General features: G+C 35.4%; 2 protein-coding genes across 3 annotated transcripts; both read left to right on the top strand.

Moving 5' to 3' along the window:
- The first annotated feature begins 6,535 nt into the window (after window positions 1-6,535).
- On the top strand, window positions 6,536-60,184 carry LOC149785290 (uncharacterized). 2 transcript variants are annotated; one of them, XM_089979165.1, is made up of 6 exons: window positions 6,536-6,699; window positions 27,063-27,189; window positions 32,997-34,589; window positions 40,328-40,466; window positions 41,284-41,361; window positions 49,889-60,184. In XM_089979165.1, the coding sequence occupies exons 1-6, from the start codon at window positions 6,643-6,645 to the stop codon at window positions 49,983-49,985; spliced, it is 2,091 nt and encodes a 696-aa protein (XP_089835291.1). In that variant the 5' UTR covers window positions 6,536-6,642; the 3' UTR covers window positions 49,986-60,184. The 2 variants fall into 2 exon arrangements, with proteins under 2 accessions (XP_089835291.1, XP_089835292.1); XM_089979166.1 differs by having other exon boundaries at window positions 6,658-6,790.
- LOC149785291 (uncharacterized) lies at window positions 12,635-14,118 on the top strand. The gene has a single exon (XM_089979168.1). The coding sequence runs from the start codon at window positions 12,856-12,858 to the stop codon at window positions 13,906-13,908; it is 1,053 nt and encodes a 350-aa protein (XP_089835294.1). The 5' UTR covers window positions 12,635-12,855; the 3' UTR covers window positions 13,909-14,118.
- Window positions 60,185-60,948: the final 764 nt, after the last annotated feature.

The following is a 60,948-nucleotide window of genomic DNA, read 5'->3' on the forward strand; positions in this document are numbered from 1 at the left end:
TCTTCCGTTACTACGAGGGCAGGTAACAACAAAGTTATCCGAGTGGATATATATCAAGCAATTGTCGCATTTATCCTCAGGATGATCATTAATCTCATTCCAACCATGACGACGTTTACATATATTGCAATAATGTCCTGGTCGTCGTTGTACCGTTAATCTGTTTCTCGATGACGCAGTGACGGTAAGTAATTGATCTGGTTCTCCAGTTAACTCGATCGATATTTTCTCGAGATCCTGTTGGGAGATCTCATTGGCATAATGACCAAGATCACTTTGAGGCGGTTTGATATATTCTATTTCGCGTGGTTGGATTGATGTTGGACAGCAAAGTAGATCTCGCGCGGTTGTGATTTGTCCTGATATTAATCTTTTACAGACAGAATTAATTTTATTCGATTTTGTCCCGGACAATTTGATACTGTGTAGTCCAGCCTGTTTATCTAGCTTCCATGCTGGATTATCCTTACCAGCGTTGTTAATTAATTCTATCTGATCATCGAACGATACGGGTTCACATTTATATAGCACATGATACCCGTGTGTTGTTGTGAATAAAAATATTTTATCGCGGTCACAATTACACAGCCGAGAAAAATAATCAATAATTTCTTCGTGAGTTAATTTTTCATAGAATCTTTTGTTGTCCCCGCGACATCTCCGTAATTGATATGTTCTCGGTATTGTTTGAAGAACGAGTCGATGTCGAATACAGGATACCTGACGCGAAATTTCGGTATAATCTCAGTAACCGACGATAACCCTAAAAACTTATCCGCGACTGATTCAAAGTCTTCGTCGGACGGGAATATATAAAAGTTTTTAAAGTGCTGAATAATCCCACCAGGAAGATAATATGTTGATTTACATTCAGATTGAAGCGCCTGAATTGCTTCTTCTTTAGTTTGTACTGAGACAGATTCATCTAACGTCGAGACGGAGAAAATATAATAATCGCGTAACATGAAATAACTTCTCCTGGATAACATACGAGCATCTTCGTTGGTAATGTTATCGAATAGCGTGTCTAGCGTAAACGTCGGATCGTTCTCGAGACACAAATATTTTTCTTTTAAAGTTTTGCCAAATATATAGGTTGTCTTAGTCTCGGTCACGTCATGAATAACATCACAATTTTTTTCTGTCATTTATAATTAATATCCATATATCTAATTGATTGTTTTTTTAATCACTAATTAAATAAATAAAGATATTAAATATAAGATGGTCAACAAATGCGCTTGGCTTCCTCAGGAGTCAACCGAAATATGTGGAAAAAATTGTAGAAGTAATTTTTGTGGTGAGCACATGAAAATCTACCGAAATAACGGCTCATGTGGACCTCGGAGTTGTATTAGCTGCTCTCGTGGAGTTCGTGGTAAAATTCCGTTGTGTATAGATTGCGGAAGAACAAGATACAGATTGCTTGTCGAATATCGAACAAGAACAAATAAACCAATACCATCGTTGGAGGAGTTCTTATCGTCGTGATTCAGGACATGATGACTGTTGAAACTTCCAGAAACAGTATTATTATAGGGATTAAGGAAGTTTCCACAGTCGCAATGATGACTGTGGAAAGTAGTACAATCAGTATTATTATAAGGATTTTGCTAGTTTCCACAACAACCGATGATGATCTCGAGGGAAAAAAATAATTATTTTTTTGTTATTGAATTTAACACACATGATTATGGTGATGGGGGTCATGAATGAAGTCCCATATTTCCTAATAATATAATATATTATGGGACTTCATTCATGTCATGTTATGAGATTATTTTGTTTCCTCGCCGGTTGTTTCTCATAGTGATGTTAGATTATTTTGTTTCCGCGTGATTTGTTTCCCAGCGCCAATTAAACGTTATTTTGTTTCCTTGTAATTTGTTTCCCCAGAGCCAATTTAAGCGTTATTTTGTTTTCTTGTAATTTGTTTCCCCAGCGCCAATTAAACGTTATTTTTGTTCGCGTCGGTCTTCTCGTGAATTGTTTTTTATGATGATGTTTCCACGTGTACCTGAATCACTTAAACAGCAACGCAGCGAGGGCTCGTCTACAATTCTGTTTGGGACAAACAATAATCGTAGACGTGGTATTGACCTCTATGAAGGGTCACTATTTTTTTTTTGTCTCAAAAACGTACGTGACACGTTAAGTGGTTTGATCGCCCTCTCTGCTGCTCGGGGAGAAATTTCTTAATTGCTTCCAGTCGCTCTCCAGCTAACCAGGCAGTATAAGATTCCGGATGAACCATTATTTGATATAACAATTTTTAATTAATAGCAGCAGAGAGGGTGAAGTCTCCTACTCGGCACTCAGTCGCCGCAATCCCTTATTTTACGATTTTTTTTACGATTTCCAGGAAGGCATATTTTTGCGAATAGAGAGTGAGTCAATTTGAGGCTGTTCGCCCTCTCTGCTGCTAGTTCTCTGTTACAGAAGTGCACATTAAATTAGTGACCCCACTACTGAGAACTAGTCTTTTATGGTATCACGGTACTGTTTTTCCATATACCTCAATGCTAATGTATTGTGAAATAAATATACTTTCTATCTTACCTCAGTATTCATGTCACACAATGTCATAGAGAACAGTGCTAAATTGTCAGTTTGACAAGGACAAACCCAGGTACTCCATTTCATTTAAGAGAGATAACTCTGCTGGAACTAGACCGGGGTAAGAGTTATCTAGTCACTGCAGAGGGTTTCAGCCATGTGTACCACATTTTTAAAAAAAATCATAAAAAATACAAAATATGATCTAGATAGGAATCAACATAATCTCACATGTTGCCAAGAGGCTTAACTTTTTTTAAGCCTAACAGAAAGTACAACTCTTACATAATGCACCAATCACAGCTAGTGTTTGTTCTTTAATTCTGAATGCAATGTTCCCTACACCTTATGCTCTGTCCACCTAGACTTGTGTAATTGGTATTGTTATACCTTATCCAAAATATCATTTTACAGTCAATAAATAACAACCAAAATAAAATGAGAAAAGAGGAACAAATATTTATGATTTAGCTCAGGTACAAAAATTGTGACAACCAACTATGATTAAATAAATTTATACTCAGTGCAAACCAAAACGATGGAGTCATATTTTTTTTTACAGCAATTTAATATAGCAATCCAAAAATGATTAAATTTTCTTTAATAACATAAGTCATTCTGGTGTCAGTTCCTGTCAGAAATATCAGAAAAAATGAAGAGCTACTTGTTCAAATAACATTGTGATTTGGGATAAGTATAAATTTTATTATATATTGTTTATTTAACAAGATTATTGTTTTATGAAATATGACACTTGTGAATATTCAGTTGATTTTATATGTGACTAATGCTACAAAAATTCAATCGTTTTAAATTATGTGGGTTTTTTTTAAATATATACAGGGAGGGTGTAGAATTTTTTTTTGCCAATCTTATTAAATTTGTCATAATTTTGACAGTAATTTCTTAATAATAATAATGAGGACAGCGCCTAATCTTTAAAAGCTCTAAGCGCTTTACAACATCTGACAACACCTATAACATAAAAACATATATAATGATATGATTACAAAAACAAACACCATGAAATTAGAAAACATGAAAAACTTGCTGAAAATATTTAAGGTAGGAAACATTATTAGATCTTTAAGTTTGTTCTTGCAGTCGAAATAAGTGAGTTTTAAGAGCACTCTTGAATGGGATCACTGTGTCTTTGTGTCTAAGTTCAGTGGGCAATTCATTCCACATTGCTGGGCCCTTGTATACAAAAGAACGCTGTCCATATGACTTTGTTTTCATAGTGGGAATAATGAGTATACGATTGTCAGAAGATGAGCGTAAGTACCTTGCTGGTGCGTACACATGGGTGAGGTCGGATAGGTATGTTGGACTGGAGTCCGTCAGTGAAACATAGCACAGAGAACAAATTTTGTGTTTGATTCTGGATCAAATGGATAGCCAGTGTAGGGTACAGAGCAATGGGGAGGTGTGCTCTGATCATGGTACTTTAAGTATTTTCCAAGCAGCTGCATTTTGAACTTTTTGAAGTTTGTGGAGTAGATGAACCAGATGGAACTGAGTTACAATAGTCCAGTCTTGAAAGTACTAATGAACACGCACGTGTTTTATTGGCATCAACTGAAAGATATTTGCGAATGGAGCTGATGTGTCTCAGCTCAAGATATGCAGCCTTGCATATGTTCATAACATATTGGTGCATTGTGAGAGTACTGTCCAGAGTAACACCTAGGTTTCGTACTGATTGTGAATTTAATGTTGGTGTTGCTGATATTTATTGTTTGAGGTAAAAGATATGAATGAGAAAGTCTTTGTATTGTGATCAGAATAGTCTCAGTTTTATCATCATTCATCTGCAGCTTGTTACGTCATCCATGATTTCACATCAGAAATGCACCTCTCTACACCTTGGATGGTAGCATCAACTTCAGTTGGGTGGCTAGATTTGTATATTTGGGTGTCATCAGCGTACAATTGGTGAGACACTGGATGATGATCTATGACACTTGAGAGTGGCTGAGTGTATAGAATGAAGAGAACAGATCCAAGAACAGACCCCTGTGGAACACCACAACATAGATTAACTGGGCTGGGGTGTATTCCATTTGCAGATACAATTTGTGTCCTGTTGACCAAGTAGGACTTTAACCACAGTAAGGCTGTATCATGAATGTCAAAAAAATGCTGGAGACGGAGAAGTTATATATGGTCTATTGTGTCAAATGCTGCAGACAAATCAAGGAGGGTGAGGACTGTAATTTTTCCACTATCCAAAGCAGAGAGAATGTCATTAACTACTTTTAGAAGAGTAGTTTCAGTACTGTGGCAAGGGCGATATGCAGATTGTACATTGCTAAAAAGGCTGTTTGAATTCAGATGAGATACAAGCTGGGATAGAACAACCGTTTCTAAGATTTCTGATATGAATGGGAGATTAGAAACTGAGCAGTAGTTCTTTAAATCGTTATGGTCTAGTGTTGGTTTCTTCAGCAGAGGCTTTACAATAGCTGTGTTGAAAAATGACGGGAATTCCCCGGATGAGAGAGAGGTATTAATAACATCAGTTAGTGAAGGCAATACTGGATCTAAGCACTCAAGCAGCAGTGATGTTGGAATTGGATCAAGTTCACATGACTTTGGTGCACTCTTCATCACGATTGTACGTATGAAATCCATAGAGACAGATTGCCACTAATGGTTGCCGCTCAAATTCTGTATTCCAACTGTATGGTGACGACGAGTCAATTGAAATTGTGGTGTCAAGCTTATCTCTAATGGTTTGTACTTTGTCACGAAAGAAATTTGCAAACATGTCCGGAAGGTCGACTGGAGAAAAGATAGTTGGAAGTGGTGTAGATTTGTTCCTTGACATTTGCTTGTTAGAAATCTCGAAGAGCTCTTTGCAGCTGGAACTTTCCATGATCTTAGTAGTGTAGTGGGCTGATTTCACTGCATGGACTATATTTGTGACATTCTTCTTAGCGGCTTCATAGATTTGCTTATGAATAGTGAGTCTGGTGGAAAGCCAAAGCCTCTCAGCTTTCTGGTGGTCTCTTTTAGCAGTACGAAGCTGGTCTCTAACACTGCTATACTAGGGAGAACACTTTTGAATTTATACTCTGCACTTGGTAGCTGGGGCATGTTTGTCGAACAATGAACGCATGCAGTTATCGAGTTGTTCTGCTGTAGGAGGTAAGCAAGTTGTTAGGGTTGCTTGGATGTCATGTATTAGTTTGGTTCTATTTATCAGACAGCGGTTTCTTTTAGTAGCAGATAAAGGTGGAGGGTTAGGGACTGATACGTCAAGATGGCATATAATGCAGAGGTGATCTGATGAAAGTTCATGGGATACCAGGGAGGACAGTAGAATGTTATCATCAGGTCTATGAAGAATCCAGTCTAAAATGTGATATGTTTATGTGTGGGTTTTTAACTCACTATTTGAGGTTGAAAACATTAATGGAATCAAGGAGTCTTGATGTGTTTGGGTTTCCGGGGCAGGCAAAGTGAAAGTTGAAATCTCCAAGAATAATCAGGTTGCCATTTCCATACTCCAGGAGATTCGGGAACGCATTAATAAACTGGGTATTTAATTTTCCTAAAAACTAATGTCTTCATTTTTTTATTAAAAAATCTCTCTTTTATTAGCAAAGATAGAGACAACAGAAAACGGGATTCCTGTTTCTAAGTCACTTGTATTGATATCCAAGAAAGGTAAATCGCGCAGTATAAGACGTGATATGTAAAGGGTTGTCTTTTGTGCAATTTGCCTGTCACTCATATGGCTTAAAATAATATGGTTATAGATGATAATTAACATGATTTTTCGTTGTACATTCTTTACTAAGTGATTTTATGACTACTTAGTGCCACTTCGTAGCATTCAAAGCCTCTGTGCTAGTACTCTTGGTAATTCTTAGCGGAAATTACCAGAATCCGCGTTTGTTGAGACCGTTGATTACAATGCGTTGAAAGCTGAAGTGCACCCGAGTGACCCTGTTATGTAACAGACGGGCTTCCCATACGTCAGTTCCTGCTTGTCGATTCGTCTGGAAAATTAGCTGCCAGATCAAGAATTTAAACGTCTAATTAAGTTTAGATTTGGTCAATATACCCAATTCAAACATTATGGACTACAAATCGATACTAGCTATTGCCGAACAGAACAAAAATTCATCGCGCAAGGTATATATTTTGGTAAAACAAGAACACATTTGAGGATGATTTCTCGTGTTTCAGAATGGTCTACTTCTGTGGCTGCAGCGTACACTTGCTGGTAAAGTGTGGGGACTATCCTCAACCATATACGCATGAGTTCGTGTGTACGAGTGGAAAACGTCATGTCATAAAAATCGCCTAACACCGTTTAAGGTGGAGATTTTCAACCCATGGATGTCGTCGTCGGTCGTTTGGCATTTGGATACACAGGTTAACGACGCGAGCTTGATGTTGAAAAAAAAAAACAAACAATAATCTAAAGGAAAAAATCATACAGAGTGGCAAAAATACCATGGATTACCCACATGACGCGTTCTGACATAGGACCCTGTCATAATATATACACTGCTGTCGGGCATTTCTGTGCACCTAAGGTTTTCGTTTCCAATATTGAAGCAAAACGCATACCGAATTCGAGCGATTGACAAAAATAAAATACAGCAATGCTTACCATTTGAAAAGATGCAGTTGTCACCAGAAGATTCTGTTCAAAATCATATTAATTTTGGACACGGGGATACCACCCCCCTGTTTTCCTGACTCGCGATATGTCAGCCTATTCTGCGCATAGCTTTGAAAACATGTAATGTTTATCCATCTTGCTTTAGAAATGAAATATATTACTTTGGACTATTTCTGTCAGCAGTTCAGTCGAGTAATTAGGTCAGGTTTATTGCTAGTTTTACAAAATTCAACGTAAAAATGCCAATAAATGGCAAGAGATATTAAGCAAACTAAACCGATCCTGTAAAAAAAGTTAGTAAAGTTCAACATTTTATGAAAGAAAAGCTATTACATGGAAGAGAAATAACAATGAATAGGATGTAATGTGTCTTGTTGATGGGGAAAAATTACTACAGAACTTAGAAACGGACTATACGCCGGGTAATTTGTTGAGAATTTATGTTGTAACGGCAAGTAGACACATTGGGTAGCAGACGGTTTTGTACATGTGGGACAACTTCTTGCAAAACTGGAAACTTGGATTAAAATAGCTTTGTTTTAAGGTACACATTTCCATCTTTTATTATTATATTATTCCTGAGATATTTTTCTATCTGTCAAGCCATCATTGACCGTTCTGTGTTGTACCAAACTGAAGTTACAGGCTCCGAAACGTGCAATTTTCGTGAATTTTTACTCTGAGACAAGTATGAGCTCATGTGATAATAAGTATAACCTTTTGAGCCAATCATATTTCGGCGTTGACGTGTGTGCTGCATAGTTTACCTGTTTTGAAAATAGAGTCGCATGTATACAATATATGTACAGTGAAGAAGACAATGTCTAATTCTTGCATGGAACAGGATTCCTAAAGTTGAATTGAGTTAATGGTAAGTAAAAACTTACTTTTGCATCTACCACTGTTCTGTAATTCAAGAAGGGATGCACCATAGAGTTAAAAACATGGTACATGTAGCTCTTTTCACTGGTTTTCACATGTGCATGCACTTTTCAAAAAAGAAACATTTTTCGAAAGTCGCATGTTTCGGAGCCCGTAACGTCAGTTTGGTACAATGCAGAAAAGTAGATGATGGCTTGATGGATAGAAAAATATCTCAGGAATGAAACAAGCCATAAGTATGGACATGTGCCTTTAAAGACAGAAATAGCAGAAGGAAATCGAGGGTCATGGGTGGAACGAAGTATTTGGAAGTTCTGTACCTTCTCTGTTATATATTATGATAGAGAGGGTCCTATGTCAGAACGGGTCATGGGGGTAATCTAAGGTATTTTTGTCACTGTATGATTTTTTCCTTTAGATTATAGTTTCTTTTTCTCAACATCAAGCTCACGTCGAGCACCTGTGTTTGGATACGCTTACAGTGTAAAGGCTTATGGTCATTCCATACCCTTGTCGTTTCATACCCAAGGTGCTAGTCGTTTCGTACCCAAGGTGCTGATCGTTCCGTACCCAAGTTGGTGACCGTTTCACACCCATATGACGTTTTATCAATAAAGTACGGACAAATCTCTGACAACATGAAATCACCTTACTGGTAATATAAATGAACACAAGAAGTGCAAAGGTGACCACAACCCTCCGCTCGATTCGACCTTTCTCACGTATCTTTTATTGCTTCAGAATCGCAAGGAGACTGAAAAATTACACGTATATATTCAAAAGACACTGACGTACCAATGCATAACTCTCGGATGACTGTGTCATTAATCCAGTCTGGCGAATTAACATTTATTTTCACCATTGCAGTCACAAACCCTTTCATATAGAATCCACGAGACAGAAGTAGCCCATTCTACCACAGGCTGGATAACATGATGAAAGTAATTTCACAAGATAAAATGTTTAGCTTGCTTTTTATTCCAGATAGTGGGGCCCCGAGTGGCCGAGTGGTCTAAAGCGCTCTCTGTTATGGATCACTGCCATCTCACTTCTGTCTGCGTGGGTTCGAGTCTCAGATTCGGCTACCGTGGGCATATGAAAAAGCTTGCCAGTATCTTCTTGTGGGTCAGTGGTTCTTTCCGGGTTCTTCCTCCACCATTAATACTGGCCGCCATGTATAGCCTATTGTGTGCTGAAAAATGGCGTTAAACCCTACAACAACAACAATTTCAGATTGTATCATTTTATAATTTTATATAAATTTGCAGAACTGAAATATGTGCTTAAAGTTCAGATAGTAGAAATAACTGTTGATGACGTCATCATACTTCAAATATTAAAGACGGATGCTGGACCCAGTAGATTAAAAAAAGCGTTTCATTGATTTTCTAGAGGTTTCTACCTGGCAAGATTATATGCTGTTTGTGCTGAGATTTTTTTATAACAGAAAATAATAATGGAGAAGAAAATATTAGTATTAAAAGATAACACAGATTCTGCGCCATCTTTGGTGTGATTATTAGACCCTAACGCATATTTTACTGCATGGTAGAAACAGGTAAAATGGGCTACTTCCATCTGGTGCAGAGGGTTTGTGACTGCAATGGTGAAAAGCAAGGTTAATAAGCCTGATTGGATTAATGACATGGTTGTCTGAGAGTTATACGTTGGTACGTCAGTGTCTTTTGAATGTATTTGTGTAGTTTTTCAGTCTCCTTGCGATTCACAAGTGATAAAAGACACATGAGAAAAGTCAAATCAAGCGGAGGGGCTGGTGGTCACTGTTGCACTCCTTGTGTTCATTTATATTACCGATAAGGTGATTTCATGTTGTCAGAGATTTCGCCATACTTATTGATAAAACATTAGACTCCTGTGCAAGGTCAAATACAGTCCTACCCGTTTATGTCGACATCCTCGGGCCCAAGGAAATATTGTCGACATAGGCGGATGTCGAGATAAGTGTTGGGGGGAAGGGGGGGCCTGGAAAAAATAATACAAGTTAAATTCGTCAGTATGGGGTGATCTGTTGTCAGTGAGTAGCACTTACACTTTGAGAAACCAAACAATGGAAATTTTGAGTACATGAAGACAAAACCAGTGTGAGATACACTTGTAAACTGACAAATTACATTTTGGTTACCTTTATGTAATAAAATCCACAATAAAATATTGCATCGGTCACATCCTGATATGAAAAACATTCACTACGATATTCAAAATCGATATTCAATGTCAGTATCAGCACATGGTTGCATAGTTGTTATTTACATGCTTCAAGTACATGTACTTAAATTGTCCTAGATTTTGGTCAGTCTGTTTCCATCTTATTGAGGCTACCAAGGGGATGGGGCTATTCACAGGGAAATGAAAACATGTCAACAAGTTGGTTTAAACAGTACATGTATTTAGTTACAGAAGTCATCGTGAAAAGTACATAAAAGCGAAAAAGAGATATGTGGCTGCTGTGATTAATGAAGGCATAATATTGTATTCATTGACACATGCTAAATAAAGTTAAAAAGGAAACTGTCACAGCACAATAAACTTGTTTTAATCACCGATCACTTTGGAAAATGCCAGAATCCATCAGATTTCATTGCTTTTATTTAAGTCACCATGAGAGACCAACTTTATAGGACCAAACAAAAGCCTGTTTTTTTTCTCCAACCGCGATATCAACTAATTGTTGAATAAAGTAAAGGTTGGATCAACTAATTGTTGAACAAAGAATGGGTTGGAACTGGCAGCTTGTCGACATAAATGATTAGAAAACAAAGGATTTGTTCAAGCTAGGACTAACGGCTTCTGTCGACATGTATGTTTATTTTTTTATCTCGATGTTGACATAAGCATGACAATTTTGGTAGTAATAGTAGACCAAGGGACCAGGACTTTGCTTTTTTGTCGAAATAGGCGGCTTGTCGGCATAAGTGATGTCGATATAATTGGGTAGGACTGTATAAAGTATTGTCATTTTTACCGCGTCCTCTCTAGGCCTTATCTTTTCCTAACTTAATAATTTCATGAGCAAAGCATATCCAGGCAAAAAAATGACCAAACACAAATAATTTATAGTAATTTTGTTGTTTTCACTGTATAATAGCATCTATGTACTAAAAAGAATTAATAAAAATTCACATTGCCAGTACAAAGAAAAAGAAAACATTGGCCATATTTAGATAACTGAAAAAGTCCATTCTTTTATCTGTCGTTAAATTAACAAACATTGTCATATTTCTTGGTATTATTTAGTAATGACTAATGTGACTGAAAAAAATATAAATGTTTAGCCTCTCAAAGCAACTAGAAATTCTGCGATCTTCTAATAATGGGGCTGAATGCAGATAAAACGGTGTTGCTTGATTAAGTTTCTCTTCTCCAAGGACCAATACTGGTGTTAATTTCATTTTTTGTCACCTGCTTTTAAAGGTGTTGAACGTGGTATTCTATACGGGCTGCCAAGCCATTTTTTGGTAGACTGCTGGACGCATTAGCATACTTGTGCAAAGTTTTGGACACTTTCACCGATCACAAGAAACTAACAAATTAGTGGCATAATTGAATTTCTCTCTGTTTTCAACTGTCTAAATATTAATATTTTTTCATGGCAGTTGAAAATATGTTTTCATTGTTTGGCATAAGCTATTTTACTTTGATATCTCCTAAATATAATGCACATAAATAATTGCGAAGAGAGAGAGAGGATGATTTAACTTGGCACTGCATTTTACAAATATTCATTTCTGTGTTTTAAAACTGAATTTATTATTTAAATAACCGAAGATATATATGCATGCTTTGATTCTGCCAGTTTTGAAATGTTTATAATACAGCACCCTATGTAATACGGCTTATATTTTTTATCAGAATAGAACAGTAAAAATTACAGTCCAATAAATGATTGAAAGAGAAGTCTCAGTAAGACGCCAGATTAGCTCAAACAGGTTTCTTAAAGAGCAAAAGACTAACTACATTATTCTAAATTGTACATTCTAGACTTGTATTATATGCATAAAAAAAACATAATTACTATATGCATTTCTGTTTCCAGATTTGAAAATCATTGTATATTAATGCAGTTAATTTAGCTTGTCAGTCAGTTGTTGGGCCATATATGCTGCTGCAGTGTTTCACTAATTTTGAGGAGGAGATAATGCTGTTCTGGTACTCTTCCCTCACAGAGAATATTCTCACCTGCATTTTCTTAAATGTTTTTTTCTTCTTCTGGTATCTTCTCAGCTTTTTTCTGATACCAGTTGAATCTGTGTAACAACTGAAGTGGATTTGTTGTTTAAGAGACTAAGTAGCACATAGAAAGGAAGATTGGCATACATGCCAAGTCTCTCGAATTGTCCGGGAGTCTTTTGATTTTCGACCCCATCTTTTGATCTACCGATTTGCCAGCAAGATCTCCCGGAAATAAAAAAAAACTGCTAAGCATAGGTATTTCCAGTTAAAACAACATTCAGTACACTGTTCATGACTACTGTAATCCCTCAATCAAGTTATTACATTCGGAATATTCTCTGCCTTTTCCGTCAATTTCAGAAATAAACCTCGGACGTAATTTGTCCCCATTGAGAATTATATTCTGAACTACATTTGATCACCTGGAGCAATATGGCAGTGGAAGGAGACATCACAATCGGAATATCATTAGCCTTTGCTGTTGTACAGTATGTAGTGTGCTCCGCTGGAGGCGAATCACCAAACACATAAAAATTTATGTATATTCCTACAACTACTTCTGGTGTTATTTAAAAAGTTCTGGTGCCATGTCGAAATGTCCGCTAACGGATTCGATGGAAAACATGCCTTCAAAAAAAAAGAAATATGTTTGCAAGTTCAACAGGGCTTGGATAGGTGAATTTAAATGTGTGAAACATAGTGAAAAGGGAGAAAGCTTTGCGTACTGCACAGCTTGCAACACACATTTGAACATTTCTAGTGGGGGAAAAAATGATCTTACAAGACACTTGAAAAGTATGCAGCACATTGCAAATGAGAAATCGTCACATAATGTGCCTAAAGTAACGCAAATGTTTGCACTAACATCAGTAGACAGTGTCACTAAAGCAGAGGTTTTGTTTGCTAACTTTGTGGCGGAGCATAATTTACCATTCTTGGTTGCTGATCATTTTAGTGAGCTGTGTAAAATTATGTTTCCTGACTCACAAATTGCTCAGAAATTTCACTGCAAAAGAACTAAGGTAACAAACATTGTTAACAATGCACTGGGTCTAATGTATAACAATCAAGTAACTTTACTATGCAAGGAAAATCCTTTCTCAGTGATGATGGATGAATCTAATGACAGTGGTGATGAAAAGTGTGTAGCAATTCCTGTAAGGGTGTTTGACAATGAAATTCACAGAGCGACAACCAAATTCCTGACTATGCCCATTTGCAATATTGGAACTGATGAAAACCTTTTCAACTGTCTTCAAGAAGTCTTAAACAGACAGATTCCATGGAAGAACCTAGTAGGGTTTAGCAGTGACAATGCAGATGTAATGGTTGGAAAGAAAAATTCCGTCCTCTCCAGAGTTCGTGAACAGCAACCAAATGTAATCGACTTTGGGTGTATCTGCCATTTGGCCAGTACCTGTACACATTATGGTTTGAAGAAATTGGCTGTCCCAGTTGAAGAACTTCTGGTCGACACCTACTATCACTTCACTTACAGTTCCAAGCGTAGAGAGGTGTATAAAGAATTCCTACAGTTTACCAACACTGAGGAGTACAAACTGGTCAGGCATTGTAGCACAAGGTGGCTGTCACTCCAGAAATGCATTGCATGCTTCCTTCAACAGTGGCCAGCTCTATAGTCATATTTCGAGAGCCATGAAGATGCTGTGAAGACAGGGAGTAGAGTGAACAGATCTGTGGAGAACCTTAAAACCCCAGAGATGAAACTGACATATCACTTTCTTCTATACATCATGGAACCACTGAATGACTTTAACACTATGTTCCAGGTTGGTGATGCTATGGTGGGATACCTCCATGTGGAAATGGAATGAGTTCTACAGAAATTCATGGGAAAGTTTGTGAAGACGAGTGTTATCACTGCATCAGCCAACATCACGGAGGTCAACTTTATGTCACCAGAAAACCAGCATGACAACTCTTTGTTAGCAGTGGGTATGGAAGCCAGATGTTTTGTTCACAACAGCCCAGTCAACATTTCTCCAACCCAGCTGAACTCCTTTTTTTGGAGTGTGAGATCCTTCTATGAGGAAGTTACAGCAAAGATGCTAGCCAAGTTTCCATTTAATGACCAGACCCTGAAGGCCCTAGGTTACCTGATTCCTGAGAGGAGATTGGAGATTTCACTAGAAGCTGTGCTTCACCTGAGTGACAGACTGGTTACAGCAACTGACAAACAGTGTCAACTTGAAGATGAGTGGAACTTCCAGCTCTCCCCAGCCTCAGACCTGCCCAGTTTCACTCAGGGAGAAACACCATTAGATATCTTCTGGGTAGACGTGAGCAGCGTTTCCACACCCTTGAAGAAACCCAGATTCCCAAATCTACTGAAGCTCTCTATGGCAGCACTCAGCTTGCCACACAGTAATGCAGACCGTGAGTGCTGTTTCAGCATGTTGAGGAAGATTCAGACAGACCACCGTGGAAATTTATGTGGAAACACTGTGTCATCACTAATATCATGTAAGATAAATGCAAAGTGTGACTGTTTTGAGCTCAAACCTTCAAATGATTTGTGTATTGCAGCAAAAGGAGCTTCAACACAAGACTGAAAAACATCCAACACATGTTGAAAAATAACTAAGTTTGTTGGAGTTTTTGAGGTTCCTATGTGTCATTATATTTTGAACCACAATGATTCGTGGGAAGATTCTTAAATTATTTTTGTGAAATTAAGAAAATAACATATAACAAAAATAATAAAGTTCAGTAACTATTATTCATATAGTTATTTTACTTTGATGTGGTATGTTTTGAACTTAAACTTATGAGAAAAATAGCCGTTATGCTGATCTCCCTGATTTTGAACACAAATCTCCCTGATTTGGTTCCAGAAAACTAAAGATGATAACAATATCATTATCGTCTCCATTAGATGATGATGATATGATATGCAGGAATGCTTTGGAAAACATTAAAAATACATTGTAAGAAACATAATAATTAACTTTACGTCAAATCTGCTTGTAAATAAGTCGTTATAAAACGAAGAAAAAAATTAATATTTACCTTCTTGTAATCCTTTTTTCTTCGTTTTGACATAAGAGCAAATGCCAGTGGCAGCTTCTTTGTTTCATGCTTGTCATTCTTGACAAAGGCACAGAAAACAGCAACTTAAACAGGACCCTGATTAGTTTGAAGGTGGCATCGGTGTACCAGACCTTGGCTTTTCCCAGAACTTCTAGTTGTTTGTCAGTGGCCAATAAAATGTGACATTTACTGCCAACATAAATGTCCTTTCGAAGAAATTTGTCTGGAAACTGATTCATCCAACTGAAAGAAATAAAACAAGGAAATAATAAATATTGGACCTGGTGCAAGAAAGCAAAATATTAATACATAATGACTTGTGCTACTTACAACAAATTCTAAGTTGCGCGGCTCATTTGGTCGCATTTTCTGGTGGGTCCTGTTGGCAGCTCTAATTAACAGCGCTGGTTCAGGTAGAAATTGACCATCCTTTGGCACTAATTCCTGTATAACTCTCGATGATAGTAGTAGCTGACGTATATTTATGCTGTCTTGCTACACTCTTCACCTGTGGAATATATTATAGAACATGTGAGTGTTACAAATAAATAAATTGTGTATAATGGAACATTATCTTTCAATGATGTGTATATCAAAGATTACTTGCAGGTACGATGATTTTCCTCTTGGAGACAATGAACATTGACAGGTGCGGGGTAATCATTGATTGTGTATTCTGAAATTACCAAGATTTTGTTGACATGCAACGAACCTCCGATGACACCTTAACTTCGACAAGCTTTCTCACATACCCACATTAGCTGAATCCTAGACTCGAACCCATGCAGACAGAGGTGAGTTGGCAGTGATCTGTAACGGAAAGTGCTTTAGACCACTCGGCCACTCGGGGCCCCTGTCCTCTTGTAACAATCCCCATGTTGTATTATGGTGGCTGGGCATCACATCTTTTTAGAGCAGACAGAGCACCACCAGTATGTTACTCCTGCCCTTTTACTCTACAAGAAAGATTTTTTTAAAAATCAAATGTGTGAATATCACGGCTACCACTGCCAACACCTCTGCTGCTGTGACCAATAATGATGATGACATTATGGCAATTATCAATATGACTACTAACCTTGAGATGTATGGTTAGGGCATCTGCCTCGGACACGGGAGGTCATGTGTTTGAACCATGATTGAGTCATACCAAAGACATATAAAAATAATACTAACTGCTGCAATGTGCTCAACATTAAGAGGCTAGTGTTAGGACTGGTCGGCCTGGTGTCAGGATAATGTGACTGGGTGGGACATGATGCTCTACATGTCTGTGGCATGATGCTTCAGTGCTAGACATCACTATAAACAACCACACTGCAGACATCATAGCCATATGACTGCAAAATTTTTAAAGCTACATTAAAAATATAAAAATACACACAGACACACACATACACACTATTAATAATAATAATATCATTATACATACCTGTCTCACAAGTATGCTATTGCTACTTTTGGCAAGTGTTACATTGTAAAGCATGTTGATGTGGTCTTACTCTTTGGAAACAAACTAGACAGTTGTCCATTTCTTGTATTTGCCTGTGTGTGCTTATGTCTATTTCTTACAACACTTTATTTTTTTAAACCAACTTAGCTATTTATATCTGTATCACGTTTTCTTGTTAAATGTTGTTTGCACAGAAGCATTATAAATGTGACTTCATTTACTGATATAAATAGAACAACATTAAAATAAACTGAGATAGAAATCAAACATAAATTGTACAATACCAGACAACAAACAATTAGGAGTGGAACATATGTCAATTGAAACCAGCAAAGGAGAGTAAGAGCAGGAACAATTAATAACAACGTATGCGTCCATGAAAGCTATTGAATGAATTTTCTAATTTATTCTTTTTGGCTTAATGATAAATTTTTATTCATTGTATGTAACTCCAAGTTTGCCTTCTGATCATTATACTAAATTATAAGTGCCTGAGTTAAACAAATTTAAATTTCTGAAGATATAGTAAATCCTGAGTAAATAAGTGATATAATATTAATATCAAATAATTCTCGACACAGAATTTATAAAATTCACCTGGTGCGATTGATTTGCATTGTCTTGTGATCAGGTTGTATGATAATTATAGCACACATTTATGTTGCATTAAAAAAATATAAATATTAGACAAATGAAAATATTTAAATTCGTGCATAGCCTGAATTTGTTTGTAGATAAAATGGTCATTGATTCGGTTTAAAATCCATGGTACTACGTGATGACTACACATAATTAGGGGTCTATAGCAAAAGAATGTAGTTTTTGCGTGTGCTGACCTATGCAATTTAATAAGTTACAAATTATAAATAAATGTCATTACTTGACAAACTGCAGAGGATGCATGTCCATCAGGTAGTCAGACTCTTTACCATCCATTGTACAACATGAAATGCACACACATAACATGTGGCTCTGATTTTGTGTAGAAATAGAACAGCGAAGAATTAAAGCATACCGAGTGGTCTAAAGCGCTTTCCGTCACGGATCACTGCCATCTCACCGCTGTCTGCGTAGGTTCGAGTCTTGGGCTCGGCCAATGTGGATATGTGAGAAAGCTTGCCGGTAGCTTCTCGTGGGTCGGTGGTTCTTTCTGGGGGTTTCCCGGGTTCTTCCTCCACCAATAATACTGGCCGCCATTCATAGCCTGTCTTGTACTGAAAAATAGCGTTAAACCCTAAAACAACAACAACAACAAAATTAAAGCATAGAATTAAAACTATACAACAGTATATAATATGTTTATGTATCTTATTAAGTACGTCTTCATTTGTGTCTGTCCGTGCACCCAATGCCTGCTATACGAACATTTTCTATATAGGCAAATGAGTCATACCAATTGTAAACAACCACCGATTTTGACAAATTTGATATAAATTTATAGGTTTCTCATCAGTCTAAATCTTTCTAACCCAACAGAACTGTAAAAAATGCAAAATAAAAAAGTTGGTATTTTTCTTGTTATTGCTTGCGACTTTACCAATCTTGCCTTTTTGCAATGGTGCTATATATTTTGAAGCTAACACTATAGATTTGAAGCATAAAATTAAAACTATACAACAGCGTGTAATATGTGTATGTATCTTATTAAGTATGTCAGTTGTCTCTGTCCGTGCACTTAACGCCTTTATATAAGAATGTATTCATAAAGTCAAATAACTCAATTAAAATCTTAAACCTTTACCGAGTAAGATATAGAAAAAAATTAGTTTGTGGAAAAAGAATTGTTTAAAAATTTTAAAAAGTTTTAATTTTATGTATAATCCTACTTGACTCATTACATATCAATAAATCACAGGTTTATGAAAAAGGGGGGAGGGGAAGGGGTTGTAATTTAGAGATGAGATGATAGACACAATGTGATTTGGTGTGGATTTGGGTGTTTCATAACACTGCCACCAGGATAAAAACAGTAAAATTAGATTTAAATTTGTGGAAGAGTGTCGAAGTGAGACTGCATTTTGTCAATCCAAGGAAAAGTCTAGCAACTTCAGATCTCTTCTGAATCTCATTACAATCTAGGTCAATTGGCCATTTAACCCCAAAATACTTATCCACATTTGCAAACAGCATTTTCTCTACGTCTCGTGTCTTGATTTTGAGGTCACATGCACTACTTATTCGGCTGCACTTGGAAATGAACACAATAATGAAAGCTAAAGTTGTTCATTTGATGTACTCTTATAATGACCACATGTACATGTCTGGGTCTTTCTTCCTTTGAATTCAGTTATTGTAAATATCACATTTTCCCACCACTCAGAAGATAGTTGAAATCTTTGAACTTTTGATGTACTCTTATGATGACAACATGCACATCTGGGGGTCTTTTAGCCACTGCTTTCTGTCAGTGTAAATGTCAGCACAGTTAAAATGACCAATTGATGAACACATTTTCCCAGTCTGCAGGTGGCTGAAGCAGGACTGGCAAGGCTTTGAATGTGCCACGCAGCAATTGTATGCCTATGGAAAACTCTTGCATAAGTGATTTTCTGCATCCCAGATATAAAAAAGGTGCATCCAGATATCAGACCTGCCAACTCTTACGATTTTGCCTTAAGTCTTACGAGAATTACCCTTAAAATACGGACATACGTCATACTGGCATAATCTACAGAAAAATGATCGTTGCCAAAAAATCCAGATAATTGTTTTATTTGGATCATCTTAGATTTAGTGAAATTAGACAGGGAACCAGACTAACCTTACAGCAGCACCCAGATACTTTAAAATGCACCTATTTGTTCATGCCAAGCATCTGCGTGATCAAACTGTTCATTATAGAATTTTTTTAAATGGTGTCCAGAAAGCGATGCATGTTTAAGATGAAAGGGAAGATAAGCTTCTGGAAAGATGTTAATAATCAACACAGAAGTATAAAAAGGACTATTCAGATTATTGTGTACAAAAGCTGGAAAAGAAAAAATTATGTTTATTGTTGTGTGTGTGATTAGGATTTTTAACGTAGCTTTAAAACAAATTCAGTCATATCGCTACAGTGTCTGCAGTGTGGCAGTTTATAGTGATGTCTAGCACTGGGGCATCATGTCGCAGACATGTAGCATTATGTCCCACCCAGTCACATTATCCTGACACCAGGCTGACCAGTCCTAACACTAGCCTCTTAATGCTGAACGCCTAGCGAGGCAGCTGTTAGTACCATTTTTGTAAGTCTTTGGTATGGCTCAGCAGGGGTTTGAACCCACGACCTCCCGCTTCTGAGGCGGATGCTCTAACCACTAGTCCACCGGAGCAGTATATGTTTATTGGAGATCACGTGCCAATTTGAGTATATCTCATGGCAGGAGATATGATTGCAGTCGTCATGTGAAACAGAAAAGAATTTTCAAGAATTATGTCTTGTTGAGAGATAGCAACGAGCCATTGAGCTGCATAGGGTTAGGAACTAGAGTTTATGCAACTGTACTAGTGGTAAATAAAGTCCATGTGTACCTTACAAACTTTTCAGTTGATCATAATGTTTATCGTTGATGCGTCAAACTTTCAATTATGTTTTCCAGCTTTACAATAGCAGTTATTGATATTTTGTTACACCTTACTGAAAACTGGTCAATCTTAAGGAAAAAAATCAACTGCCTTACTGAGACGGACTCGTCACGGTTGGCTGGTCTGAAATATGCGTAATTGAGCATTTCCAAGACTTCTGCCCAGGGGATGAGGTTAAACAAAGTAGGAATATAGTACAAGTTGTGAACCACTTAAACTTACAGTATGTTTGTGTTAACCCATGGCCCCACATCTACCCCATGCATTTCTTATAAATGATAATGATTGGTAATTTTAGTTGCATTGAAAGTGTAGGTCAATGCGGCACTCAAATATACCCAAATACATGTACACTCAAATCTCCCCATGCAATACGTCAAGCAGGGTCACACTACCAGGTGAAGTGGGTGGCTAAGTTGCCTAAAAAGTGTAAATTCTGCCTTCCATTAGGAAAGCGAAAATGACTTCACCCTGTGGGTTTTTTTTTTTTCAGAGGAACATTAAATGACCATCCCGTTTGAGATGCTCCCTTGCCTTGGCCAGGTTAGTTCCAGTGTTATGTTATTTATAGCTCAAGGCGAAATGTACACTTTAGGCCATCACATAGTTGCTGTTGGTATCAGTTGCGCTGACAAACTCTTGCACATTCACAGGCATGTGTTTTGATAGCTGATTGACCATTAACCATTTCCTGAGTAAGTTAGCAAGTATTACTGCCCGATTTCAGCAAGTTATCCTTTGATGATAAAAATTTACAAACTTGTGTTTCGAAACTTAAATTTATGTAAATAGCAATTTGAGTTTTAAGAACAGAAATTTTACATGAATATTTTAACTGGTGTGTGTTCATTATTTTCTTGATGAAAATCTGTTTGGATCCATAATGGCAGACATCGCTGTTCTGAGAAGTACCGTTTTATTAGATTGTCTCTTTTTGTAAACCATTGGGCAAATATTCGGGAAAATATACAGTTTGTAAGAAAGCAGAGACTAGACATTATGTTATGAAAGATTTAGCTTTAAAATGCAATTATGTAGGTCATAAATATGCAGGACAATGCTATGTTGTTGAATTCAACAAGATGCCGTAAAGTCAAGGTTGTATTCTAAATTTACTAATTTTTTTGAAAATACAAAGGGAAAAAAAAACAGCAAAGCAAATATTATTTAACCAATACCTAATGTTACACCAAGTACTTAGACAAATAATAATTTTTTACATTTGCAATCCTATCAATGGACTGTTGTAACGAAGCTATAAAGTGAGTGGTTACATTAAGAAAACCCGTATTTCTAAAAATAGATGCACTTGCATGTTGGCTGTGTTGATTTGGTTGGATAAAAAACGTTTAGTTCATTCATATACTGACTTCAATTATTCAGGGTGTTGTTTACGAACAGTCGCTGTAAAGTTTTATTGGCAACCAAGAAATTAAGACTAACAGTATGATCTGAAAGACGTGTGCATTTTCTGTCATGTACATGGTGCAGGGGTTGTTTCAAACAAGTTAGAAATATTTTCAAAATGCCATTTTATAATGAACTTTCTGAAAGTAACAAGAAAAACATTATTGATTAAAGGTAGTTGATTAAGCATTTTTACTAACTTGCAATTACAATACTGTAATTTAGTTACTTGGTTAAAATTCGCTACAGTGTATTGCTTCTGTTCTCTTTTTAAGTCATATTGCCAAAATACACTGAATATGAATATGATAGTTTTTAAACAAGCACCAAATGTGTTTATAATATAGATAGATCTGAGAAAATTATCTACATGAAAATAAAGTTTTGTCCAAAACCAATGTTAAATGCAAATATGCATACTGGGAAATAGATGACATAATTAAAATAAGAGAATGAAAACACCACACACACATGCACACATCTCACTTTGCTCCCACTTCTCCCTGTTATGTTCAAAACGAGAAGTCACTTCTCCCTAAAAATTCAAGTCTAGCTTGACCCCTGGTAAAGGGGTATGACTAAATTAGGCAGTGGAAAAATGGGACATAATGGAAAGAATATGAGTGATCATTTATGTTTGCATATGGCATAATTTATATGATATTAGTTCTAAGTAAACGTTTGAGAAAACAAATTAACCTTGCAATATTCAGACATTTTCTTTATGCAGTTTATAACTAGTTTATATAACTAATTGGAATAAGACTGGTCTGGATAAATACCTCAACTTTTAGTGGTCAAGCTGGAGTTGACATTTTGGGAGAAATGGCTTCTTGTTTTGGACAAAACATGGTGAAGTGAGAGTTGAAATGGGGTTGAAGCAGGAACAAAGCAAGAAGTTATATATATATATATATATATATATATATATATATATATATATATATATATATATATATATATATATATATAGTTTTTGTGTGTGTGTGTGTGTTCATTCTCTTATTTGAATTATTCCCTTAATTTAATTTAATTGACCCTGCATTTAACAATGGTTTTAAGCAATACTTTATTTTCATGTATAAACTTTTCTGATATATTATAACCACATTTGTTACATTTGGCCGTATGATTTCCAAAAAGCTATTTATTTTAATGAATTTTAACTGTGTAACTAGATTACACTCTTGTAATTGCAGTTTGTGAAAATGCTTAATCAACTAACCTTAATCAAGAATTTTTATCTTTTACTTACAGAAATTTCTGCATATAATGGTAGTAGAAAAGATTTCTAATTTTTTTTTAAACAACCTCTACCATGTACATGAGTGCAAATATGCACATCTTTAGATCATATTGTTTATCCTAATTTCTTTGTTGCCAATAAAATATTATCGTAACAATTAATAGAAAGCATACCAAAGCATTAAAGTCAATACATGAATGAACTAAATGCTTCTTTCTAACCAAATGAGTGCATCAGTGTTTAGAAAGAAGGGTTTTCTTAATGTACCCACTCAATTTCTAGCTTCAATACATCAGTCCTTTGGTAGGATTGCAGATGTAAGAATTTATTATTTATCTGCTTACTTGTAATAACATTGGGCATTTGTTAAATGGTATTTGCTTTGCTGCTTGTTTTTTTATCTTTTCACAAAAGTCAGAAAACAATTTTTGACCTTGCAGTGCTTCTTGAAGTCTGCAACAAAGCATTGTTCCATACATTTCTGAACTACATGATTGGATTTTTAGGCTGAGTCTTCATTAAGTCCAATATTGAGTTTGCATTCTATGATTTGTATATTTTAACTCATTCGGCCCCAATCCCGCCTGTAGGTGTGATGAGGCTGTACCCAATTTCTGAGCTCTTTAGCATCATGGTCATTTAAGATACACCAAAGTGGGTGGTATTACAAAAAAGCAGACAGATATAGCTCTGCAATGATATCAAATAATGTGGAAGTTCTAGTTGCACTACAAAATACAGATGGAAAAACAATTTTTTGGACCCATTTTTTTCCCACCCAAATTTCGCTCGTGGTCGGAATGCGATTTTGTGTCTGGATTTTAAACCTTTTGGTCTCAGATCTAAGGCAGACTGGTCTGAACTGCACACAGACGGGTGAACCTTTGCAAAAACTAGGATAAGGTGAGCATTTGGAATAAAGAGTGGTCTCCATATGAAAATGATGGGGGTCCATTAAGCACAAAAAAACCCATAAAAAACCCCAACTTTAACCCTTCTGCTCATGCTCAAGCAAAATAACCATCGGAAAATGATGTTTCTAATACAACTAGGCATTAGTTTCATGGAAAATCTGTTGAAAGTCGATGTATTCAGAAATAGCCTCCAAAATGTCTTTCCTACTCGCATTTCAGGTGAAACTGACAAAAATCTCTGGGGCCAAATGAGTTAATATATTTGCCCAGTTGTTTATGAAAACAATCTAATAAAATGGTACTTTCAAGATAGGGTGATGTCAGCCATTATTTCCCCATCACAGGCTTACTTATGGTTGGAAATTGATGTTATGAATAAAATAATGTACACATGGCAGTTGAAATATTCAGATCTCCTGTTCTATTCTTAAAACACCAATTGCTATTTACATAATATTATTTACGTTTTGAAACACAAGCTTGTATGTTTTTATCATCAAAGGATAACTTGCAGAAATCAGTCAGTGATAGTTGCTAACTTACTTGGGAAAGGGTTAATGGTCCATTAACCCTCTCCCAAGTAAGTTACATGTGCATGAGTTTGCTGGTGCAGTTGATATGAACTCTAGCTATTTGATGACTTGATGCACACATTTTCTCTCTGAGCTACAACACAAGACTGGAACTACCTGGCTAAGGTGAGGGAGCATTTAAAAGACTATGGTTACTCCATGTACTGCAAAAAAAGTTACTGGGTTGTTTTCACTTTCCTAACAGAAGGTGAAGTTTACATTTTCTTTGGTGACTTAGTCGCCCACTTGTAGCATGCCCCTGGAATGTTTTTAGAATGATTAGTAAAAGTATTCTCAGTGAAGCCTTAATTTCTTTTTGTGGCTCGTTTCACTGTCTGGTGTAAGTTTTTTACTTCCAACAATTTTGATGTTTGTATAATAATAACCTAAGGTATTTTAAGTGAAATCATAATTTTTTCTGCATGTGATGTACAGTTTGTATTTCATTATGATTTACATGTTGGGGTAAGTATTTGGGGGCCTTGGAGTATTTTCATTTTCTGAATGCTGCAAAAATCTCAATGTTCCTTGATCGAAGCTGAAAATAGGAAAAGTTAGAGATGCATTGATCTTTTTTTGTAAATACAAATTAGTAAAAATACAAGATTCATGTTTTTGATTTGTTTTATGTGATACTACTCTGTAAATTGAAAATAAAACCTTTTTCTTGTAATGAAACAATGCAAGACTGTCTTGAAATTCCAAAAACAGTGCATTTAGGGAGATTAATGCTCTTCATACAGACATTGTCAATTGACTTTTTAAAATGAGTTCAGAAGCTAAATCTAATATTTTCGACTTAAAAAAGGGCACTTTTCATGTAAAACCATCGTGATTTTTCAGTTTGCTTCCAGGGTTAGAAAAATCAGTTGTCCAGGAGTCTGGGACAACTAAAAACATAATGCCAGGCAACCATTTTTCCCAATAAGAAAGCCAAGTGGGGCAACTAAAAATATTAACAACCGATAATATTAAAATTTTTGATAAGCATATAAAATCAGTCCTCATTGTATTTAATTATGGCATGGTACACAATTTATCTCCATCCAGTCCATTCTAGTGCTGGTTGATTGTTATCAGCACAAGGTCATACCAATCAACAGGTGTTGAATGCTCATTAATTAGCAATTAACTACAGCCAATGCCAGACAGTTGTTTCTGTTGGCTGAATTTAGGTAAAGGACAGCTGCATGTTTAGAATCAAACCAGTCAGAGTTATTGATGGATGCTCTATTGCTGCCATGTAAACATAATTCCAGTGTGGTCAAGATGACAGCCGCCTGAGTTTAGTTTATAGAGAATGCTGTAATATAGGATTAATGATAAAATGACTTGTAATTGTTTAAACTGATATAATCATCACATTATTATCAAGTCGGCTGATTTACACTCTGTGAGACAGATATATTGTGACATGAACTGCATGAAGAAGCTGTATGACCTGAGGAAACCATGCAGGTGTTAAGGGATTGTGGTTTATGTATATAAAAAATTGACCATGTGTTTTGGGGATTTTACATGTGTTACCTTTTTGCTTATATATACATTTGTCAGATTTTTTAAATCATTACCTTTTAAATTTTTATCTACTTTTACTTCATGTTTTCATATATTTGGACAGGTTCGAACCCCAGCCGAGTCATATCAAAGATTTTTTTTAAAAAATGGTACTAACAGGTGCCTCGCTTGGCACTCAGCATTCACAGGTTAGTGTTAGGACTGGTCGGCCTGGTGTCAGGATAATGTGACTGTGGGGGACATCATGCTACATGTCTGCAGCATGATGCCCCAGTACTAGTGATCACTATAAAACTGTCACACTGCAGACATGGTAGCGATATAACTGAATTTTAAAAAAATGCTATGTTAAAAATCTAACACACACACACACACATATATTTGGAGGTGTTAATATTCCCAAACTTTTGTGCAATTCGGTTTAATATTTTTAAAACTTTACCATGAGTTGGTACCTATAGCTACTTGTCCTGTGGTGCTGTAAAATGCCATTACACAATGTAGACCACTCCAGTGGCCTATTGGTTAGAGCATTCACCCCGGATGTGGAAGGTTGTGGGTTCATACCCCAGCCAAGTCATGCCAGAGACTTATAAAAGTGGTACTAACATCTGCTGTGCTAGGCGCTCAGCATTAAGGGGTTAGTGTTAGGACTGGTCGGCCTGGTGTAAGGACTGGGTGGGACATCATGCTATATGACTGTGGCATGATGCCCCAGTGCTAGACATCACTTTAAACTGCCACAGTACAGACATCTTAGCGATATGACTGGAAAATTGTCAAAGCTACATTAAAAAATATAAATCACATCTTAACTCACACAACATACAAACACACACACACACACACACACACACAGTTTAACCTGAATTCCATCAAAATTGATTGAAGAAGGATGATCATATTTGGTTTTAATATTTCAAGGATGAGTTTAATTTCTCAAAGCATCCAGCAGTTGGAGGGTGGATTTAGAAAATAGTGTGGATATTTTTTATTTTGCCATCTATGAATTATCAATCACTTCTTTTGTTTCATTTTCAAAGTTTCAGTCTTTATTTTCTGTTTTCAGTCTGATGGAGGCCAGTATCTGACAACAAAACTTTCAGCACCTAAGAAAGAAAAGAAGGATTCTAAAACAAGAAGCCATGTCGTTCAAAAATTAATTGATGAAAAGGATAAAGAGAAGAAGAAAAAGGGTAAAATTATCTTGGATATTATGTCAAGATATTTGCAAGAGATAGAGTTGATCTACTTTTTCAGTGGGTGTAAGGAAATATTGCACCCATGAAACGGAAAACTTGATATTTTATGATTGGCAAAGCCATAAAAAATGACAGTATAAAAAGTTACCACTTCGCTGGTGAAATATTTCCTTGTATCTAATTTAAAATAAACATAGTCTGTCTTTTTTATTATATTTTTGAAGGCACAAAATGTCAGTTTCCATGAATTGTTTCTGTTGTATCAGTGCAGATGCATTTTACACTGCAGACTGTTAGCCACTTGATAGAAAGTTAAAAGAGTTTTCTGATAATTTAGGACAGTAACCGTTTATATTTAAAAAAATCCAATTCTAATGCTTGAAAGACTGTTTTATGTATAATTAGTTTTTACATGAAAAATGGCATGATTATTTATTCGTAACACATTTCTTGCATTGATTGATAATTTGATACCCTCAAAGAATGCTCTTGGTTTGGATTTATGCAGAGCATCGCAGACAAGGGTCAAGCTCGACTTGAATTTTAGGGAGAATCTACTTTTCCATTTGAACAGAATGATTGTATTTAAGCAATACTTTATTTTCAAGTAGAAAATTTTCTGAGTTGTATTTATATTATAAACACATTTGGTATGTGTATAAAAATTATCATATTTATCTGTAGTGTATTTTGACCATATGACTTTAAAAGAGAATAATAAAAGTTGTACATTGTATAAAAAAAAACTTTAACTGAGCAACTAGATTACATTATTATAATTGCAAGTTAGTAAAATTGCTTAATCCACTAACCTTAATCAAGATTTGTTTTGGGTACTTTCTAAAAGTTCACTGTAATGGCACTTGAAAGATTTGTAAACTTGCTTGAAACAACCTCTGTACAATGTACTTGAGAATAAATGTTCAGGTGTCTTCAGGTCATACTTTTCGAACAAATTTCTTTGTTGGCGATAAAACGTTACAGTTATTACATTATCACAGACTCCTTTAAAGTAGGTGTATGAACTAAACCCTGTTTTTTTCCAACAGATGCAACACAGACAACATGTGAGTGCATCTAGTTTTAGAGAGAGGTTTTTTGTAATGTAATCACTCACTTTATAGCTTCATTACAGCAGCCCATCGATAGGATTGCAAATTTTTGGTTTAATTATTTGTCTATGTACTTGCAATAATGTTATGCATTGGTTAAATAGTATTTTCTTCGCTGCTTTTTTCTCATATTTTCTCAAATACGAGTCAAGTCAGAAAACAACTTTGACCTTACAGCGCTCTCGTGAATTCCACTACATAGCAGTGTCTCATACTTTTCTGAATTACATACAGTGTGACCCCGCTATAGTGCGCTCTGTTATAACACGAATTCGGATATAACATGTTCCTGGCGTGGCTTGTGCACAAAAAAAGAATTCTTTCTTTAAAAGTACGAGAAAAATAACGTAGTTTGTTATCATTTTGGGGAAGAGATCGCATATGAATAATACAAGAAGATCATGGCTTGGCTCCTGAAATTTTATATGTATTTTTTTCGTCCACGAAAAACTATTTGTTCTTCTTAAAAGTACGAAAAATAACACATAAAAAGTTTATTCTGGGATCGCGTAGGTCTTCGCCAATGTCACAAACTTGGATTGTTTTTCCTTATTGGCTGCAAAACATACCATGTGGCTTTTTTTTATATTGTTGGCTGCTTAAACTTTTATATACAACCATTGGTTTGGAGTGCAGAAGTTCAGAGGCCCCATGAAAGGAAGCCGCAAACTGGATTTAAAATACACTGAAAGTTATACATTGTTACATAAACAAATTCTTTGTCCATATTGACAAACCATCTAAACAGTGCATTGTTATATCATAATTCGCTTATCTTGACATCTAGCAGGAGTTCTGTATGTTGTGAAATATCCGCTTTTTGTTGTTGACATTTCTGGTAATGGAGATCAACCGGGCGAAGCATTGTCTCGTAATCTATCTTTCATCGGATTTTCGGTCACTCGCTAGTAATTAATATATTTACAAAGACTGACATTTGTATGTGGATGGTAAGTAAAATTCCTCTTCTTTTCACTCAGAATTAAATCCTTCAGAACACTCGCATTTTCTATAATAATCCCTGTCATCAGAACACCTGTATCTCTATTGTCTGTTGACCCTTTGTTAATTTTCAGATGCATGCGTGGAAGGCAGCATCACGCTACTACCACAAATGTAAAATTTTTTAATAAAAAATACATCTTACTTACTGGTTTATTCAAAGAGGGACAGTAACTAGAATAGTCCAAACGATGGTCAATTCGTTTTTAAAAATTTACCCAGATGAAATAGTTTGCTGAAATTTCAAAGGAAACAGATTACCTTTGAAGCACTGATTGTTATCAAAATGTACTCAGCAAATGGAAAAATATCAGTCTCATTCATGCAATACAATTATTTGATGTTGTCGCCACACTAAGCTGTCTTTTAGTGGTGACTTTAATAGCACATGCACACCTTCATCAAAGAAAGCCGATTACAATCTTTCAATAACAGCAAAAAACTTTTCTTCATAAGAAATTGGTACCAAACTTAAATAAAAGTGATGGAATCGGATGGATTTTTGCATTTTCCAACGTGACTGGAACACGTTAGCTGTGCTGTGAATGTTTCCTTTTTGTAGGGAAGAAGTTTATGCTTACGAACGCTACCAACGGCAGCTTGAAACGCAAACTAACTTTTACCGACTTGGAACATACTGAAAAGTAAATGTGCTTCGTCATTCGTTACATGATTGTGTTATGTTTTTCCACTAAATTCAGACCAATATGACCTGTTACAAAATTATTGATTATTTTAAAGCTGTGGGTGTGCATATTTTCGATGGAATCACTTGCATTGTGGATTCAATGTATATGATGAGGTTCGCTGGTGAGTACACGGTATTGATACTCTATTCATGCTATACATTAGACATTTATATATAAACAGGATTCACATATATGTACCAATTCATGATTAAATAAATAAACTATTAGATACGTCTTCTCTGTTTTCACTACAGATGTATTTCTCATTTAATATGCATCAATTTAAGATGGTAACTGTGCTTATGAAGCACGTATTTTACCGCCCACATTTAGTACCTACACACACCCCACACTATTTTTTGGGTACATTTTCTTCAGCTAACTGACCTGGTTGCTTATAACATGGTTCGGTCTATAACGCGGTCGGGTACTGTTGCTCCCAACTACCGTGTTATAGCAGGGTCACACTGTAATTGCATTATAAAGTTAAATCTTCAATAACATAATACCTAGAATTTACTTCCTATGAATTGTATATTTTTCTGAATATATTTGCCCAATGGTTTACGAAAATGGACAGTCTTATAAAAAATTTACTTCCCAGACACAGCAATGTCTGCCATTATTTCCCTGTTACTGGTTCACTTATGGTTTCAAAGTGATTTTATGAATAAATAGTGTAAAAGTAGTTAAAATATCCAGATCACTGATTCTGTTCTTAAAACACAAATTGCTCTTTACATACTGTTGTTAAAATTTCGAAGCACAAGTTCGAATGTTTTATCATCAAAGGACAGCTTGAGGAAATTGGGCAGTAATAGTAGCCAGTTTACTCAGGAAAAGGTTAATAGTCAATCAACTAACACAAACCTGTGAATGTGCAATGTTTATAGGTGCAATTGATATCAACACTAGCTACTTGATGGCCTGATCCCAGACAAAGTGGTTGAATTGGACAGCCAAAGGCTTAATTTCTTTAAACTAAACATTTAAATTATTACGAGCTTACTCATTATAATTTACATATTTATTTTGTTGTTTCTGCATTCAAATGTGAATTATGTGTCCTTGAGATGTGGGCATTCTACATTTCTAATGTTTTACCCCAGTTTATTTAGTAACTTGATTTTGGCTTGTAATCAAAACTAATTTATGCTTGATTTCTCTATTGTTTCATACATATATTTTGATTGTGATGAGTGAAATTTTCTACTTAACAAAAATTTTATAATAGTCCATCCTGAGTTTTGCCTTTGAAACTTTAATCATTTGTCATACAGTTTTATTTTGATAATAGGTGACACGAAATACAAAAAAGAACTAGATCATGGTAAGTTTAGTCGGTGCCAATTTACATGAGCCAGTGAATCATGATGAAGGTGACGAAACTAATATTTGAAGTTTATTTGCTGTAATTTAGTATGTTTTAAGGCATTTGTTTTAATTGCCATCTTATTGCTTGATAGTACACTCATAAATATGCCATAAATGTACAATCTAGTGTGGTCACATTTTAATTCTGATCTGTTCATAGTGTGGAGAGAGAGAAAGAGACAGATAAAATTAAAGGAAATGGTCTAAATAAGAAAAATATATTTTACCTTAGGGTGGGTGTATTTCCTAAAAGGTGGAAAAGAATGGGTTTCAAAAGTTACATTTGCCAATGTTTTTACTGGCAGATATTTGCTTAATTGGACACATACATGTACAGGGTAGTATAGCTACATTTTCTTGTATGGTCTGTTGATACAGTGGATAAAGAAAGATACATGAAAAGAAATATAAAGAAGATAAATTAAATAAGAAAAATACATTGTATCTTAGGGCAGATGTGTTTCCGAAAAGAGAAATAGAAAGAATTTCAGAATCTGCTTTGGTGATGTACATTTTTTTCTCACACTGATAATTTTCATTAACTATTATTAAGTATATAATAAAATGGAATATCAGTTATGATTTCTCATAATTACAGTAAAGCCTGGGCACCTGCATAATAAGCACACCTGCTTAAAGGAAAAGGTTTAGGAATCCCTTATGTTTACTTTCATATATCACATGAATATAATGGATCACTGTCCACAAGGTACACAATTTTTGGTAACTTTTATTGTCCATACATATGTGCTTGACTTTCTTTATCATAGCCTCCATTTCACCACCAAGTTAAGTCGGAACATTTGATGGATCAATTTTAGGTCAGATTTAAAATTCAGCAAATCAGATCGCAGGGTTCTAAATTGAAATTGAAGTGTAGACTTAAGTTCTGTGAATGAAATTCAGGTCTGGTCCTTTTTAAAAAATCTTAACATTACAAATCTTAAACTACTTAAAAACCAATAATGTTCAAGTATAATATGTGTCATCACGTTATACAGTTATGTTTTTTTTTAAGATATGTTACCTGATCATAATACTGTATTACATCCATTACCAAATGGATTAGCAACAAAGGTGCTAATCTGCCCATGTAGGTGGAAGTTAGACAATAGTGATCTCCCCATGGATAGAGGGATCGGTGTCTTATCTTACTTCAGTTACTTTGTAAGCTTGTGCAAAGAATCATGCTTCTATATTGAGACCATACAGAACTGATTTTCTCTGTGCCTTTTCACTATTTGATTCAAAGGAGTTTTCATAATTCTTGTAAGGGAAAAGCCTTAGGACTAAATAATCAAATGTATTTCAAAGTCATTTTACTACACTATTCTGCACTTTGGTCAAATACAATCAGTACTATTCATCATAAATAGAATCTTACATGTGTGCACATTTCAGAAATTTATAAAACTTGTCAAATATGTTTCATTCTTTTCTTTGCCAAGGCTCAGAAAAGAAAATTATTTGTCTTGTTTCATAAATTTCATTTTAAATGAGCATTCATTTAAGATCAGCTATGTAACAAATTAAAAATTAATTTTTTAATAGATATTTTTTTATTGATGCTGAAGTGATCATCATCACACATAAAGTTTAATAAAATGTCCATCTTGTCTTACAGAGGAAAGGGAAAGGCAGAGAAAATTAGAGGAAGAAAAGAAGAACAGATTTGTCATTCCCAAGAGGTCTGATTCACCATTAGCATCTGCTACAAAAAAAAAGATGGTGGCAGATGTAACAGTAACTCCTGATCACTTTGTGAACAAAACAATTACAGATTTACGTAAAAATGAAGGGACTCGAGCAGAAAGGACCAAAACAAAAATTACAGTAGAAGCAAGGCTGAGTTTAGAGGAAAAACGATTAAAAATAATAGAAAAATTGAAAAACCCTGAACCTGAGAAACATAAAGACAAAGTAGAAAAAGATCAGGACACAGAAGAAAAACATAAAATCCGAAGGGACAGTAATGAATCAAATCATTCTGAGCCGAAGAAGAGACGGATCGACTCTGCATCAAAAGATAGTCATAGCAGGAAGGAAAGACATAAATCTGAATCCAGATCACAAAGTGATGAAGCTCATTCCAAACATAAATCTGAATCAGAGAAATCCAGATTGGATTCCAGATTGGATAATGACAAATTAAAACAAAATCAACAAGATAAAGATGTTTTGAAAAAGCAGCCCTCCGAGAAGTTGACAAAACCAAAACCCAAGCGCCCTCCTCCTCCAGACGCGGGATTATCTTTTGCTGACTTACTTAAAATAGCAGAAGTGAAGTCCAAAGATCCCATTACTATGGAAATGTTACTTAAAAAACCAAAAGAAGAAAAAAAAGCAAGGCCTATGACGCAAAAGGAAAAGGAACACTTGCTAAGGGAAAAGGAGAGTTTTGACCGGAAAAATGAGCTAAAACCTGTACCAAAGAAGGAAACTCAACTTCCTCAGACAGAAAAAGTTATTGGAAACAGTAAGGGCAAGGAAGAAACAGTAAAAAAAGATGCCAATGTTTCAAATTCATCAGAAAATACGAAAAAATCATCCATTGTTACTTCAAGTAATGGACAAAATTTAGTTGCTAATTCATTTAAGGATAAGCATGGAATTAAGACCTCAGAAAAAATCTTAAAACAAAATTTTGAAGCCAAAGATAAAAATGGAATTAAGATTTCTGAAAAAGTCTTAGAACAAAAGTTGCAAACAAATGCTAACAATGGAATTAGGACTTCTGAAAAAGTCTTAGACCAAAAGTTGCAAACTAGAAAAGTAGACACAATTAAACAAGAACAATCTTTGAAAAGAAATCATCAGGGACAAAAGATTGTGGATAGTATGACAGGAAAAGGCGACAGGAAAACTTTCTCAGGATCTTCCAAAAATTCTATGAATAGAGGAATAGAAACACCAAATGCAAAGGGGGACACTACTCAAAAAACAAATGTGAACACAAAAACATTACAAAGGACAGATTCTAAACAGGCACCAAGATTGCCTTCAAAGGATTCCAGTTATGATGAAGAGCATGAAAATATTCTGGTCTGCAGACCAACTTCCAGTGAGAAACAGCAGGAAAGCAAAAAAGAGAAAGAGAAACAGCAGGAAAACAAAAAAGAGAAAGACAGCTGCAAACCCAAGCCCAGGCCTGTTCAAGAACCTACTAATCCATGGGACCGTATTTACGGACAAATTAAGGCAAATAATCCCAAATCAGGTTTGTTGACATTCAGCAGTAAATATAAAATGTATGGCATAAATGTACATACTTTCTGGCATTCATAATTTGCAATAATGTACATTCAGTGTGCACAGATGTATAGCTGCTGATCTTTGGTCTATCTTCTGAATGTTTGATTTTTGTGTTCAAAGACATTGTCATTTATTCATTCAGGAGACTTGGGGCTTGGTAAATCTTGAAATGTTCAGCTTTTCCAGTTAGGATTTTTTCTTGCAGCTGCACAAAATTTGTATGCTTCCTCTGATTATGTTGTATATGATTTTTGAGCAAGTGACACAATTTTTTTTATCCAGCACAGTTTTCAAATTGTCATGGCTGCTTCCAAGGGATTTTCCCTCCCCTGGAATTTTATAAATGGAAATATTATAGGTTCTTTGTTAGGAAAATATTGTGCCTGGAGCCTAAGGTCTGCTAGACTGCTGGATCTGGGATAGTATATGTTGAAGTCAGGGTGCACCCTGGGCTACAAGAACGCAAAATGAGAACTACCTTTTATTTTATACTAAAGTGTGAAATATATAGAGACTTATTTGTAATTTTATTTTTTTTCATTCGTATATATTCACATTTGAAAATATAAGGTGAAAATTTAAGATTTTCGATCATACTGTGTGACACTTTGATTGTGCATTCCCACAAAAGTTGTATCTGCAGCAACAAAAATGTGTACTTTGTGAGCTAGAACAAATAAATAGAAACTGACTTACATTACAGACATGGAAATTAATCTTTGATAAAGACATTTGACCAAACACTGTTCACATCTCTCAAAATGATTTCCTCTTAACAACAAACCTACTTTGATGTATTGCTGAAGCTGACTTGCACTGTTTTCAGATAGCTTCAAATAGTATACAGTAGTGAACAAATTGACAAAAATGTAATTTACTGTGACAGATTAGGTCAACCCAACCTTACTGCTTTCTTAAGTATATGTATATAAGCAGGCTATGAAAGTGAGGCAAAAGGGGGTGGGGGTTAGCGTGTTGTGCCGAAGAATGAGTTTACTTTTCTAAACTTTGATTCTGAAGCGAGTTTGGTGTATAATGGAAAGAAAAGTTTCTTCTTATGTTATGTATTTGATCTTGTGTTACTAAAAGTTATATATTTACTAAAAGTTATATATTTTAACTCGTGACTTTGTCACTTGTTAATATATAATGTTTTTGGTACTGCACGATGAAATATATCCAGTTTTAACATAGAAGAAAATATCCTCTGTATATTAATGGCAGGTAGCCCAGTGAGCTACAAGAATATTCAGTTTGGGCAACCTTATATCAAAGTCCATTAACCCACTGGCTGCTAGACTGTTGATTCTGGTCTGCCAAATATAGTTAAGACCAGTAGCCAATGACCAAATCACCTGTGAGTGTTTTGATTGTCAGTTTCTACATTAGTGTGACAACCTCCATATCAATGTACAAATTAGACATACCAGGCAGACTCCTTGTTTTGTCCAACACTATCCAGGAAAGGTCAAGTCATTCACATGGAATGGTCTTTTCATCAGTTTGTCTTTATTTGGGTCTGCACACTTTGGGAACTTCTGATGATTGATCTTTTTGTGACTAGGTAGAATCACAAGATGCCCACCATTGTCTCTCCAGTTCCTGAACCAGAAGCGTTGGCCATGGATGCTCCATCAGTTCATTGGGAGGGTGTTGTTGGTTGCATTTGCCTACCCTCCCATGGGTTTGGTACCAGAAATAATCCAGAAGTTATGGGGTAATAAATGCAAAATGATACTGATAGCCCTCTCAGATGGGACAAGTCCTTGGTTACCCAATCTACTCAATCTACCGATAGATCCGCCCAGCAAGATTCATACTAACCTGAATCTTCTCAAGCAACCATGGTCATGAGTATTCCACCCCTGCCTGGACTGGCTTCTTCACACTTGGCTCTTGTCCAAGAGCCTTTCAAGACAAACAGTTTAAACTTTTTATTTAAACTTTTGACTGTAGAGAGAATCTCTAAAGCAAGAAGGATCTCCACTCTGAAGGCTTACGAGGGAAAGTGGCATGTTAATGTTTTCAAGGACTGGAGCTATATCAATAACATCATCCCTCTGTGTGCCTCAATCCCATGATGGCAGAATTTTTTTTCTCTGGCTCTTTGAGAAGAAACGGTTGACCCCAGTTACTATGAAAGGCTACTGCTCCATATGAGACACATTCCAGCATCATGATAGATGTGATATCGGGCATGATCTGTCGGATCTTTTAGCCAGTTTTGATCTTAATCTACTAAATTCCATTTTCCAAAATGGAATCTGTCCTCTTTCTTAAAATGGCTGAATTCAAATAAATTTGAGCCTTTAGCCCACACTAAGCTAAGCTTCTATCATAAAAAATGTTTCCTGATAACTTTAGCTTCAGCATATATGGTGAGCGAATTACATGCCCTATCCATGGACCCAAACTATCTTCAGTTCAGATTGGATGGTTCATTTTGTTGCTTATGTAATTAGTAGACTGGGTTATCGTTCACATGGGGAATCCAGCTATCCTAGAAGGATACCCGAGTTAGAGGTCAGATGTTCAGCATTCCCTCCTCCTTTTACCTATTGTCCTAACGTTAATTTGATTGGGGAATGTATTTGAAGAAGACAGATTTTTAATTATGTTTCTCTGAGAATACTTATCCAGTCCATTACAGTGTAACACCATTATGACATGGTGGTTGGGGTCCATATAACCGACCATGTTATAGTCAGGACAGTGTTAATACCAACCACATCAGTTAAGATAGCTAAAGAAAATGATGCATGTACCATGCACCTTTAATGTGGATACTATAGTTCTTTAAAGGTTTATATGGTAGGATTTCAGTAAATTGTCATTTGAGTATACTGTTTGTAGATTGACATTACTGTTTTAATTTTGTAGTGATACATTATGTGACGTGATGGGTCCACAGCAGCGAGTGTTACTGTATTATGCATTCATCTGTTGGAACTTGTAGTTTCATTTAGAACCTGTGGAGAAGGTCACATTGACAAACTTTGTGAAATTAGTCACAGTGACCTACTTTTCTTAGACTAATGACTTAATGAATAATCTCTCTGTTAATGTTTGATGTCACAAGATGAGTTAAAAACATGGGATCTTAACTTGATTTGGTTAGGGTATTTAAATTTTTAATGTGAAACCTGTAAATCTTCATATTATCCTTGCATTTATGGATTATTCACAGGTTAACTCCAGCCTTAAAGTTTTGTCTTCCTGGTAAATCTTAAGATGGATTTTAATAGAATTTGGCTTTCTCAAATAATTTGGAACTATGCCAGGAGAAAGTAGGTTTCAGTGACCTTTTCTTACGAAGTATCCTACTCATCTCTCCACATATCCATATATATATCTTGATACACCTTCACACCCACATCACCAAGGTAGGTAGATCATTGTGACCCATAATTAATGCTTGATTGCCCAGGGTTCATCTTAAGCACTGTTCATGCATGCATGTGTGTCTGTGTGTTTTGGATTTATAATGTAACTTGAACAATTTCAGTCATTTCGCTACCATGTCTGCTGTGTGGCAGTTTATAGTAATGTCTAACACTGGGGCATCGTGCTGCAGACATGTAGCATCATGTCCTACCCAGTCACTTTATCCTGACACCGGGCTGACCAATCCCAACATTAACCTCTTGATTCTAGGCAACATAGGAGGTAGCGGCTTTTACCATTTTTAAAAGACTTCGGTATGACTCTGCTGGGGTTTCAACTTGCAACTTCATAAATCTGAGATGTATGTTCTTACTACTTAGGCTAATGGCATGGTCCACCATTGATGCCAGAATTACTGTTTGCATTACACTTGTACAGTAGAAAAGGTCATTGTTATCCACATTTAAAATTTTACTGGCAGACGTAAAGTTTTGCTTTAGCTTATGACTACACAATAGTTGTTTAATCTCATATATAACTGATATACATAGAATCATGAAAAGTGAGGATGCATGTTAATGAGTACAACCCAGATCTTAAAAGTAGGTCACTGGTGCACATTTCTCATTTTAATGCCTTTAGTTCATTTTGACGTTTTTACTGTTTATACTGTAATCATTAAACTTTAAACTTAATTATTGTATACATCTCTCTTAGTACTATCCATACCAAAAATGGTCACTGTGACCTATATTTCACATTTACTGGTTTTTGTTAAGTTGTTGCATTTAACTGATGACCACAGGTTTTTGGAATGTTCATTGAATTCTACCCTGTCTTGAATCGTGAAACATGGGGATGTATTTTGATGCGTACTACTCCCTCACATCACTAGTTGGTGAGTATTAAACATATTTTACACTTTGCTGACTTTGCTTAAATTTTGTGTTTGATGTTCATTTCTAAGGCACTGTTGATGCTAAAATCCAGAAATTGATGATAATACGCATCCCTGTTACATTACAACAAAAGAGGTTCATTGTGACCTATACTTTATCTGGTACAGGATTGGTTGAGTTTTTGCAATAAGCCAATGAACACAAATATTTTGGCCTGTTATATGCATACTATCCAAGCTGTAATCATGAAACTTGTTGACTGAATTTATCTTTTCTTTAAGTTTTCCATTTTTTGCCAAAAGATGTTGTGACCTAAATTTTATATTCTTTTATTTTTTTCAAATTTTGTGTTAAAATTTCATTTCATTGGTGCTGTTTAATGTTCCAGTCATGAAACTTTATAGTTGGATGCATATCTGTTACTGCTATACTTACAACCAAGGGGCACTGTGACCTCCATTTATGGTTTGCTAACACGAGTTAAGTACATGTATTTGTGTTTATGATCACATTGATTCCTCCATGCAAGACCTATATAGGTCTTAACCTACTCGGAATGCCCTTTCTGAGGAATGCTGTTAGAAGCAGGAAGAAATAACTTTATTCCCTGGTAAACTTTCCATATTAATGACTATACATTGTAATTTGTGTTGTAACCCTCTGTAGGTTAACTGTATATTGTACTTGTTATTGAATATAGGAATCAGGTGTGTGGACTTCATGCTGCATACTTTTCCTCCAGTGCATTACCTTTAATGTTAATCAAGGTAATTATTGATGTATCAGCTATAGTAAATGTCAACATGTCATGTAGGTGTTCAGCAGGGACTATTTTAGCCATGGGTGTCATGTTTTAGAATTTTATTCTTTAAATGGCAATTATTCACTTCATTTGTATCCATATTCCTTTGGAAGATTATTATTTACATGCCACGAGAAGTACATATGGCAAAATCATTGTTAAAGACATTTTTGGAGATATCAGCCTAAGGTGTGATCCAGTACAATCCAGATTGAATGTTGCACATTGTGGTGTCATATTGAAAGCTACACATGTTGATAAATAAATTCATACTAGCCTGAATTGTGATCATTAGACCTGTGCTCTTTTCTTGACCCAGTTTAGTACTTGGTCACCATTATAAAAGTCAATAACAATTGATAATTTTCATCTGGAAGTTTCTTGATGATAGTTAAGGTGCAGAGCATTCAATAATCAGGATTGAATAGACTTCAGTTAAACAAAATTAGTATTAAGAAATATATTGCAAAACAATTCTTTAATTATAAAAGGGGACAAAATCACAGTAGTCTGAATTTATTTTCTGCATGATAATGTTTTTGCAATGGCTACAGGAAACTAATGAAAGGAAAGCAGAGGTGAACTATGTAATCATTGATTACACTTTGATTTTCCCAGGAAAGAAGCGGTTAGTGATAGAGAGTGATGATGAGGACGAATATGATGATTTGGATGGCTTCATAGATGATGGGGATGATGGGGATGGCAATGACTACTCCACTTATATCAAGGAAATATTTGGCTATGATAAAAATAGGTAAGTAATGTAATTTCAACCTAATTTACTAGCAGTTTATTTTGGAATTTGACTTGGCTTTTTTTTACAAGACTTATATAAAGCATGTGTACACAGGACTTAACTTTATACACAGGACTTAACTTTATACTTAATCATCACTGTAATTATTTGTAAGTCACAAGGCAATGTTTCCTTTATGTGGCTGAAGAAAACACCCAAATATCTGGATTTTTGGATCATTTTCTTTATAAAATTTTGGATAAGTGACAGGAATTTTGTTTTTGCCTGATAACATTTTTAGCTTGGGTTTTGTCTGTTGAACAAGTAATTTTTCCACAACTACTCTGTTCTTTACATGTCAGCTGGTGATGTCACATTTTTTCAAGATGTTCTATTAATACACTAAATAAAAAGATGGGACTCATTACTTCCAATTTTACAGAGAGGGTGTAAGGATAAAGTAATGGTAATTTATGCATATTATGGTACCTAAAGTTTGGCAAACAGACAATGTTTAATGTCTGGTATGTACGTTTTCATAACTGACTTAAGTCCTGATAACAGTGGCAACAATGACGATGATAATAGAGAAATTGATAATTTAAACAACCACAGCAACAACAAGGATTATAATAATAGCCATTATATAATGAGCTCAGTTACAGTGCACATTTCTTCCCACAGAATCTTACAATGGAAGAAAGCAAAGAGGAAAGTACCGTGAAATGTACTCTCTATATTAGTAATCACCGTTGAGTACATTGTTTTGGTCCATTTTGCACATGAACAGAAAATGGTGATAAAGAAGTTAATAAAAGTTCATTTTTCTTTTTAGATTCAAAGATGAGGATGAGGATGACATTGACAACATGGAATCAAACTTTGCTCAGGTGGAGAAGGAAGAGAAAATGAGGTAAGATTTGAAGAATTTACAGTCATTATATTAAGTAATTTTAGATTTAATTAGCTATTTATACTGAAAGGAGGTAAATTGCATTGGCATCACTTTTCTAACCATTCCACAGACACTACTCCCTCGATAACTCGTGCCTTGATGACTCACATGGATCCCATTTTTTTTATATACCCAAAAATTGATCCCTATTTGTTGAACTCAAAGAAAAATGCAATTAAAATTGGTAATTGAAACTTTTATATATCTCTCATTTTATTATTGAAAATGGTTGATAGGACATGGAAATTTTAATCAACTTTATGAAGTTATCAATGTTTAATAAGAAGTCATAGTTTCTTACATTTTCTTTCCAAACAACGATCTTAATACACTGTTTTATCAAGTGAAAGTTGTGTTTTAGTTCTATCTTTTATTTTGGTTCATCATAAATGCAATGTGCCCTCTTGTATTTAAACAGAAAAATGTGTCACTCTTTACAATACAGCTTTGCCCGTGAGTGTTTCTCTGAGGACCTAATTAAGTGCTGGCTATGTTTTGATATCTGACTTTCAAAAGTATTTGTTCTATTGTTGCAGTGAATTAAAAGTTGACCTCCTCTTTATTATCACATTAATTGCATCATTTCTATCAAATAAAGGAGGTGGAATGGAAGAAGTCAAAAGGCACGCAAATTATAAATGCCCCAGTTGCATGTTGGGTGAACTCATTTCATGTTATCAATCAAATACTGTTAAATATTATTGTGTATATAACATAGTTAAACTAACTTAAATAACCTACTCAATCATAAATGTGATCAAAGATAGCAAGGTAACCAAGTGAAATGACTACTTCATAAAATAAAGAGCTTTGTTTCACAGATACGGATCATTGTGTATAAACAAGTTTCAGAAAATTCCTGAATTGTCACTTAGATCATTGATGAGAAGTTTCACTGTTACTTGCATTGAAATGATGGCATCAATATTTTACTAATTGAACAATACAAAAATTGAGTTTCGACAGATGATTGTTTCATGAAATAAATGTCACAAGTTTTTGAAAAAAGTGATATTGTTTGGTTATATATCAACTTTTATTCTGGTTCTCTACTCCATGACTCCCTGCTTCACACTCGTATAGAACACACCAAAAAGGGAACCAGACTGATTAAGAACAACAAAAAGCATTGACATAACACAAATGTTTTTGTATAAATGTGAATGTTGTTGAAACCAGTTGGAATAATGTTAATGAATCACTTCTTATTTTTTGGAGGTCCCCCGGTAACCTACACCCTTGCTTATAGTATCGTTTATGTTTTTGGACCCTGTTTTGCGTGAATTATCGAGGGAAACATATAACTTAAATCTTAAAAATGTGAAATTTTAGCATTATTAAAGTGTAAAAGGAAAATGCACCTAGTTGTTCAAAATCAGTATTATATTATATGTACATCCAGCTGCAGACTAAGATATGCTGTTGTATAATTTTCTGACAGTTCAGATTGTGCTGTTGGTTATACCTATGTTATTAGGCAAATAGTACAGACCTTGATCTGTTAGAAAATAAGGTGAGTTTAGGCTGTCACAGGCGGATGTGTTTATATACGAGGTAAAATATGGTACTTTTCAAGACACACAATTCAAACATTATCTCACACAGAGCTCCAGCCTCTCCAGCATAAAACTTTACGTGGCATTTTGAGATAAAAATGTTACTTCAAACCCAGAAATACTACTTGAAACTAGTGGTCCAAGTTTTTCTTCAGGAAGGATTTGAGTCAATTTTAATGATAGAGGGGCCAGGTTTTGGAGTTTGAGACTTACATTCATTTTGAGCTTCTCTGTTTGTTGCAGTGTTTGTTGCTCCATATTCATCTCACTTGTAGCGTAGCTTACCAGCCAACACATTTAATATCAATACATATCATGGCACTTTACCAGCTGCTGATGGTTTACCCTTTGGGGAAATAAACAAACCATACACAGGGACAATAGCACTACAATTCCGGTTCCCCAGAATGGTACATTCTTATGTTGACAGCATGCCTAATCAGGACAACCTTCTCAGTGATTTTGGTGATAAGCCTGATGACTTGCTGTGCACTAATTCTACAATGGAGCAGATGGAATGCAGTTTAAATTGGCAGTGGAGGAAATCTTTGTAGTTCTGCCATTTTTTTTTTGAGTGCCCAGCTCCATCAGCTGCAAGCCAGGTCTGTATGGTCATGGCTTTGGTAGATCAGGAAGACGACAACATACAGCCATCCTTGTGTCTTCTTCCATAGCCAGCAAATGCCACGGAAATCTCTGACTGCCTGACTGATAAAATATGGGACCCAGGCACCTCCATTTCTTTTTTTTCCTGAAATCCAGCTACCAGCATTGTTCTGTCCATACTGGTAATGCACACATTTGCTGACATTCAGCACTGAACTGCTATCCTTTGACAAGAATATTGTGGTGGTCAATATGACCAGTCTGCTGTTTTATAAGGTGGATAGAAATATTTTGCACAACACGTCCAGATTAGTGTAAAACATGGTCACTGCTTCCTCTATGCTAGACTTAGCTTTGCTAGCAATTTTTCAAATGGATAAAAAGGAGGTAGTACACCATATGATAGCTAATTCTGTGATGGCTTCAGTTAACCTGGATCTTGTGAAATTATATAACTGCCTGTGCTCATCTGCCCTTAATCCACATCATGTCTTGCCCATTTTTTAGCATCCAATGGCATGCTGTTGCTTTTTTGTGGAAAAATGAGATATGCAAGCAAAATCACAAGAACTCCTTTTCATTTTGACTTGCTACCTGCACCTCTTTCAGGCCAAATCAGTCTCAGCCCTTTGTGGAGAGACGATCACTGGCCATTGGATAACAGGCTGATTTCTGCTCAAAGTAAACAATTTTGACCTCAGACCAGTTTCAGGTGGCAGCAGTCCCAATAATTCCAGAGGCAGTCGAATAAAGGGGAAGGTAAACAGGGTTTCTTTTTCACCACCCCACCTAACAGCTGATGTGGACTTGCTACTCTGACTGCCAGCATCCTTCCGATTGGTGCTCGACTCCTTCATTTTTGAACTGTGTGGATCAACCTGTTTTCAAGAACAAATGGGCAACCAGAGTTGTTTTGGACCAGCTTCAGATTTCATTTAATCATCCTGCTGTCTTTTTAGTTTCACCTTCTGTGACAAACATGCGATACATCTGGAGAAGGTTTGAATTTAAACAAAAGATTTGGACATTAATCCACATGTGGATAGTGGAGCTAGTTCACAAACTAGACTCTCCAGGGTTTTACTCCAAGATGTTTCTAGTACACAATGTAAACAAAAATCTTAGATATCAGCCGATTCAACAAGAACATAGTTCCACTTAGATTCCAAATGGAGACGGCAAGATCAGTCAGTCACCAAGATAATCAAATGTATGGTTACTCTCTTCCGGTCAACTTCATTAACATTGACAGCATTGTATCTCAACAACATCCTCTAAAAACACATGGTAAGTTTCTCTTTGGTCAAGGACAGAAATGATCTTTTTTCCCTTTTTGAAATTTTTAAACAACCACAACCATGTTTGCCTCCAGCAGTTATGCAAAGCATGATCTAGTTTGCAGAGACAATTTCAGGTAAGATGTTTATTTTTGTCGAGAGATTTATATAAAAAAATCCACTGTCTGCTCAATGCAGCAGTAGTTTTGAATCTCCTTTAACGCCTTTTCATGCACCCTTTGCAGATGACCCTGCTATCCCAATGACACCTCTTTTATGGTTGACTCAATCAACAAAATATGATCTCAATCAGTGTAGTATCTTTCCTGTCTCAAACAATGTAGCATCTTTCCTGTGTCGCCGGCATGTGTCATAGGCACACTTTAAGTCAGTTGTGTTTTTGTGTTTAATCCATGTCTGTACTTCTTTAAGCCTGTCTCTTGTCAGGAGGGCGACATCTTCACTAGCCAAGGTTCTGATAAACTTATCTACACCTTGGCCTATCAAGCAGATATTTCTGAGGTTCGAGTCTGTGAATTTCATTTAATTCAGCTGCAGGCCAATTCATCCAATCAAAATTAAGTTGTTCAAATTTGAACACCATTCCTACGTGATCAAAACAAGGGAGCACACAGCTTGAATGGACTGATAAATAAGGACTTTTCCAGTGCCAGTCTATGTTTGCACAAATACCTTTCACTCAAGCAGACATGTAATTGCTTACCTTTCATACGTAGTCATACTTTGGATGTTAAACTTACAAAGTATCCTATTTAGGTCAATTGCCCACCGTTTTCGGCTGATGTACAATGCACCATGCTGTTGGTTAGTTGGAATTACATACTAAGGGAGGCAACAAATTAAATCCAATATATGTTGCTAGGACAAAGGACAGAGTAGATAGGGTTATCGGAACCTTGGCTAGCGTAGGTGGGAGGACAAAGGGAAAAAAATGAAGGTTTCTCATTTTGAGGGAATCTTGTGAGATGGAAGGTCTTTTACAAGGCAGGGTTTTCTTTTCAAAGGCTGGTGAAAAACAAGTAGCAGCATTCCATTGAGTGCCTCACTTCCAGAATTGGTAATCCTTTATGATCAAAGACCACTGCTCCATGGTCTCAGACACGTTCTTCAGGTATCATGGTACAGCAGATATTCATCATGATAAGGATTTATCAGACCTATTAACCAATTTTGACTTGAGCTGGCCATCTCTTACCCTGTTTCCCAAGTGGAATTTGTCATGCTTGTTCAGATGGTTTAATTCAGAGTTTGAGCCCATAACCAGCACCTTCTTGACGCTACTATCATACAAAATGAGCTTCTTGATAGCTTTAGCATTGGCATGCAGACTGAGTGAGTTACCTTCCCTTTCATTGAACACAAACTCTCCAGTTAAGATAGTTTTCTGGTCCTGATGATGCAACCAGGCTCTGTAGCAAAGAACAGTTATCTTCATTGGGTGTTCAAAGATTGTTCAGCCATGCCCTTGCCTCTATCAATCAGTCTAAATATCCAGTGATGCAAGACCTGGCCCATGTCCTCAAACACTGCATGAAGCAAACTGAGAAGTACACCCTGGCAACACCTCTGTCTGCCAGTCAAGCAGGGTGAAAGAGGATATAACAACTCAAGTTCTGACATCATGGCTAAAATGTGTAATAAGCTCTACCTGTTCTGAGATATCAAAAGATCAAAGATGCTTCATGAAAATCTCAGCTCAAGAAAATACACGTTTCACTGCAAATCTCACATTCAGACAAAATGTAGTGATCTGAGACATAATAGATGCTATTGGCTGGTACACGCAGTCAACCTTTTCAAACATTTATCTGCATGATCTAGCATTGTGAATTGACTCTGGTAGGCCCAGTGGCTCAGACCATAACCAGACCAAGAAGTCAGTACAGCCTTACCATGGGCATTGAACTGCTCTTTTTTGCTGATTTACATGGGATTTTATTAGGACTGCTCTGGTGGCCTAATGGTATGAGCATCTGCCTTGGATGCGGGAAGTTGCAGATTTGAAACCCTGTCTGGGTCATGCCAAAGACTTATAAAAATGGCACTAACAGCTGCCTCACTTGGCGCTCAGCGTTAAGAGGTTAGTGTTAGGACTGGTCGGCCTGGTGTCAGGATAATGTGACTGGGTGGGACATCATGTTACATGTCTGCGGCATGATGCCCCAGTGCTTGACATTATAAACTTTCACACTGCAGACATCATAGCAGTATGACTGAAAAATTGTTAAACCTATGGTAAAAATCCAAATCACACACACACACTTGGTGAGAAAAATGATTTGGTTTCTTTTGTTTCCGATCAGTTGTGTTGGTCTTGTATTAAGAGTGTGGTTTACCTTAATACAGAGAAGAATTCCATTATTTTCTCAAGGGTGACCATGGTAGTGGTATGATGCTTAGCATTGCCTCCTCCTATTGCCTATTCTCATAACATTTATTTGATTGGAGAAAGAATTCAAAGGAGAAAGCACATTTGTTTATAATGTTTCTCTGAGAATACTGACCTGATCACATTACTTTTAAAACCTCCCAAACCTCATTTCAAATGCAAGCATCCTTGTTGAGGTATAGCTCCAGCTTAAGTTGAGTAACCAACTGTAGTAGTGGTAAGAAGGGTTGGAAAGAATGGTATTTAAACAGGAAAGGCCAATATTGTCTTTCAGAGCTGCTTCTGATAATAAGGCCAAAAAAATATAATGTATTTCCTATTGTACTGGTTTTAAAATTAGAGTAGGTGTTTTTTTTAAAAAAAACATTATACAGTAGTCCCCCTCTCATAAGGCCACCCCTGTTGCAGCAGGGAAGTGGCCTTATAATGAGGGTGGCCTTTCTAGAGAGGGATGACAAATGTGAATAGTAAATACATATGAAGAAAGTCACAAGTACATTTAATTCTAAAACATTTAATATTTTCATTAAAAAATCACATGCATGTTGTGAAATAAATGTAAAACAAACTGTTTCATCATTTTCAAAAGAATGTTATGAATAACCATTGATATAGTTTTAAAACTGTCTTTATAATTATGTTACAAATCACATCATCTGTCACTTTGTTGTTAACAGTCTAAAAACCAAACCAGTCTCGTCACAATTAAAAATATCCATGCTGTCATATCCCATGCATATATCGTTTAGTCTTTTGTTCCAGTCTTCATTAATAACATCAGCTGATTCTCAACTAATACAGAACACTTAATATTGTGTCGCACTTGAAATCTGTGCAACCATCCGTTACTTTCGGTAACGTCGTCATATCCCAATTCAACTGACAAAACTGTTGCTTTTTCTTGTCATTCAAATCAGGATATAAACATCTCCTAGCTCAAACAACCTTCCTTTCTCCAGCCATTTCACCTTCCCACTTCTGCAGAATTGTTTCCTTATCTTTCACAATATTGTTTATCAGTGTCTTTCCGACAATAGTTTTCTGCAAGGATCCTCAACCAACCCCCCCCCCCCATCTTGGTCAGTTGAATTAATTTCACTTTCACTTCTAAACTGAGAATTTTTCTTTTCTTTGATGACATGTTGATCTTTTTGCAGTAAGTTATTCATGTTGCCAACTACAATACTGATAAAACAATTTTGTATGTATCTAAACAAATTGCCGTGTGTTTATAAAGGAAGTGATCTTGTCACGTGATTCGTTAGTCGCAGTATGGTACCCTATTGTTTTTATACATTTTTTACACTAAGTGAGAGAAGCCAAAACGGCTACGATATGTACCATTAACATCACGCAGATTTGACCTCGCGGCCGTTAGGATTTGTAATTTTGACAATTTTTGTCAGTAGTAATAGCCACTAATTATCAAAGTCATCAAGCTCAACATCTTACTAAGGGAAGCCATAAAGGCTATCAAACCATTTTCTTGCTGACTTGTGTATTGTACATTGATACTGCCACTTTTCAGCTGTTACTACTGTTCAGTAATTGTAATCTTAACAATTATCAGTGACTAAACCGGACATCTTATGATAACACGGCAGTAACGCTAATTGGATTACATGTACTTACGTTTTTGTATGGATTAAAATTTGAGTCTTTCTCGGCTTTATGGAATAAATGTGGCTTCTCATGAGGCGTAAATGATATAATATTAACCTTAGTGGTACATGTACTTTAGTCAACACTTCTTTCAATAACGAAAACCTGACATCGGGAAACATAAATCGGATTACTTAACACACGTTATGAATAAAATACTGGTTCTGGATACATATTAAAATAAAATGCGGCCGCATGTGAGGGATAAATTTTATATTATTGCACTAATATGCTAGCCACTGGTCACGTTAGCTGGGTGGCCTTTCGCGAGGGGTACTTTTGAACACAAACTCGTCAGTGCCAACGGATTCTGGCCGCAAGGAGCGGGTGGCCACTGGTCGGGGGGGGGGGGGCGTTCAAGAGGGGGACTACTGTATGTATATATTATAATGATTAGTATATATTATGTACTAAGCTCTTAAAGCATTGGGCAAAAGCAGCTCAGTTAGATGCACTAATCAAGTTTTGGAATTTTTAAAATTAAATTTTGAATGTGTTACATTTTTTTATTTTTTAATCTAGGAGAAAAGAGTGCTAGAGATGGTTGGCCAACCTGAAACACACTTTTGTTTTGGCCTGATGTAATCAGTTAAATATCCTCCGAAAAACATAATTTAATAAAATATGTGTTTTTATATGTATATTTATTTATTGGCTTTAGGTATATTGTATGGAACTGTAAGATACTCGGTGAGGAATACTTATTATTCTGTACAGGGATTTATATGAAAAGATTATAAAGTATAAGTTTTGCTCAAATTTGTTTATTTTTATATTTTTATCCATAAAATAGGTCTGGACAATGATTGGTTTGGTCAGTGCAACTAAGTTCAGTGAGAACTTGCTCAGCTGGGTAAGGGATCTAAAAATTTTACATCAAGACTCCATCACCACATGGTTAACTTTGTGATATTGAAAGTACATTACATTTGTGACTCTTCGTATCATTGTGATATATTATTTTTGTTCTTCAGTGCTCGCATTGGTCTGCAGGAGGATCTTGAAGATATGAGGAAAGAGGAAGAAGAACTGAGGTTGAAAATGTTGGCTAAGAAGAAGTTAAAAAAATGAACAACAGTCTTATCTTGTACCTTATTGATGTTTTGTGATCAATCAGTGTTTGCACCAGCTTTCCAAGACCAGAGGCCCTTAGGACCCCTGGGTTCATTATATGCGTTACTTCTTTCTTTGAGGTGCCCTGCCTATTTTATTATCATATACTTTCAATATTGCTTATTCAGATTTTTTCTACAGCACTGCAAATATATATCTTGTGTTGTTCAAGATCAGGATACCTACGAAAAGAATTTAAGTAACTTAATGCCTACACATAACTCCATCATGGGTTATTTTTTATCAGTTGCTGCACATTTAAAAAACAAGGAAATCTTATTTTTCGTTTTAGGCATCTCTTAGCCAACCTTTTTGTGTAGGATTAGCAATATTGCCCTATGTACATTTTATTCTTGAATAACCTGGGTATCAGTCCTGGTTCTGGTATAAAATGCTGTGGCAGTGCCCTGATTGAGCTTGTCATTATTTGCAGTTCACTTATTTCATAATCCTTGAAATACATAGTACATGTAATTGCATTTATATCAGATTATTGGTCAATTTCTGACTACTTATTATATCTTGTGTATAAAATATATGTATAACTGAAAATAGAAGTTGCATAATGTAACAGATTAGGGGTTGCTCTGTTCCACTTAAGATTTTAAGCAAATGTCATAGACCTGGCATGGTATGGGGTTACACATTATTGCATGTCAGATCCTGACTTCATTTCACTAAACATCTCAAATTCTCATCCTCCAATTAAGATTTCTAAATGTCCTTTTTATTAACTTGGTTGTCAACAGTGTTTTCTGCACTTTACATTCATCTGGTATCGTGGATTAAAAATGAATCAAAGTATCATTAATTCACCTATAAATAGTCATTATTTCTCTGAGGAAAATTTTAGGACAGTCTCTGATTTTGAAGAGATCCTCAGATCTCTTTAAAAGAATTCAAAAAAATCCATCATACACATATTTAATACTGAGTTATCATCCTTACTACAGTCTCTCTTTTTTAAGCTTATCTAACTCTAAAATGTCAGTATTATCAAAAGTATTTTAATTGCAGTTATATTGAATCTCAAATTTAGTTTTAAAAAAATAGAGAAATTTTGTGCAACCACAGTCTTGGTTACTGCTTTTTTCAGTTGTTCACTTTCATGTATAGTGTGATTGCGATTTATGCTTGGGTTACATTTTTGAAGCGCGTGCATAATTTGAGATTAACGTAAATTTAGATTATTTTCTCCATATAAATTCAGTATATTAAAATTATGGGATGTTTCTGCAATGTAGAATTAAAATAAAAATATAATAAAAGTTTTCATAAAAAGTATATGGAAACGAACTTAAAGCATAGGAAACAAAATAAAAACATTAAATTATGAATTTTAATCAGAACATATGTACATGTTATTAAAAACGAAATCTGCGTTGAACAGTAGAGTTCTTTAAGCCACGTTGCCAACATCCTTTTTCATCCTGTCCGTTATGTTGTGGTGGGTATAGCAACTTTTCTGGTTCGAAAGGGAGGTTCCGGCTTTCATACTTTTTTCAGCACTGTCATGTATATGTATTGTTCTACATGTACTTTCACTAAGGTTCAAAGTATGGTTTATCATGGTGGTACTCTGACCTGCTTCATACCTTTTCATTACTTCAAGTTTATCCTCTAAAGAAATAGCCTTCCTTGGTCTCTTCACACTATCACTTGCTTTTCTTTTAGTTGCCATCACTAATAACCTTCCAAAATTGTAACAAAAAAATTGTACATGTACATACGTACACAGCACTGAGTCCTCAATAAACAGAATGGTGGGGGTAAAAGAGCTGGGCATTGTGCGTAATGGTTGCCTGCGATGGTGGCACAATCTATCTCAATAGTAGCAATCTTTTTCACATTTTTCACCATCTCGTGTTATTTCAAATTCACATAAATTGAGACTGCGTAAATCGTGATCACACTGTACAGTAATGCTGCAGTTGTCTTCAACCAGCTTTAATTCCCAAAATCTAATTTAAATTGATGTGTGTAGTAGTGCGTATGGCACAAAAGTGGATCTGGGTCAAGTTTTTAAAAAAATCTAACTTAAATAACTATCATTCATTAGAATGTTGCCTCTGATTTGTCTCTCCTTTGACTAGTATGGTTCATTATTTCAGGAATCGTTTTCTTGTAAATGGAAACTATATATTGTTTATGAACAGACCTTTAGATTGGATGGAAGTTTCACAGAGTTGTTTAGTAAAATAGAGTAATGTTATTAAGGTACATTAGTATCTGCCCATTGGATCTAACATTATTAAGAATTGCAAGATATGACATGGTCATTATAAAAAAAAAACATGCTCCCAACATTGCTTCAATGACATTTTTTGCCCCCCCCCCCTAACTTTTTTTTCTTTCTGACCAGTATGTATGGTACAGCCTTTTGTAAGTATATAGAACAGTGGATGTTACAAGTCATATAGTGTTGAATTTCAGAGCAAATTATTTACGTTTGTTCATCAAGTCATTAAATTTGTGTGCAAACCCACTGCCTCTAAATATAGCAGTAGCATATAGCATTGGACTTGTATGTCCATCCCATATGTATGTGTATACATGCCATGTGCAACTATTCCCTCATCTTTGCATGGATTGTGTTATTAGATATTACTGACATGTGAACATGTCCATATTGCTGTTGTCATGTTGTAATGTATTTTTCCAAAGTTATGCCCCTTTTTAGTGCTAATTTTTTCTTTCTTCCTGTTATATGATTTTATGATAATTCATATGTGTACAACTAGCCCTTCATCTTTCTATGTACTGTATTGAAACTTGGCAGACATTATTGATATGAGGTTATTATGCACATATGGTTCTATCATCATGCTTTGATACATTTTGTTTTAGAGAGGTATGACCCTTTTTGCTAATAACTGACAATATATTTGATAATTCTTAGAGTGCAGTAGTCCCACAGCTTTTGATGAATTGCCCTGAAATTGGCAGACATGATCGTCTCTGGATGATTTTGTTCATATCCGTCTGTACCTATGATCTTTGGGCTTTTCAGAGTTATGCCCCTTTTCGGTGTTAAATGTATGGACTGTATATAAAATTCTTGTAGAGACCTCATGTCCCACAGCTTTTGATGAGAATGTTGTTTTCATGTTTCAGTGATTTTTTTAAATAAGTGTTACACTTATATATTTTTAAAAAACCCATTTTAAATCTTTTGATATTCATACAGATAAATACAGTTTGATATGCATAAGTTCTGCACAAATGTAAATAAAGCGTAGACTCAGTCAGAAATAAGGCAGTCCACTTGAAATACATGCTATCCTTGCAATATGGATAAGTTCTAAGTTATATTGAGATAGATCAATTCCATTTTGACACCAGTGACACTTGTAGTAAAATGTTCATGATTGAATGACATTTTTGTTTACATTTTGTTTGCAACTTGAGTACACTGTTGATAAAACTTTTGACTTGCCAATGATTTTAAACATTGTACCATCAGATTTGTGTAGGACTACATTCTGCCAGAAATCTGTCATTTCTACTTAATTCACTCATTCAAACAAGGGGGCAAGGTCATCCTTGTACTACAAATACATTTTTAATACTATTTCCTTTTAGTAAACATTTTTACAATAATTTCTTGAGGTGAGCAGAAAAGTAGCAGTACTGTTTGCATTTATTCCATCATAATCCACTGTTCATGATTGCATATCTTAATATAGTTTTATATGGCTATTAATTGAACACTAATTTTAAGGAATAGTTATAGCAAGAGTAAAAAAATAAATGAGAAGTGAATTCTTTCTTTAATGGGACATTATAATAAATATTTAAGTTTCCATTAGATTTTATTACTTTAAAGATGGTTGATTATCATGCCAAGCTTCCAATTATGTCTTATTATATTTGAAAGATATACTGGCTGAGTACTAGTTTTCATGATGTACCATTTTTGTGGTTATCTGTGCATGCCCACTTTGCATGTGAAATTGATCACCTAAACATTTGCTACAAATAGTTTGTGGTTTTGCCTTGTTGGTTGGTATCACATAAAAGCATGCAGATGCAATATAAAATCACAGAAATTCTCATCAGAAATGTTATTTACACTCAAGTCACACCTGGAGTGCTGAATATCTGAAGAAAAGTTTCATTTCTGCCTGTATATTCACTCTGCAGGATGTAAAATTTGTCCAGTGATGAATAAAATAAAATGTCTAACCTAATTATGAATTCAGGTTCACCTTTTCTGCATAATTGCAAATGGTGTCAGAAGTGGGATCATCTCAGATTTAACAGAGCTTTACAATTATTGTTTTATTATTCTTGTATGCTCTTTTTTGTGTTTCAGACATTCTTGACAAGTCAATGAGGTTAAGTAGCCATATAACGTTAATTTATTTTACACATTTCATGTTTTCGTTGCCTTCTGAGAAGGAAAATAATTTGTTTGCGGAAATTATAGTAATTATGCATTTTTGCATAGTAGTGCATTTTGGGTTGGTCATATCAGATTTTTGAAATGTCATCAATGAAAGAACTTGTGGAACTGGGGAAACAGTTTGGCAATGAGGGGGAGTCTTTCAAAAATTTTGTTCGTCATGAACAGGCATGAGAAAGGGATCAGATGTTTAAATGAGAGGGAAATCGAAATGGAGAAATTAGAGATAGAGCAACAGGTAGAGCAGGAAAGAAAGGAAGCCGAAGAAAAAAGATGGCTTTTAAGAAGAAGATGGAGTTAGAAAAACAGGCCAAAAAGGAAAGGATTGTATGGGAAAGGGAAGAGAGGGAAAAGATAGAAAAGCAAGCAGAAAGGGAAAAGGTAGAACTGCTTAAAGAAGTAGAGGATAGGAAGTTAGCAAGGGAAAAACAAGTGAGGTTAGAGGCTTTGGAGATAGAAGATAGAAATAGGGAGAGGGAGTATCAAAGAAGAGCTATTGCCAACCAAAAGGGAGGGGGAACAGGATTCTAAACTGAGAGGTCCAAAATTACCCCCATTTGAAGAAGACAAAGATAACATAGATAGTTATCTAAACAGGTTGAAAAGGTATGCCACTGTACAAAAATGAAAGAAAGATGATTGGTCACTTCATCTTAGCACATTGTTGAAGAGTAAAGCATTAGACATGTATTCGCATTTACTAGCTGATGATTTGCTAAATTACCTTGCATTGAAAGAAACACTTCTGAAGAAATGTGAGCTAACTGAGCAAGGGTTTCGCAAGAAGCTCAAGTATAGAAAACCTGAGAGAGGTGAGACATTCACCCACTTCATCGGTAGGACGTGCAGTTACTTACAGTGATGGGTGGAATGTGGTAAAGTCGTCAAGATATTTGAGGGTCTTATCGATTTCTTGCTTCGGGACCAACTACTGACAACTTGTGGCAAGGAGTTATATTTGTTCTTGAAAGAAAGGTCCTTCACGAATATATGTGATAAGGCCACACAGGGGGATTTATTCGCTGAAGCTCGGGGAGGTTCACATAATGTCATCTCGTGAGACAGCAAAGGCAGGAATCAGATCAAGGACAAAAAACCCAGGGAACTTGATAACCTGGTAGGGATAACTAGGGAAGGCATAAGGACAAGCATTGTTTCACTTGCAGCTATTTTGCCTGAATTGCCCCCACGCTTGCACACTTCTCAAAGATTGGAATCGATGCAAGATTATTGTATATTTTAATCATCTGGATTAGATAATGAGTCAAGAACTTTTATTCTCTATGTCTGTCTTGTTTTTTACACAAAATACCAAACTTCCAGCTATTTATAGATTGAGAATGTGATTAGTGCTCATTTCAGTTTTTTCATCATGATAGAGATGCGCAAAAGACAGCATATAATCAATTAAAGCCTATTTACTTGTATTTGTAGTCATCCATTTTCAAAGGTTATTTTGTTTTTAGTGAAAATGTACTTTGTTGATTTATTTAGTATATAAATGCTGTAGTTATTATTGGATGAAACAAATGCTGTGATTTATTTGTAGCTGTATAACATAGTTTTATGTGTAAGTAGCTTTATTTGAGAATCGGATTTTATAAATCAGTTATGCAGTTATATATTACACTGAAATAGATCAGTCATTCATGTTGAATGAAAATGCTCAGTCAGAAGACATCATGGTATATCTTCTTATTGCTGTTGTGCATGACCTAAATTGTTATTGGGTAAACAGAAACCGCTACACTAATATTTTTTATGTATCTTTACAATTATTTAACTAAGGCCCCACATTAAGATGTGAGAGCACCATAGTAATTAACTTTTCTGTCCATCCATCTGTTCACACTTCTTGTAACAACCATAGTTCTTAAATGCTTACACATAATTGGATGACAGTTGGTTCATCAGTTTTTAATTACACATAGATGTACTTCTTAGAGGTTTTGACTTTTCCAATTTTCGAGAAGTTAATGTCCTTGTTTCCATCAATTTTGAATCTCCACTACAACAGATCTTTGTAGCCATTATAGCTCAGGAAACATTCAAAATATTCTTGTACAATTTGATGGGTTTCTTGTTTCAAATGCCTAGATGTGCCTTTTAACATTTGTTATGATCCTTTACAATTTTCTTGCATATTTATATAGGATGTCTTGATTAACTGGCTTGGCTCAAGAAACATTCAGCGTATTCTGATGCAGTTTGTTGTGAATATTGTCCATTAGACTTGCATATGCCTTGTATGGATTTAGTCTTCTCTACTCCATTTTGGACTTAGTTATGTCCCTTGTCAGGCAAGTGCTCATTTTCACTTGGAAACATGGAATGCAACTTAAAATTAGCATAGTTCAAGAAACGTTCAACATATTTTGATGTAATTCTTGACAGAGTTATGCTCCTTGTCAATCCACAATATATTTACATGGGATATTAATTGTAATTGACATAGCTCAATAACCATTTAAAATATTTTGATGCAGCTGGATATGAACATTGCTTCATAGTCCTAACTGTGCCTTGTATGGGTTTTCCTCATCAATTAAAGAGAGAATTATGATCCTTGTCAATCAACTTAATATCTTTTCCATTGGATGATACTTCTATTGATTAGACCTTGAAGAAGCTGTATTTCAAGCATTTCATGTCAACATTGTTAGGAGCCATCTTCAAGCTTACGAGTTCCTATGTTTAAGGCTCATCTGAGCAAATCGAATTGAAAGATCAGCACTTTTCCTGCAAAGCATTGCAAATGAATTATGCACTTGAAACTATGAGATGTTATGATAAAGCTTCAGATTTTAATGAGAGAATTTTCGTCTTTGCGTTATCCTGTGGTGATGGATTTAATATTCCTTCATCATATTGGATTAAAGTAAAAATAAACTTTGTTCTTGGGCCTAATGAGCATCTTGAGTATGCTACGACATGTAGAAAAATAAGTTACGGATGAAATTGTTAAGACAATATTTTTCATTTATTTAGGGATATTTCACTGAAAAGGCTGTTTTTGAAGTCAAATCTTCACCTCTCAAAAATAAATTGATAGTAAAACCTACTATACACAAACGAAAAATTGTCTGTAATGTTATGAAACAGACAGTTCAAAAATTAGTTATGCATGATATAATATATTTGTATAGAATTTCATTAATTGTAAAATAAATATTGATTATTTTTCCGTGAAATTTTGTTACATCTGTTAACAATGTGTTTGCCATTAGTAATGAAATATCTGAAATGTGATAGGAATGTACATATATGTTAGAAGAAAACAGAGTCATACCATTACAGTATGTTCCTTGAAAGGATAGAAAACTTTCAACTGCCATCTTTTGTGCAATATTTTGTTAGTGGTTGATATTAATGAACTTAGCACATCTGAGAAGAACAGTTTTCATTTTCATTTTTAGCTCACCTGTCCATAAGACTATCTGAGCGCCTGGTATGACCATGCATCAGTCATGCAGTGTCCATCCTGCACCCACCAACTTTTGTTATTGTAAACTTTTCTCAAATACCACTTCACCAGTTTAGTTCAGGTTGGCAAATTGCATCATGGCATGAAAGGTTTTAATATTTGTACAAATAATACTGACTTACCTTCAAATATGGCCACCATTATTACAAATTGAAAAATTGACCTAATGACTGAAAGTGCCTTGGCATTGAAGGCTGTAAATTTTATTCAAATTGTGCAAATCTGCCTTAAAATATGGCTTCCATTGTGAAACATAGGGAAATTATTTTCTTAAAAACTGATAATTCAACCAAACTGGTCAGAAAGCTCACTAGCATAATTTTTTTTCAAATTTGTACAAATGATACTGACCAAGTATCATCATGCCAGTCTGCCATCAAATATGGTTGCTGTTACTACAAATATAAAAAAGAGCACTCATGCATAATGGCATATAATTTTATTCAGATTATGTCGATTAGCCGTATAAAAAAAGTGGCCACCATTAAAGAAATAAAAATAAACCTTTACAACAAATTCTACTGGAAAGCTGCTTAACAGACTTTTACCCAAATTGACAAAAAGTATTATGGCATGATTATCTTTAAAGTTAATAAATTTATTGTAATCCATCATCAAATATTGCTGTTTTTATTAATAAACAAAAAGAAGTTGAATGATTTTGAAAAAATGAGTGAACAGCATTGGACCAAAAGCACCCTGGCCTGAAGGGATTTCAGGTTTACACAAATGATGCCTCTTCACCCATTAAGTATGGCTGTTGTTAATAATACTTTAAAATCTTAATAATTTTTTCTCTACTGACAATAGACAAATCATTAAATGACTTCTTTGCAGAAATTCAGTAAAACATTTTTTACCAAATAGGACAGAAAGTGTTCTAGCGTAAGTGCTTTGAAATATGTAGCAGTGGTGCTGATATGGCCTAAAATATAGCCACTGTTACTAAGATAACATTTTCGAAAAACATAATTTGTAAACAAATACTCCACAGAATTGTTAAAAAATTTGACAGAATTCATAATGGCATAAAAAGCTTGTATATTAGACAAATGATGTTCATGTACCATCAAATATGGATGAAGATGCAAAAAAATGTAGAAAAACCATTAAATATTTGTTTTTATAACATGTGAGTCGTAGTAATATGTTTTTAAATCCCAAATTGTTTTTAAGAAATAAATAACCTGTTTGTGCTTGATGGATGAAAGTTTGCATTGACAACAAGTCCTGTGCAATTTGTTAACCATTAGTCATTTCATCCAAAGATATTCCAAGTTTGCCAAGATAGAAGCAACATTCTTGGTCCAATTTGAAAATATATCTTCTTACATGGTTTATTTAACTGTTCCACAAAAATAGTTCATTCTATTCCATTTTACACTGTCTAGATTAGTACATAACTTAATGTTCAATAAGGGAATAAATAAATTCAATGCAGTATCATCATAAGACAAGTGTCCTTTGGAACTCATTGTCTTGATCTGCATCCATATATTGATGTTTAAACCATGTGTCGGACATGCAAAACAATTTTCAGATTTTTGTAAACTCTTAACTTAATTTTGCTGCTGCTTTTGTGTCTCGCCATGCATTGATAGGTGTGAGAAAAAATGGTTTATGTGGAGGGCTGTAGTGTCTCTTAAGGAACTTTGATTTACCGCTAAAGTGTATATACTGTGTATTTATTTAATGTCATATAATTTCTGATTTTTAGAAAGTGACATGATTTGTTATTACTTGAGCACTGTTCTTTCCAAGGACCTGTATCAGATCAAAAAAACAGGGTCATTTATACAAAAACTGGTTGTAAAAAACCTTGTCATTCTTACAGTTTCTATCTCTGATCATTGACCATGTGTTCTCTATTGGTGCCTGACATAATACAAATCAGTAAGACATTTCTATCAGGCAGTGGAAATAGATTGTCATCCTTTTTTTGACAATGAGTGGACTATTTAGTAAGTCAGCATTGGATGTGCTCAATTCAGACTGTCTAAAATCTACCATAATGGTCTTTATTTTCTGGGGGCTTTTTCAACTGCCCTTATTTGTGCCATAGATGCACCTCCCTTGCAGCAAGGATGAAATGAGTATCATCATCTAAAATGAACTTTGCTGAAGTTTCCAGATATACCTCAGATGGGTGAGTGGGGGTTCAGTTTTATTCATAGGAGTATATTTTGCATTGTCTTTAAAATTTGTGGCCTACAGCAAAAAAATATTAACAGAAATGTATATCCAATGAATAAACGTGAATTCACAGTACATGCATTGCTTTGTTTTTTTAATTAAGTCTTGAATATTTCCATACTTGTGCTTCTCTTGTCAGTACAGTATTAAGTCTTGACTGTTTCCAAACTGGTGCTTCTCTTGTCAGTATTAAGTCTTGACTGTTTAAATACTGGTGCTTCTGTTGTCAGTACTTGTGATAGTAAACAGTAAATTAGTCCATATTTGATGTCACTGTCGAGAAATGAAAATGAAAGAAGAACTCGTTTCATGCGGCTTTGCCTGGCTGTTGTGACCGTGAAAGACAACATGATGTTCAAATTATGGTCGAAAGATCCAGAAGGAATTCTCAGTAGCAAATTATAGCCAGAGACAGATTTGTCTGATCGGTAGTACGAGACTAAATACAGAGTTTCTGACTATTGTAATGTAAAGAACCACCAATGAGAGTAAAAAGACACAGCTCTCCTGAAACATGTCTGATCTCTTTCGCACTTTCACAACCTTCCTTAGGCGTGTCCATGATTATTATCCTTATGAATACTTTAGAAGAAACATTCGTAATTTGCATCCTGACCAGCAAGAACACATTTACAAAGAACTTTACAGATTACAGTTAAACGCAAAGAACAATTGCATCCTTCATGACATAGGCGTTTTAACCAGTGGCACCTGAATGCTATAAGAGGATCAATTGTTTTAAAAGTGTTCAAATGGTCAGATATTGATCAGGTACTCGTAACTAAGAAGAATTTCAATGATACGTAACGTGTAACAGTGGTACACATAATATCAGGGGA

Source organism: Sinohyriopsis cumingii, chromosome 13 (assembly GCF_028554795.1).
Source record: "Sinohyriopsis cumingii isolate HCF-2022 chromosome 13, ASM2855479v2, whole genome shotgun sequence".
Taxonomy (NCBI): Eukaryota; Metazoa; Mollusca; class Bivalvia; order Unionida; family Unionidae; genus Sinohyriopsis; species Sinohyriopsis cumingii.

What these genes read in the sequence shown, in the direction of transcription:
- LOC149785290 (XM_089979165.1), top strand. Translation starts at nt 6,643, where the DNA reads ATGGACTACAAATCGATACTAGCTATTGCCGAACAGAACAAAAATTCA. An exon ending in ACAAAAATTCATCGCGCAAG is followed by an intron (nt 6,700 to 27,062) that starts GTATATATTTTG and finishes TTCTGTTTTCAG; the next exon opens with TCTGATGGAGGCCAGTATCT. An exon ending in GGCAAATAATCCCAAATCAG is followed by an intron (nt 34,590 to 40,327) that starts GTTTGTTGACAT and finishes TGATTTTCCCAG; the next exon opens with GAAAGAAGCGGTTAGTGATA.
- LOC149785291 (XM_089979168.1), top strand. Translation starts at nt 12,856, where the DNA reads ATGTCGAAATGTCCGCTAACGGATTCGATGGAAAACATGCCTTCAAAA.